The 58,636-nt window shown below is 30.4% G+C and overlaps 1 protein-coding gene across 1 annotated transcript; it reads right to left on the bottom strand.

The window, feature by feature from the left end:
- Positions 1-24,461: 24,461 nt before the first annotated feature.
- LOC145274109 (F-box only protein 22-like) lies at positions 24,462-45,729 on the bottom strand. Its single transcript, XM_080127284.1, has 4 exons — positions 45,579-45,729; positions 32,044-32,176; positions 30,131-30,329; positions 24,462-24,628 (listed from the first exon to the last, which is right to left on the bottom strand). The coding sequence occupies exons 1-4, from the start codon at positions 45,692-45,694 to the stop codon at positions 24,585-24,587; spliced, it is 492 nt and encodes a 163-aa protein (XP_079983410.1). The 5' UTR covers positions 45,695-45,729; the 3' UTR covers positions 24,462-24,584.
- Between the last annotated feature and the right edge of the window lie 12,907 nt (positions 45,730-58,636).

Raw genomic sequence — 58,636 nt, 5'->3', positions numbered from 1 at the left:
ACATTTTCCTCTTTACAAAATATATAATAAAATACGAACATTTTCCTCTCTTTACAAAATATATAATAAAATACGAACATTTTCCTCTCTTTACAAAATATATAATAAAATACGAACATTTTCCTCTCTTTACAAAATATATAATAAAATACGAACATTTTCCTCTCTTTACAAAATATATAATAAATACGAACATTTTCCTCTCTTTACAAAATATATAATAAAATACGAACATTTTCCTCTCTTTACAAAATAATAATAAAATACGAACATTTTCCTCTCTTTACAAAATATATAATAAAATACGAACATTTTCCTCTCTTTACAAAATATATAATAAAATACGAACATTTTCCTCTCTTTACAAAATATATATAAAATACGAACATTTTCCTCTCTTTACAAAATATATAATAAAATACGAACATTTTCCTCTCTTTACAAAATATATAATAAAATACGAACATTTTCCTCTCTTTACAAATATATAATAAAATACGAACATTTTCCTCTCTTTACAAAATATATAATAAAATACGAACATTTTCCTCTCTTTACAAAATATATAATAAAATACGAACATTTTCCTCTCTTTACAAAATATATAATAAAATACGAACATTTTCCTCTCTTTACAAAATATATAATAAAATACGAACATTTCCTCTCTTTACAAAATATATAATAAAATACGAACATTTCCTCTCTTTACAAAATATATAATAAAATACGAACATTTTCCTCTCTTTACAAATATATAATAAAATACGAACATTTCCTCTTTACAAAATATATAATAAAATACGAACATTTTCCTCTCTTTACAAAATATATAATAAAATACGAACATTTTCCTCTCTTTACAAAATATATAATAAAATTACGAACATTTTCCTCTCTTTACAAAATATATAATAAAATACGAACATTTTCCTCTCTTTACAAAATATATAATAAATTACGAACATTTTCCTCTCTTTACAAAATATATAATAAAATACGAACATTTCCTCTCTTTACAAAATATATAATAAAATACGAACATTTTCCTCTCTTTACAAAATATATAATAAAATACGAACATTTTCCTCTCTTTACAAAATATATAATAAAATACGAACATTTTCCTCTCTTTACAAAATATATAATAAAATACGAACATTTTCCTCTCTTTACAAAATATATATAAAAATACGAACATTTTCCTCTCTTTACAAAATATATAATAAAATACGAACATTTTCCTCTCTTTACAAAATATATAATAAAATACGAACATTTTCCTCTCTTTACAAAATATATAATAAAATACGAACATTTCCTCTCTTTACAAAATATATAAAAAATACGAACATTTTCCTCTCTTTACAAAATATATAATAAAATACGAACATTTTCCTCTCTTTACAAAATATATAATAAAATACGAACATTTTCCTCTCTTTACAAAATATATAAATAAAATACGAACATTTTCCTCTCTTTACAAAATATATAATAAAATACGAACATTTTCCTCTCTTTACAAAATATATAATAAAATACGAACATTTTCCTCTCTTTACAAAATATATAATAAAATACGAACATTTTCCTCTCTTTACAAAATATATAATAAAATACGAACATTTTCCTCTCTTTACAAAATATATAATAAAATACGAACATTTTCCTCTCTTTACAAAATATATAATAAAATACGAACATTTTCCTCTCTTTACAAAATATATAATAAAATACGAACATTTTCCTCTCTTTACAAAATATATAATAAAATACGAACATTTCCTCTCTTTACAAAATATATAATAAAATACGAACATTTTCCTCTCTTTACAAAATATATAATAAAATACGAACATTTTCCTCTCTTTACAAAATATATAATAAAATACGAACATTTTCCTCTCTTTACAAAATATATAATAAAATACGAACATTTTCTCTCTTTACAAAATATATAATAAAATACGAACATTTTCCTCTCTTTACAAAATATATAATAAAATACGAACATTTTCCTCTCTTTACAAAATATATAATAAAATACGAACATTTTCCTCTCTTTACAAAATATATATAAAATACGAACATTTTCCTCTCTTTACAAAATATATAATAAAATACGAACATTTTCCTCTCTTTACAAAATATATAATAAAATACGAACATTTCCTCTCTTTACAAAATATATAATAAAATACGAACATTTTCCTCTCTTTACAAAATATATAATAAAAAATACGAACATTTTCCTCTCTTTACAAAATATATAATAAAATACGAACATTTCCTCTCTTTACAAATATATAATAAAATACGAACATTTTCCTCTCTTTACAAAATATATAATAAAATACGAACATTTTCCTCTCTTTACAAAATATATAATAAAATACGAACATTTTCCTCTCTTTACAAAATATATAATAAAATACGAACATTTTCCTCTCTTTACAAAATATATAATAAAATACGAACATTTTCCTCTCTTTACAAAATATATAATAAATACGAACATTTTCCTCTCTTTACAAATATATAATAAAATACGAACATTTTCCTCTCTTTACAAAATATATAATAAAATACGAACATTTTCCTCTCTTTACAAAATATATAATAAAATACGAACATTTTCCTCTCTTTACAAAATATATAATAAAATACGAACATTTTCCTCTCTTTACAAAATATAATAAAATACGAACATTTTCCTCTCTTTACAAAATATATAATAAAATACGAACATTTTCCTCTCTTTACAAAATATATAATAAAATACGAACATTTTCCTCTCTTTACAAAATATATAATAAAATACGAACATTTTCCTCTCTTTACAAAATATATAATAAAATACGAACATTTTCCTCTCTTTACAAAATATATAATAAAATACGAACACTTTCCTCTCTTTACAAAATATATAATAAAATACGAACATTTTCCTCTCTTTACAAAATATATAATAAAATACGAACATTTTCCTCTCTTTACAAAATATATAATAAAATACGAACATTTTCCTCTCTTTACAAAATATATAATAAAATACGAACATTTTCCTCTCTTTACAAAATATATAATAAAATACGAACATTTTCCTCTCTTTACAAAATATATAATAAAATACGAACATTTTCCTCTCTTTACAAAATATATAATAAAATACGAACATTTTCCTCTCTTTACAAAATATATAATAAAATACAGACATTTTCCTCTCTTTACAAAATATATAATAAAATACGAACATTTTCCTCTCTTTACAAAATATATAATAAAATACGAACATTTTCCTCTCTTTACAAAATATATAATAAAATACGAACATTTTCCTCTCTTTACAAAATATAATAAAATACGAACATTTTCCTCTCTTTACAAAATATATAATAAAATACGAACATTTTCCTCTCTTTACAAAATATATAATAAAATACGAACATTTTCCTCTCTTTACAAAATATATAATAAAATACGAACATTTTCCTCTCTTTACAAAATATATAATAAAATACGAACATTTTCCTCTTTACAAAATATATAATAAAATACGAACATATTCCTCTCTTTACAAAATATATAATAAAATACGAACATTTTCCTCTCTTTACAAAATATATAATAAAATACGAACATTTTCCTCTCTTTACAAAATATATTAAATACGAACATTTTCCTCTCTTTACAAAATATATAATAAAATACGAACATTTTCCTCTCTTTACAAAATATATAATAAAATACGAACATTTTCCTCTCTTTACAAAATATATAATAAAATACGAACATTTTCCTCTCTTTACAAAATATATAATAAAATACGAACATTTTCCTCTCTTTACAAAATATATAATAAAATACGAACATTTTCCTCTCTTTACAAAATATATAATAAAATACGAACATTTTCCTCTCTTTACAAAATATATAATAAAATACGAACATTTTCCTCTCTTTACAAAATATATAAAATACGAACATTTTCCTCTCTTTACAAAATATATAATAAAATACGAACATTTTCCTCTCTTTACAAAATATATAATAAAATACGAACATTTTCCTCTCTTTACAAAATATATAATAAAATAGGAACATTTTTCCCCCTTTACAAAATATATAATAAAATACGAACATTTTCCTCTCTTTACAAAATATATAATAAAATAGGAACATTTTCCTCTCTTTACAAAATATATAATAAAATACGAACATTTTCCTCTCTTTACAAAATATATAATAAAATACGAACATTTTCCTCTCTTTACAAAATATATAATAAAATACGAACATTTTCCTCTTTACTAAATATATAATAAAATACGAACATTTTCCTCTTTACAAAATATATAATAAAATACGAACATTTTCCTCTTTACAAAATATATAATAAAATACGAACATTTTCCTCTCTTTACAAAATTTATAATAAAATACGAACATTTTCCTCTCTTTACAAAATATATAATAAAATACGAACATTTTCCTCTCTTTACAAAATATATAATAAAATACGAACATTTTCCTCTCTTTACAAAATATATAATAAAATACGAACATTTTCCTCTCTTTACAAAATATATAATAAAATACGAACATTTTCCTCTCTTTACAAAATATATAATAAAATACGAACATTTTCCTCTCTTTACAAAATATATAATAAAATACGAACATTTTCCTCTCTTTACAAAATATATAATAAAATACAGACATTTTCCTCTCTTTACAAAATATATAATAAAATACGAACATTTTCCTCTCTTTACAAAATATATAATAAAATACGAACATTTTCCTCTCTTTACAAAATATATAATAAAATACGAACATTTTCCTCTCTTTACAAAATATAATAAAATACGAACATTTTCCTCTCTTTACAAAATATATAATAAAATACGAACATTTTCCTCTCTTTACAAAATATATAATAAAATACGAACATTTTCCTCTCTTTACAAAATATATAATAAAATACGAACATTTTCCTCTCTTTACAAAATATATAATAAAATACGAACATTTTCCTCTCTTTACAAAATATATAATAAAATACGAACATTTTCCTCTCTTTACAAAATATATAATAAAATACGAACATTTTCCTCTCTTTACAAAATATATAATAAAATACGAACATTTTCCTCTCTTTACAAAATATATAATAAAATACGAACATTTTCCTCTCTTTACAAAATATATAATAAAATACGAACATTTTCCTCTCTTTACAAAATATATAATAAAATACGAACATTTTCCTCTCTTTACAAAATATATAATAAAATACGAACACTTTCCTCTCTTTACAAAATATATAATAAAATACGAACACTTTCCTCTCTTTACAAAATATATAATAAAATACGAACATTTTCCTCTCTTTACAAAATATATAATAAAATACGAACATTTTCCTCTATTTACAAAATATATAATAAAATACGAACATTTTCCTCTCTTTACAAAATATATAATAAAATACGAACATTTTCCTCTCTTTACAAAATATATTAAATACGAACATTTTCCTCTCTTTACAAAATATATAATAAAATACGAACATTTTCCTCTCTTTACAAAATATATAATAAAATACGAACATTTTCCTCTCTTTACAAAATATATAATAAAATACGAACATTTTCCTCTCTTTACAAAATATATAATAAAATACGAACATTTTCCTCTCTTTACAAAATATATAATAAAATACGAACATTTTCCTCTCTTTACAAAATATATAATAAAATACGAACATTTTCCTCTCTTTACAAAATATATAATAAAATACGAACATTTTCCTCTCTTTACAAAATATATAAAATACGAACATTTTCCTCTCTTTACAAAATATATAATAAAATACGAACATTTTCCTCTCTTTACAAAATATATAATAAAATACGAACATTTTCCTCTCTTTACAAAATATATAATAAAATAGGAACATTTTTCCCCCTTTACAAAATATATAATAAAATACGAACATTTTCCTCTCTTTACAAAATATATAATAAAATAGGAACATTTTCCTCTCTTTACAAAATATATAATAAAATACGAACATTTTCCTCTCTTTACAAAATATATAATAAAATACGAACATTTTCCTCTCTTTACAAAATATATAATAAAATACGAACATTTTCCTCTTTACTAAATATATAATAAAATACGAACATTTTCCTCTTTACAAAATATATAATAAAATACGAACATTTTCCTCTTTACAAAATATATAATAAAATACGAACATTTTCCTCTCTTTACAAAATATATAATAAAATACGAACATTTTCCTCTCTTTACAAAATATATAATAAAATACGAACATTTTCCTCTCTTTACAAAATATATAATAAAATACGAACATTTTCCTCTCTTTACAAAATATATAATAAAATACGAACATTTTCCTCTCTTTACAAAATATATAATAAAATACGAACATTTTCCTCTCTTTACAAAATATATAATAAAATACGAACATTTTCCTCTCTTTACAAAATATATAATAAAATACGAACATTTTCCTCTCTTTACAAAATATATAAAAAAATACGAACATTTTCCTCTCTTTACAAAATATATAATAAAATACGAACATTTTCCTCTTTACAAAATATATAATAAAATACGAACATATTCCTCTCTTTACAAAATATATAATAAAATACGAACATTTTCCTCTCTTTACAAAATATATAATAAAATACGAACATTTTCCTCTCTTTACAAAATATATAATAAAATACGAACATTTTCCTCTCTTTACAAAATATATAATAAAATACGAACATTTTCCTCTCTTTACAAAATATATAATAAAATACGAACATTTTCCTCTCTTTACAAAATATATAAAATACGAACATTTTCCTCTCTTTACAAAATATATAATAAAATACGAACATTTTCCTCTCTTTACAAAATATATAATAAAATACGAACATTTTCCTCTCTTTACAAAATATATAATAAAATAGGAACATTTTTCCCCCTTTACAAAATATATAATAAAATACGAACATTTTCCTCTCTTTACAAAATATATAATAAAATAGGAACATTTTCCTCTCTTTACAAAATATATAATAAAATACGAACATTTTCCTCTCTTTACAAAATATATAATAAAATACGAACATTTTCCTCTCTTTACAAAATATATAATAAAATACGAACATTTTCCTCTTTACTAAATATATAATAAAATACGAACATTTTCCTCTTTACAAAATATATAATAAAATACGAACATTTTCCTCTTTACAAAATATATAATAAAATACGAACATTTTCCTCTCTTTACAAAATATATAATAAAATACGAACATTTTCCTCTCTTTACAAAATATATAATAAAATACGAACATTTTCCTCTCTTTACAAAATATATAATAAAATACGAACATTTTCCTCTCTTTACAAAATATATAATAAAATACGAACATTTTCCTCTCTTTACAAAATATATAATAAAATACGAACATTTTCCTCTCTTTACAAAATATATAATAAAATACGAACATTTTCCTCTCTTTACAAAATATATAATAAAATACGAACATTTTCCTCTCTTTACAAAATATATAATAAAATACAGACATTTTCCTCTCTTTACAAAATATATAATAAAATACGAACATTTTCCTCTCTTTACAAAATATATAATAAAATACGAACATTTTCCTCTCTTTACAAAATATATAATAAAATACGAACATTTTCCTCTCTTTACAAAATATAATAAAATACGAACATTTTCCTCTCTTTACAAAATATATAATAAAATACGAACATTTTCCTCTCTTTACAAAATATATAATAAAATACGAACATTTTCCTCTCTTTACAAAATATATAATAAAATACGAACATTTTCCTCTCTTTACAAAATATATAATAAAATACGAACATTTTCCTCTCTTTACAAAATATATAATAAAATACGAACATTTTCCTCTCTTTACAAAATATATAATAAAATACGAACATTTTCCTCTCTTTACAAAATATATAATAAAATACGAACATTTTCCTCTCTTTACAAAATATATAATAAAATACGAACATTTTCCTCTCTTTACAAAATATATAATAAAATACGAACATTTTCCTCTCTTTACAAAATATATAATAAAATACGAACATTTTCCTCTCTTTACAAAATATATAATAAAATACGAACACTTTCCTCTCTTTAAAAAATATATAATAAAATACGAACACTTTCCTCTCTTTACAAAATATATAATAAAATACGAACATTTTCCTCTCTTTACAAAATATATAATAAAATACGAACATTTTCCTCTATTTACAAAATATATAATAAAATACGAACATTTTCCTCTCTTTACAAAATATATAATAAAATACGAACATTTTCCTCTCTTTACAAAATATATTAAATACGAACATTTTCCTCTCTTTACAAAATATATAATAAAATACGAACATTTTCCTCTCTTTACAAAATATATAATAAAATACGAACATTTTCCTCTCTTTACAAAATATATAATAAAATACGAACATTTTCCTCTCTTTACAAAATATATAATAAAATACGAACATTTTCCTCTCTTTACAAAATATATAATAAAATACGAACATTTTCCTCTCTTTACAAAATATATAATAAAATACGAACATTTTCCTCTCTTTACAAAATATATAATAAAATACGAACATTTTCCTCTCTTTACAAAATATATAAAATACGAACATTTTCCTCTCTTTACAAAATATATAATAAAATACGAACATTTTCCTCTCTTTACAAAATATATAATAAAATACGAACATTTTCCTCTCTTTACAAAATATATAATAAAATAGGAACATTTTTCCCCCTTTACAAAATATATAATAAAATACGAACATTTTCCTCTCTTTACAAAATATATAATAAAATAGGAACATTTTCCTCTCTTTACAAAATATATAATAAAATACGAACATTTTCCTCTCTTTACAAAATATATAATAAAATACGAACATTTTCCTCTCTTTACAAAATATATAATAAAATACGAACATTTTCCTCTCTTTACAAAATATATAATAAAATACGAACATTTTCCTCTCTTTACAAAATATATAATAAAATACGAACATTTTCCTCTCTTTACAAAATATATAATAAAATACGAACATTTTCCTCTCTTTACAAAATATATAATAAAATACGAACATTTTCCTCTCTTTACAAAATATATAATAAAATACGAACACTTTCCTCTCTTTAAAAAATATATAATAAAATACGAACACTTTCCTCTCTTTACAAAATATATAATAAAATACGAACATTTTCCTCTCTTTACAAAATATATAATAAAATACGAACATTTTCCTCTATTTACAAAATATATAATAAAATACGAACATTTTCCTCTCTTTACAAAATATATAATAAAATACGAACATTTTCCTCTCTTTACAAAATATATTAAATACGAACATTTTCCTCTCTTTACAAAATATATAATAAAATACGAACATTTTCCTCTCTTTACAAAATATATAATAAAATACGAACATTTTCCTCTCTTTACAAAATATATAATAAAATACGAACATTTTCCTCTCTTTACAAAATATATAATAAAATACGAACATTTTCCTCTCTTTACAAAATATATAATAAAATACGAACATTTTCCTCTCTTTACAAAATATATAATAAAATACGAACATTTTCCTCTCTTTACAAAATATATAATAAAATACGAACATTTTCCTCTCTTTACAAAATATATAAAATACGAACATTTTCCTCTCTTTACAAAATATATAATAAAATACGAACATTTTCCTCTCTTTACAAAATATATAATAAAATACGAACATTTTCCTCTCTTTACAAAATATATAATAAAATACGAACATTTTCCTCTCTTTACAAAATATATAATAAAATACGAACATTTTCCTCTCTTTACAAAATATATAATAAAATACGAACATTTTCCTCTCTTTACAAAATATATAATAAAATACGAACATTTTCCTCTAATTACAAAATATATAAAAAAATACGAACATTTTCCTCTCTTTACAAAATATATAATAAAATACGAACATTTTCCTCTCTTTACAAAATATATAATAAAATACGAACATTTTCCTCTCTTTACAAAATATATAATAAAATACGAACATTTTCCTCTCTTTACAAAATATATAATAAAATACGAACATTTTCCTCTCTTTACAAAATATATAATAAAATACGAACATTTTCCTCTCTTTACAAAATATATAATAAAATACGAACATTTTCCTCTCTTTACAAAATATATAATAAAATACGAACATTTTCCTCTCTTTACAAAATATATAATAAAATACGAACATTTTCCTCTCTTTACAAAATATATAATAAAATACGAACATTTTCCTCTCTTTACAAAATATATAATAAAATACGAACATTTTCCTCTCTTTACAAAATATATAATAAAATACGAACATTTTTCCCCCTTTACAAAATATATAATAAAATACGAACATTTTCCTCTCTTTACAAAATATATAATAAAATAGGAACATTTTCCTCTCTTTACAAAATATATAATAAAATACGAACATTTTCCTCTCTTTACAAAATATATAATAAAATACGAACATTTTCCTCTCTTTACAAAATATATAATAAAATACGAACATTTTCCTCTTTACTAAATATATAATAAAATAGGAACATTTTCCTCTTTACAAAATATATAATAAAATACGAACATTTTCCTCTTTACAAAATATATAATAAAATAGGAACATTTTCCTCTCTTTACAAAATATATAATAAAATACGAACATTTTCCTCTCTTTACAAAATATATAATAAAATACGAACATTTTCCTCTCTTTACAAAATATATAATAAAATACGAACATTTTCCTCTTTACTAAATATATAATAAAATAGGAACATTTTCCTCTTTACAAAATATATAATAAAATACGAACATTTTCCTCTTTACAAAATATATAATAAAATACGAACATTTTCCTCTTTACAAAATATATAATAAAATACGAACATTTTCCTCTCTTTACAAAATATATAATAAAATACGAACATTTTCCTCTCTTTACAAAATATATAATAAAATACGAACATTTTCCTCTCTTTACAAAATATATAATAAAATACAAACATTTTCCTCTCTTTACAAAATATATAATAAAATACGAACATTTTCCTCTCTTTACAAAATATATAATAAAATACGAACATTTTCCTTTTTACTAAATATATAATAAAATAGGAACATTTTCCTCTTTACAAAATATATAATAAAATACGAACATTTTCCTCTCTTTACAAAATATATAATAAAATACGAACATTTTCCTCTCTTTACAAAATATATAATAAAATACGAACATTTTCCTCTCTTTACAAAATATATAAAAAAATACGGACATTTTCCTCTCTTTACAAAATATATAATAAAATACGAACATTTTCCTCTCTTTACAAAATATATAATAAAATACGAACATTTTCCTCTCTTTACAAAATATATAAAAAAATACGAACATTTTCCTCTCTTTACAAAATATATAATAAAATACGAACATTTTCCTCTCTTTACAAAATATATAATAAAATACGAACATTTTCCTCTCTTTACAAAATATATAATAAAATACGAACATTTTCCTCTCTTTACAAAATATATAATAAAATACGAACATTTTCCTCTCTTTACAAAATATATAATAAAATACGAACATTTTCCTCTCTTTACAAAATATATAATAAAATACGAACATTTTCCTCTCTTTACAAAATATATAATAAAATACGAACATTTTCCTCTCTTTACAAAATATATAATAAAATACGAACATTTTCCTCTCTTTACAAAATATATAATAAAATACGAACATTTTCCTCTCTTTACAAAATATATAATAAAATACGAACATTTTCCTCTCTTTACAAAATATATAATAAAATACGAACATTTTCCTCTCTTTACAAAATATATAAAAAAATACGAACATTTTCCTCTCTTTACAAAATATATAATAAAATACGAACATTTTCCTCTCTTTACAAAATATATAATAAAATACGAACATTTTCCTCTCTTTACAAAATATATAATAAAATACGAACATTTTCCTCTCTTTACAAAATATATAATAAAATACGAACATTTTCCTCTCTTTACAAAATATATAATAAAATACGAACATTTTCCTCTCTTTACAAAATATATAATAAAATACGAACATTTTCCTCTCTTTACAAAATATATAATAAAATACGAACATTTTCCTCTCTTTACAAAATATATAATAAAATACGAACATTTTCCTCTCTTTACAAAATATATAATAAAATACGAACATTTTCCTCTCTTTACAAAATATATAATAAAATACGAACATTTTCCTCTCTTTACAAAATATATAATAAAATACGAACATTTTCCTCTCTTTACAAAATATATAATAAAATACGAACATTTTCCTCTCTTTACAAAATATATAATAAAATACAAACATTTTCCTCTCTTTACAAAATATATAATAAAATACGAACATTTTCTTCTCTTTATAAAATATATAATAAAATACGAACATTTTCCTCTCTTTACAAAATATATAATAAAATACGAACATTTTCCTCTCTTTACAAAATATATAATAAAATACAGAACATTTTCCTCTCTTTACAAAATATATAATAAAATACGAACATTTTCCTCTCTTTACAAAATATATAATAAAATACGAACATTTTCCTCTCTTTACAAAATATATAATAAAATACGAACATTTTCCTCTCTTTACAAAATATATAATAAAATACGAACATTTTCCTCTCTTTACAAAATATATAATAAAATACGAACATTTTCCTCTCTTTACAAAATATATAATAAAATACGAACATTTTCCTCTCTTTACAAAATATATAATAAAATACGAACATTTTCCTCTTTACTAAATATATAATAAAATAGGAACATTTTCCTCTTTACAAAATATATAATAAAATACGAACATTTTCCTCTCTTTACAAAATATATAATAAAATACGAACATTTTCCTCTCTTTACAAAATATATAATAAAATACAAACATTTTCCTCTCTTTACAAAATATATAATAAAATACGAACATTTTCCTCTCTTTACAAAATATATAATAAAATACGAACATTTTCCTCTTTACTAAATATATAATAAAATAGGAACATTTTCCTCTTTACAAAATATATAATAAAATACGAACATTTTCCTCTCTTTACAAAATATATAATAAAATACGAACATTTTCCTCTCTTTACAAAATATATAATAAAATACGAACATTTTCCTCTCTTTACAAAATATATAAAAAAATACGGACATTTTCCTCTCTTTACAAAATATATAATAAAATACGAACATTTTCCTCTCTTTACAAAATATATAATAAAATACGAACATTTTCCTCTCTTTACAAAATATATAAAAAAATACGAACATTTTCCTCTCTTTACAAAATATATAATAAAATACGAACATTTTCCTCTCTTTACAAAATATATAATAAAATACGAACATTTTCCTCTCTTTACAAAATATATAATAAAATACGAACATTTTCCTCTCTTTACAAAATATATAATAAAATACGAACATTTTCCTCTCTTTACAAAATATATAATAAAATACGAACATTTTCCTCTCTTTACAAAATATATGATAAAATACGAACATTTTCCTCTCTTTACAAAATATATAAAAAAATACGAACATTTTCCTCTCTTTACAAAATATATTATAAAATACGAACATTTTCCTCTTTATAAAATATATAATAAAATACGAACATTTTCCTCTCTTTACAAAATATATAATAAAATACGAACATTTTCCTCTCTTTACAAAATATATAATAAAATACAAACATTTTCCTCTCTTTACAAAATATATAATAAAATACGAACATTTTCTTCTCTTTATAAAATATATAATAAAATACGAACATTTTCCTCTCTTTACAAAATATATAATAAAATACGAACATTTTCCTCTCTTTACAAAATATATAATAAAATACGAACATTTTCCTCTCTTTACAAAATATATAATAAAATACGAACATTTTCCTCTCTTTACAAAATATATAATAAAATACGAACATTTTCCTCTCTTTACAAAATATATAATAAAATACGAACATTTTCCTCTCTTTACAAAATATATAATAAAATACGAACATTTTCCTCTCTTTACAAAATATATAATAAAATACGAACATTTTCCTCTCTTTACAAAATATATAATAAAATACGAACATTTTCCTCTCTTTACAAAATATATAATAAAATACGAACATTTTCCTCTAATTACAAAATATATAAAAAAATACGAACATTTTCCTCTCTTTACAAAATATATAATAAAATACGAACATTTTCCTCTCTTTACAAAATATATAATAAAATACGAACATTTTCCTCTCTTTACAAAATATATAATAAAATACGAACATTTTCCTCTCTTTACAAAATATATAATAAAATACGAACATTTTCCTCTCTTTACAAAATATATAATAAAATACAAACATTTTCCTCTCTTTACAAAATATATAATAAAATACGAACATTTTCCTCTCTTTACAAAATATATAATAAAATACGAACATTTTCCTCTCTTTACAAAATATATAATAAAATACGAACATTTTCCTCTCTTTACAAAATATATAATAAAATAGGAACATTTTTCCCCCTTTACAAAATATATAATAAAATACGAACATTTTCCTCTCTTTACAAAATATATAATAAAATAGGAACATTTTCCTCTCTTTACAAAATATATAATAAAATACGAACATTTTCCTCTCTTTACAAAATATATAATAAAATACGAACATTTTCCTCTCTTTACAAAATATATAATAAAATACGAACATTTTCCTCTTTACTAAATATATAATAAAATAGGAACATTTTCCTCTTTACAAAATATATAATAAAATACGAACATTTTCCTCTTTACAAAATATATAATAAAATACGAACATTTTCCTCTTTACAAAATATATAATAAAATACGAACATTTTCCTCTCTTTACAAAATATATAATAAAATACGAACATTTTCCTCTCTTTACAAAATATATAATAAAATACGAACATTTTCCTCTCTTTACAAAATATATAATAAAATACAAACATTTTCCTCTCTTTACAAAATATATAATAAAATACGAACATTTTCCTCTCTTTACAAAATATATAATAAAATACGAACATTTTCCTCTTTACTAAATATATAATAAAATAGGAACATTTTCCTCTTTACAAAATATATAATAAAATACGAACATTTTCCTCTTTACAAAATATATAATAAAATACGAACATTTTCCTCTTTACAAAATATATAATAAAATACGAACATTTGCCTCTTTACAAAATATATAATAAAATAAAGACATTTTCCTCTCTTTACAAAATATATAATAAAATACGAACATTTTCCTCTCTTTACAAAATATATAATAAAATACGAACATTTTCCTCTCTTTACAAAATATATAATAAAATACGAACATTTTCCTCTCTTTACAAAATATATAATAAAATACGAACATTTTCCTCTCTTTACAAAATATATAATAAAATACGAACATTTTCCTCTCTTTACAAAATATATAATAAAATACGAACATTTTCCTCTTTACAAAATATATAATAAAATACGAACATTTTCCTCTCTTTACAAAATATATAATAAAATACGAACATTTTCCTCTCTTTACAAAATATATAATAAAATACGAACATTTTCCTCTCTTTACAAAATATATAATAAAATACGAACATTTTCCTCTCTTTACAAAATATATAATAAAATACGAACATTTTCCTCTCTTTACAAAATATATAATAAAATACGAACATTTTCCTCTCTTTACAAAATATATAATAAAATACGAACATTTTCCTCTCTTTACAAAATATATAATAAAATACGAACATTTTCCTCTCTTTACAAAATATATAATAAAATACGAACATTTTCCTCTCTTTACAAAATATATAATAAAATACGAACATTTTCCTCTCTTTACAAAATATATAATAAAATACGAACATTTTCCTCTCTTTACAAAATATATAATACGAACATTTTCCTCTCTTTACAAAATATATAATAAAATACGAACATTTTCCTCTCTTTACAAAATATATAATAAAATACGAACATTTTCCTCTCTTTACCAAATATATAATAAAATACGAACATTTTCTTCTCTTTACAAAATATATAATAAAATACGAACATTTTCCTCTCTTTACAAAATATATAATAAAATACGAACATTTTCCTCTCTTTACAAAATATATAATAAAATACGAACATTTTCCTCTCTTTACAAAATATATAATAAAATACGAACATTTTCCTCTCTTTACAAAATATATAATAAAATAGGAACATTTTCCTCTCTTTACAAAATATATAATAAAATACGAACATTTTCCTCTCTTTACAAAATATATAATAAAATACGAACATTTTCCTCTCTTTACAAAATATATAATAAAATACGAACATTTTCTTCTCTTTACAAAATATATAATAAAATACGAACATTTTCCTCTCTTTACAAAATATATAATAAAATACGAACATTTTCCTCTAATTACAAAATATATAAAAAAATACGAACATTTTCCTCTCTTTACAAAATATATAATAAAATACGAACATTTTCCTCTCTTTACAAAATATATAATAAAATACGAACATTTTCCTCTCTTTACAAAATATATAATAAAATACGAACATTTTCCTCTCTTTACAAAATATATAATAAAATACAAACATTTTCCTCTCTTTACAAAATATATAATAAAATACGAACATTTTCCTCTCTTTACAAAATATATAATAAAATACGAACATTTTCCTCTCTTTACAAAATATATAATAAAATACGAACATTTTCCTCTCTTTACAAAATATATAATAAAATATGAACATTTTCCTCTCTTTACAAAATATATAATAAAATACGAACATTTTCCTCTCTTTACAAAATATATAATAAAATACGAACATTTTCCTCTCTTTACAAAATATATAATAAAATACGAACATTTTCCTCTCTTTACAAAATATATAATAAAATACGAACATTTTCCTCTCTTTACAAAATATATAATAAAATACGAACATTTTCCTCTCTTTACAAAATATATAATAAAATACGAACATTTTCCTCTCTTTACAAAATATATAATAAAATACGAACATTTTCCTCTCTTTACAAAATATATAATAAAATACGAACATTTTCCTCTCTTTACAAAATATATAATAAAATACGAACATTTTCCTCTCTTTACAAAATATATAATAAAATACGAACATTTTCCTCTCTTTACAAAATATATAATAAAATACGAACATTTTCCTCTCTTTACAAAATATATAATAAAATACGAACATTTTCCTCTCTTTACAAAATATATAATACGAACATTTTCCTCTCTTTACAAAATATATAATAAAATACGAACATTTTCCTCTCTTTACAAAATATATAATAAAATACGAACATTTTCCTCTCTTTACCAAATATATAATAAAATACGAACATTTTCTTCTCTTTACAAAATATATAATAAAATACGAACATTTTCCTCTCTTTACAAAATATATAATAAAATACGAACATTTTCCTCTCTTTACAAAATATATAATAAAATACGAACATTTTCCTCTCTTTACAAAATATATAATAAAATAGGAACATTTTCCTCTCTTTACAAAATATATAATAAAATAGGAACATTTTCCTCTCTTTACAAAATATATAATAAAATACGAACATTTTCCTCTCTTTACAAAATATATAATAAAATACGAACATTTTCCTCTCTTTACAAAATATATAATAAAATACGAACATTTTCTTCTCTTTACAAAATATATAATAAAATACGAACATTTTCCTCTCTTTACAAAATATATAATAAAATACGAACATTTTCCTCTAATTACAAAATATATAAAAAAATACGAACATTTTCCTCTCTTTACAAAATATATAATAAAATACGAACATTTTCCTCTCTTTACAAAATATATAATAAAATACGAACATTTTCCTCTCTTTACAAAATATATAATAAAATACGAACATTTTCCTCTCTTTACAAAATATATAATAAAATACAAACATTTTCCTCTCTTTACAAAATATATAATAAAATACGAACATTTTCCTCTCTTTACAAAATATATAATAAAATAGGAACATTTTCCTCTCTTTACAAAATATATAATAAAATACGAACATTTTCCTCTCTTTACAAAATATATAATAAAATACGAACATTTTCCTCTCTTTACAAAATATATAATAAAATACGAACATTTTCTTATCTTTACAAAATATATAATAAAATACGAACATTTTCCTCTCTTTACAAAATATATAATAAAATACGAACATTTTCCTCTAATTACAAAATATATAAAAAAATACGAACATTTTCCTCTCTTTACAAAATATATAATAAAATACGAACATTTTCCTCTCTTTACAAAATATATAATAAAATACGAACATTTTCCTCTCTTTACAAAATATATAATAAAATACGAACATTTTCCTCTCTTTACAAAATATATAATAAAATACAAACATTTTCCTCTCTTTACAAAATATATAATAAAATACGAACATTTTCCTCTCTTTACAAAATATATAATAAAATACGAACATTTTCCTCTCTTTACAAAATATATAATAAAATACGAACATTTTCCTTTCTTTACAAAATATATAATAAAATACGAACATTTTCCTCTCTTTACAAAATATATAATAAAATACGAACATTTTCCTCTCTTTACAAAATATATAATAAAATACGAACATTTTCCTCTCTTTACAAAATATATAATAAAATACGAACATTTTCCTCTCTTTACAAAATATATAATAAAATACGAACATTTTCCTCTCTTTACAAAATATATAATAAAATACGAACATTTTCCTCTCTTTACAAAATATATAATAAAATACGAACATTTTCCTCTCTTTACAAAATATATAATAAAATACGAACATTTTCCTCTCTTTACAAAATATATAATAAAATACGAACATTTTCCTCTCTTTACAAAATATATAATAAAATACGAACATTTTCCTCTCTTTACAAAATATATAATAAAATACGAACATTTTCCTCTCTTTACAAAATATATAATACGAACATTTTCCTCTCTTTACAAAATATATAATAAAATACGAACATTTTCCTCTCTTTACAAAATATATAATAAAATACGAACATTTTCCTCTCTTTACCAAATATATAATAAAATACGAACATTTTCTTCTCTTTACAAAATATATAATAAAATACGAACATTTTCCTCTCTTTACAAAATATATAATAAAATACGAACATTTTCCTCTCTTTACAAAATATATAATAAAATACGAACATTTTCCTCTCTTTACAAAATATATAATAAAATAGGAACATTTTCCTCTCTTTACAAAATATATAATAAAATAGGAACATTTTCCTCTCTTTACAAAATATATAATAAAATACGAACATTTTCCTCTCTTTACAAAATATATAATAAAATACGAACATTTTCCTCTCTTTACAAAATATATAATAAAATACGAACATTTTCTTCTCTTTACAAAATATATAATAAAATACGAACATTTTCCTCTCTTTACAAAATATATAATAAAATACGAACATTTTCCTCTAATTACAAAATATATAAAAAAATACGAACATTTTCCTCTCTTTACAAAATATATAATAAAATACGAACATTTTCCTCTCTTTACAAAATATATAATAAAATACGAACATTTTCCTCTCTTTACAAAATATATAATAAAATACGAACATTTTCCTCTCTTTACAAAATATATAATAAAATACAAACATTTTCCTCTCTTTACAAAATATATAATAAAATACGAACATTTTCCTCTCTTTACAAAATATATAATAAAATACGAACATTTTCCTCTCTTTACAAAATATATAATAAAATACGAACATTTTCCTCTCTTTACAAAAGGGTACCACAATTACAGGAGTCTATTATGCTTCACTTTTGAGGAAATTAAGGGAAGCTATCAAATCAATAGGCGGGACAAGATCAGCAAAGGTACCCTCCTCCTGCAGGACAACGCTCCGGTCCACAACTCGCATGTCGCCAGATCAGAAGCACGGGCATGTGGTTATGAAATCCTCCCCCATCCTCCCTACTTTCCTGGCCTTGCACCCTCTGACTTTCATCTCTTCCCAGCCATGAACTTGTTTTTGAAAGGAAAGCGTTTCCCAGATAATGCAGCCTTGATTTCTGAAGTCACGTCGTGGTTGGAGGACCAACCTGGGGTGTTCTTCAAAAACGGTCTCCAGAGCTGCATGGAACGATGGGAGAAATGCAAAACTCTGGGTGGTTCTTATGTAGAGAAAGACTAATAACTGTGCCAAGTTTCGTTGCTCTACTGCTATGGGAAGTGGGTCAGGGGCATTACTTATTGCACGCCCTTCGTACTTGGCCAACCGAGATCAATTACAGTATATATTCCTTATATTAGATTGGTCTACGCTGTGTTCGTTTTACTTTTAAATTTGGAATTTTCAGTATTGTGGATACAAAAGTTACATGTTTTTATCACAAAACTATGTTATTATATGGAAAACTTCAGGTAGTTTCGTGATTAAGGGACATAATTCTTATATCCATAATAATACGAAGCAATTTCAGAACAATACATTTCGATTTTATTTTCAATATTTAAAAAATATTTTAATGAAACTTTTATTAATACTTAAAAAAATAATTTAATAGTATTTATTTTTATTTTATTTTTAATATTTTGACATTTAAAAGTATTTATTTTTATTTTTAATATTTTGACATTTAATAGTATTTATTTTTATTTTATTTTTAATATTTTGACATTTAATAGTATTTATTTTTATTTCATTTTTAATATTTTGACATTTAATAGTATTTATTTTTATTTCATTTTTAATATTTTGACATTTAATAGTATTTATTTTTATTTCATTTTTAATATTTTGACATTTAATAGTATTTATTTTTTTTTTATTTTTAATATTTTGACATTTAATAGTATTTATTTTTTTTTTTTTTTAATATTTTGACATTTAATAGTATTTATTTTTATTCTATTTTTAATATTTTGACATTTAATAGTATTTATTTTTATTCTATTTTTAATATTTTGACATTTAATAGTATTTATTTTTATTTTATTTTTAATATTGTGACATTTAATAGTATTTATTTTTATTTTATTTTTAATATTTTGACATTTAATAGTATTTATTTTTATTTTATTTTTAATATTTTGACATTTAATAGTATTTATTTTTATTTTATTTTTAATATTTTGACATTTAATAGTATTTATTTTTATTTTTAATATTTTGACATTTGATAGTATTTATTTTTATTTTATTGTTAATATATTGACACAAATTTTTACTGGACATAAAGAATAGAATTTTCAAGACATTTTTGTCCATATTTTCAAGGATTTTTCAAGATAATAACAGATGTAGGGTCTTTTCAAGGCGAAGGTCAAAATTCAATGACGTTTAACGCCTTTGCGAACCTTGTTGAAGATGTTTGCGTCTTTATTTTCTTTAATATTTTCATTTTTTTTTGGTGGGGGGGGTTGCATAGATACATTGCAATAAGAGATGTTACTAATGCATTCTACAGTTTACTTATTATTTCAAGCATATTTGCAACTGTTATATTTAAATTAATTGTTGATAAAATTGTAGGTGAGTACTCTCAGCTAGATCCAACCCCAACTTCAAAATGAGATTCCTTTTTGGGGGGAATTACTTGTGTGTGTATATATATATATATATATATATATATATATATATATATATATATAAGGTAATCTCCAAAAATACCGTTAGGGCTTACAACATGGCCGCCAGAAGAGTCAACAAAAAACTGCGAATAAAATATATAAAACTCGTAATTTCTGTTTTTAAAGTGGGTTGTCAATTTTCTTTATGAAATATACTTCCAAAATAAACTATTACAGTCGTTTAAAACATAATAGAAGTATTATTTTTTAAAAACAATGTTTACAAAATGTCTATGCACGTTCGTAGACATTTTGTAAACATTGTTTTTAAAAAATAAAAAATAATACTTCTATTATGTTTTAAACGACTGTAATAGTTTATTTTGGAAGTATATTTCATAAAGAAAATTGACAACCCACTTTAAAAACAGAAATTACGAGTTTTATATATTTTATTCGCAGTTTTTTGTTGACTCTTCTGGCGGCCATGTTGTAAGCCCTAACGGTATTTTTGGAGATTACCATATATAAATACTAGCTGGTATCCCGGCATTGCTAGGTCACACAATACGCTTAAACATGAGATTTTTATGCAGACTGCAGATCTATTATTATAGAAGAAATGATTTGCAATGATTTTAAATGGTACCTCTTCTTTTATCATAAATTGCGCTTATTAATAAGAAAAAAATAAAATAAAATGGTGAGGTACACCTGGGCTTGAACCGGGGATTTTTCGGTCTGTAGTCAAATGCTCTACTACTAAGCTAGATCTCCAGATTATAATAAATCTGTTTTGTTTTCCTTTTTTAAGAAGTGATTTGTTCAAATTTTATTATCTCCCTTTGCCAATGTAACTAAAATATTCCCCTGTAAAAATTACTCTTTTGTATCTATAAGAGAGAAAAGCTATTTTTCAGATCGGGTTTTTTTTGATTTTTGATGCTTATCAGATGAATTTCTGTACAAAACACATCTAAGAACACTGCCAGATGTATAAATTAGCTTGGTGTGAAATTTGCAAAAGATAGGCTCAGCTGTTTCGGAACCTATGAAAAAGGAACTCACACTAAGTGACTTTTATATAAGAGTAGATCTATATATATATTTTATATACACACACAAAAGCTTACTTGCAATAACCCTTATCCCTGAGTGGCTTCCGGGCCTTGATAAGTCGTGACCACCGTGGAAAAAAAAGAAAAGCGATAACAACCGAATGTGTGGAGTCAATAATTTATGAATTAAAGTTTTTAAAAATAATTTGAGGAGGCAGATTGTTTCTAGACGACTTGTCACCTCGGGATTTTCAATTTTTTAAGTTTGGTTTGGTGGTTTTGCAATATATCAACCGTTCTCGGGTTATTATTTTGGAAAAAGATTTCATGCTTTAAGTTCTCTATGTCTATCTTCACATATTTGTTTATGGTGTTTGGTTTGGTTGTTTTGTAGAGGACAATTGTTTAGTTTGCTTTTGTTTTCCTTGAACATGACTGAGTTTTGCAAAGGGAATGGAAAAAAAAAAACAATAACACCAATATTTGGTGCATTTTAGGTCAGAGAATTCACTCTCTTCAGACAGTCTGATCTGGTAACACCAGAAAAGAAACATGGTGTTGGAGTTGTTTTTATTAAATGATTTCAGTATCAAAATTCAAGGGGGGGGGGGGGGTAACTATTTGAGAAAATCTTTAAATGGAGTAAATGTGGTATTATGGTGATTCTAGTTAAAAGTAGTTGAGACATTTTCAGTAATTGTGACCAAAGATAACCAACACCACTAATTTTCTTCACACATTTGAATGGCCTTGTGCCAAATTTGTTCAAATATAAATATTTATTCCTTTGCTGAATTTTTGAGATGAGGATTGCTTATTCGTATTATTTTGATTCTTCGAGCTATTGATCTCATCTTGAGTTTTATTTTCACGTTTTGGTCAATGTAACCTCTGACCATCTTCAGTAGCATGCTCTCATTCTGTCATCCAGTCACGGTTGATGGAACGAGAGCATGCTACCCCATGAAGTAAATAAAGCATTCTATTCGAAATTCCATCCAAATTCTCGGGTTCGATAGAAACATTCCAGAGTTCAATAAGATGGTTAGAGCTTACATTGACTAAAATGTTTTGTGCAAATAAATAATTGAAAGTGTAGTATCTGTTCTTATACTACATTTCATCTTTTCTGCACTTAGTCAATGCACACAAAGTCCTTAACTGAGGCAATTTACATTTTTTTGTCTCAATCCAGCACCTTTTTGAGTAATTGGTTTTCCCTACATTAAAAAAACAGACCGATTTTCTATCAAACTTTTCTCTCACAAGGAAACAAGTAAATAATAGCTCCAGAGTTAAAAATCAATGGTGTTTTTTGTTTTGTTTTTTTTTTAACTGACTCCAGAGTAAAAATTCAAAGAGTTTGAATAAAATAAATATGTATTAAATACGTTTGAAGACAAAACAACGCATTATATAAAATAAACAGATATTTATTTTGTTTGAAATTTATATTGAATTTTATAAATATATTTCGAAGATACACTTCATCATCAGTATGTCTTTCTTTTTCTTTTTTTTTTTTTAGCCATGTTGTTGTTGGAGCTTAAGATCAGTAGAAGTCCGTTTGTTGTTTATGCGGTAGTCTTTTCAAATGTCGGAACGGTGCGTTGGTCACGCGGAATTCACGTTAGGGTTTGTGTTCCTTGATAGAAGCGCTGGTTGAGTTTTAATAAAATGAAATACGTATTATTAGATACGTTTGAAGCCAAAACAATACATTATTACAAAATAAACAAATATTTATTTTGTTTGAAATTTATATTTATTTCTAATGAGTTAACAATTTATTAGAGGAAATAAAAAATATAAATTTATTAGAGGAAATATAAAATGTTATCACAAACTATATAAGCCCAACATCGACTTTTTGGGGTAACAGATGGCCCAGTACTTCTTTTAATACAAACAAAATCATAGGAATGAATTTGATTAACTCTATCAAGGAACACAAACCCTAAAGTCAAAGGGTTCATTTTAAACTAACTCCAGAATCAGAAATATCATTTTTTTTTTCTCAGCCTTTAAAGGTTTTCACGACTTCTGAATATTTGATACAAAGTTAAAGATCATATTGAGAAATCCTTTAACTTTTGTATTGTATAATTAAAAACACAAAATTTTTTAAATTATTTCTAATAAGTTAACAATTTATTGGAGAAAATAAAAATATAAAATGTTATCACAAACTATATAAGCCCAACATCGATTTTTTTTTTTTTTTTGGCAACAGATGGCCCAGTACTTCTTTTAATACAAAAAAAAATCATAAGAATGAATTTGATTAACCCTGTGACTGCTAAACTAGTTTATTGTGTGATCAACAGAAGAATGCGTCATCAATTTGTTTACGTTGCATCTGATGGCGGTTTTCTCCCTTGAATTTGAGATACAATCTTATTTTTCAATTTTATTCTTTTATACTGTATTTTCATTATATCTAAAAAAAAAAAAAAAACTTGTGCAGTTTAACAAAGATAAAAAAAAAAAATCACTGATGTTCGTGACCATGAATTTTTTATTTAACAAAAAAAATTTCCTTAATTTGATTACGTAGTTTTTTTCGTTTTTTTGTTTTTTTTTGTTTTTTTTTTACAGAGGAAAATCGAATTTTAAGGCGACTGATTGCGATGCAGCCATCTTAGGAGTCGCCGCCAAGGGAGATCACTCCAGCTAATTCTTGAAGTTTGTCAAAATGCAGATAAAGTTCTAATAATTTTATTAATCAATTTTGAAACGATTTTTTGAAAGAAAGAAAAAAAAAAAAAAACAAAGAAAAAAAGGAATACCAAAAATTATTAAAAACTGTAAAAATAATCTTGTCAAATTTTCGCAAACTTCAAGAATTAGATGGAGTTATCGTCCCTGGTGTCCCCCCCCCCCTACTCTTTATAACTTGAAATTGCCGAGGTGGCTGCATGACAATCAGTCTCATTTAAATTTGATTTTCCTCTGTAAAGAAAAAAAAAAAAAATGGGTATGAAATGCAGAAGACTGTGTAGCTTCATTGCCATATATATTTCATTAATTACCTACCTCTACTTATATATTGAGCACTGTTGAAGTAAATACTGAAAATCAATACATAAAATATATCTCCTTATAATATATTATGCAGACACATGAAATGGTATATCTCCACTTTTGTATAAAAGTCACTGTGTATGTGTGTGTGTGAAAGAGTTCCTTCCTCATAGTTTCCAAAGCGGTTGAGCCTATCTTTTCCAAATTTCACACAAAGGTAATTTATATGTCTGGCAGTGTTCTTCAATATGTTTTGTACGATAAGTATCAAAAAAAAAAAAAAAACATGATCTTAAAAATAGTGTTTTATCTCCTATAGATAAAAAATAAGAATTTTTACAGGGGAATATTTTACCTTACACCAACCAAGGGAAATAAAAAATCTTAGCAAATCATTTCAGAAGAGTTTCCAATGAGTAGGTATTCTAGATAAGACGAATTCTAGAGATGACGAATTTTCAGTGGGAAGCTGTTCTGTACACGTTCCAGACTTTATAATTTTGCAGCCAAAGAACAAAAGATCCTTCTCGTGTTGACACGAAAAAAATATGTGCTGGGATGCTAAAAGATTTAATTTTTATGGAACAATTCTGGTTTCTGATTGGTTGATAGCAGAACGTGAATTAATTTGATTCATCAGTTCCTATCTGCAGCGTTTATAAATAGAATATCCCAACTTTGAGGGAGCATACCCCCATTATGAGTCAAAAATATTGCAACATCTTAAAAAACAGATTCCTTGTCATCTGGAAATATAACCAAGTGGCAGAGCATTCGGCTACAGATCAAATGATCCCCTGTTCAAGCCCAGATGTAGCTCACCATTGTATTTTAATGCTTTTCTTATTAATAATTTTCTTTAATAAATAATTTTCTTCCTTTTCGATTTTCGTAATTTTTGGATATAATCATCTTAAAAATACGAGGAATACATAGATGCCATTGTTTTCATGTGAAATTCAGTTTTACGATTTCTGAAATTTCGTCCTAGTAGTGTAGAAGCGCCAGCTTAGGGAATAACCCAAAATAATCAAGTACAGAAAAATGGGTAAAATTGTATCTTTCTTAGATGTTATAAAGTAGATGGTGACGAGTGGACATAACCACGACCTTTGTCGGAAGGTAAATTTTAGATTACATTTTAATGGCAGCTAAAATTTTACCCTTATAGACTATTTTTTTTTTTTTTACTAAAAACATAATAGCAAAGTCCTTATTCCGCAGAGTTTAAAAGAGTGCTATTCTTGCTATTCAAGTGGAGATATAGCTCAGTGGTATAGCGTTCGACTACAGATCGAATTATCCCGCTGTTCAAGCCCGGGTGTACCGCACCATTTTATATTTTTTTTTCTTATTAATGAATTCAGTTTACAATAAAAGAAGAGGTACCATTTAAAATCGCTGCAAATCATTTCTTCGTTTACATATTTTAAAACTAAACATTAATCGGAAGGGACTTTTCAAAGGCATTCATCGTCAAGCCTAAATATCAGCTGACGTCATGCAAACACAGACGGAATTTGATGAACGATATTATCATTGTCATTTTTATTTGCAAATTAATCCACCAAGCAAATTACTGTTCGTAAAGTGCAATAGTCAAAAGAAAATTGATTCTATAAAAATATATGCGTAATCAGCATAAATTATCATATTTAAGTGTATTGTACGACCGGGCAATGCCGGGCGTTCAGCTAGTATATATATATATATATATATATATATATATATATATTGCTTAATATTATTTATAAAGTTACCAAATAATGGGTTATCGATAATATAAATCTCACCTGTCTGTTAGTGTGTGTGTGTATGTATGTTTTTACGTTTTGCTAAAACTTTCAACTGACGTGACCAACACTGACAAAATTGATATAGTTAGAAAGATCAGTCTCTCAGGCAACAAATATCCAAAAATTGGTCAAAAGCATTAATTCTTGGGTCGCCAACTGGGTCACTTTTTGAGTCAACATTTTTGCAAAGTCATCATATACCTTGCAATGATTAAGCTTATTTTGAACATCCTTGCCATCGTAAGTCGTGGTAGACGCGGCGACTAAGAGTTTTCTTTTTCTTTTTCACCTCCTTTTTCTCTTAGCATTCCAGGTTCGAGCCTGGCTACTGCGGCTAATTATTTTTTTTTAGCATTCGCACGGGTACTCGCTTCTATTTTCATTTTTTTTAAGGGGGTTGGCTTTTTTCTTTTTTTTTTTTTTTTTGCACTCGCTCGACAGCCTTATGATAAAACCTCTCCACACCTGGGCAACACCAGGTACCCCTGCTAGTACATAAAAAAAATACAAAGATACAAAATAAATCTTATAAGATAAAAGAAAATAGTTTAACAAATGATAATTGGTAGAAAATTACTCACACCAAATATCCTGTATCTCTATAAAGCTACTAGTCACCCATGCATGGAGTATTACTGGTGCATCTGCCACTAGTCTCTGTTTCTTCGACAAGGCCCCCCCCAAAAGGCAAATTTAATAAGTTCCGCACTGCCAATCAAGCTTTACCTTCTGTCCCATCACCACAATGTTGCATCCCTATACTTGTTTTTAAAAGCATGTTAACAGAATAAACACTTATGAACTCCTAGCACTTGCGTTCCCTTGACATACATACTCCCGACTAATTCAACAAGCAGCAAAATCCCACCCCTTCACTGTTGAGATCTTTAAATGCTGGAAAGCCTTCTACTCTAATAGCTTTTTTTCTTCTTAAACTCCTAGACTTTGGAATTTTCTCCAAGTTTCTTGCTTCTTTAACTGTACTAACATGCAGAGGTTTAAAAGTAATGTGTACAGACATCACGCTGCTCAAGTCCCTATATAGTGTCCCAGTTGTCTTGGTCCCAATTAGCATCCAAGTGGTAATATGTTTTGATTGGAGGGAAATAAATCCTGGGTCAAGTCACGCCAAAGATTTTACAAAACAATGTCTCATTGCTAAACCCTCAGCAGGGCTTTACATTACGAGTGAAACAGTCGCATTTGCGAGTGATTTTTCAAAGTGGCGACTAGAAATAATGAAATGCTTATCTTTTGACGATTGTATTTCTTTCACTGACAATCTTGCAAAGCTCACTACTGAGTGAAAAATATCTTTTCAACTTTTTTTTTTTTTAAAATAAAACGAACAAAGTTAAATTATTTAAACAATAAAAGTTTAATAGAACAATGTACTCTTTTTTAATGAAGGCTGTTTAAAAATATCTGAAGAAATTAGAATGATAATAACTTCAAGTATCAACATAAAATTTGTTGTATATTTAGAATTACACTTATTAAAAAAACACAAAGATCTTTATGATATACATACTCGTCACAGGATGAAGATGTCATATTCTAAAAATCATCTGGGCAGGAGCTGCTAAAAACAGCCTATCCTGCCTTGACAGAGTACAAAACAGACTTTGTGGCTTAGTGAGGGATGCCCCTTTTCTCTTCCCTGCAACCTCTCTCCCACAGAAGAGATGTTGCGAGCCTATCCTTGTTTTATCGTTATTTCCACGGCAGGTGCTCGTCTGAACTCCAATCTCTGGTCCCCCCTCGCCAATCTTTCACGAAAAACACCCCTCTAGCTGAATCCACTGTCAAAAATTTTCCCCACTCTTTATCTGTGCCTAAATCAAAACGTAGATTCCATGAACAAAGCTTCTTTCTTAGAACTGCACGCCTGTGGAACTCTGTTCCGTCAGCCTGCTTCCCACCTGACTACAACCTGGATGTCTTCAAGTCAAACATAAACAAATTCCTAATGAACCGCCCCCTTAAGTAAACACTTCATTAAATCTCCACACTAACATACTGTACTTGCAATAATCCTTATCCCTGGGTGGCTTCCGGGCCTTGATAAGTGGTGACCACCGTGTAAAAAAAAAAAAAAAAAAAAAAAATCATGTAGGTTTGACTACTAACTTTTCTATTTGGCTAGTAAAAAAAATATTTAGTTGTCAAAAGTCAACTAAAGATAAATTTGTCCGTAGAGCCCTGCTCAACATAAGAATCATGGATAAGTGGGGCAATCCAGGGAAAAAGCTGGTGCTATCCCCAATAGCCAATGAAAAGAGAGACTGTGTCATCCTCAACTACGGTTGATCCATTTTAAAAAACATGATAATAACTTACCAATGACACCATCCGCTGAAACTGCTAAAAAGTTGCACGCGTCAGGCAACATTTCTTTCAAGAAAGGTCCAATATCCACACGCATACATTTTGCCCTGCGAGGGTAACGTGTTACGTCGGTGCTGGGCACTTTGAGTGGTTCTTCAAATAGTACCGTTGAACAGAAACCCAAAAAGAAGGCTGGCTCACACCAAACATCCTGAAAATATTCAACAATATACACAAAATCATGAATAATCGATACTGATCCAGAACCTGGCCCATGATCGTATTGGCATCTTTTGCCAATTTATGGTAAAAGCAGCCAAAAAAAAGCCAATCATCAGTCAGTGGATGACGAGTTCTAATTAAATTAATTCATCGCAACAAAAAAATTTGGTTTTAAAAGTTCATTTCCGAACAAAACAGTGGTATTTTGAGGATATAAAGTGCTTTGGTTTTTAAAATATGACGATTTTAGCAGAAAACCTAAAGCGTTTTATCGTCCATCTATATTGCTAGTTCAAATGAACAGCTTCAGCAGGAATTGGAATACATCCCACTAAAGCCTGATTGTCACAGCTGGTGAATTTTAAAAATGCAATCTGGATGTGAGGACACGTTAGAAAAACGATATGCAATAAAATTCTGTTTTAAACTTGGAAAAAATGTCAAAGAAACGTATGGAATGCTTCAGACTGCTCTTGGACCATCTTGCATGAATTGAGCATCAGTTTGATTGGCATAAGAGATTCAAGGAAAGAAGGGAGTCTGTGAGGGATGATCAGAGGTGTGGAAGGAGTAATGAAGTCATAACACCAGTGCTGATTGGCCAAATAAAGAATTTTATGGATAAGGACTATCGTGTGTCTATAGAGGCAATAACTGTACAGTTTGATGTCAGTGTGGGAACTGTACACACACTTATTCGTGATGAACTGAAGATGCAGAAGAGTTGCACGACAAAGTTTGTCCCAAGGGTTCTCAGAGGAACTGAAGACGCAGAAGATTTGTGCTGAGTTTGTCTTGAGGGTGCTCACAGAAGATCACAGACTATTTTCTTTTTTTAATTACATTTTCACCCCAAACAAGGCACATTGCCACTTTGGTGTAGGGGCTACTATCAGGGGCAGCAACTACTGGGGCACTATGTTGGGATTTGGGCAGCAAGATGTCGGTTCACGTTACACTTGAATTTCTGCATGTCAGTACAGTTAGGAAAGCAGGGACCTGGAATGGAATTCCAGAGTCTAGCAGTTCTGGGGAAGAAATTACTGGAGTAGAAAGATCTTTTACATCTAGGGATCTCTACTGTGTGGGGGTGGGATTTAGCTGCCTGTCAGGTTTGTCGAGGGTTGACCAAGATAGTCATCAAGACAGTTCCCCACCTTCCTTATATTCCAGACCTTGCTCCCTAAGACTTTTGGTTGTTTCTTAAGCTCAAGGAAAACCTTAGAGGCTGTCGTTATAGGACAACCGAGTAAATGAAAGAGGCTTTGACAAAGGTCATTAACGCGCTCACACAAGAGGAGTTCCATGGGGCCTTCCAAAAGTTATTGGAATGGTACAACAAGTGCATTGCATCCGGAGGTGATTACTTCGAAGGGGACTAGAGTTTCATGTGTGTATTAACAATAAAAGTGCCCATACGAACAAAGTCTAGAAACTTATTTAAGGCACCTCGTATAACAAAGTTAGGAATAAAATGTTTATGTTAATGTTTTAAGAATTTCAAATACTAAAATTTGCAAAGTGAAAATAAGCCAGCTAAGTCAGCTAGTGATCTACAAATTGAAAAATAATAAAAAATAAAAACCCTAACCCTAACCCACATAACTCCAAGTAAATACAGCTATTCAGCCGAGACCAAAACTGAGGAGATGTATTGAAATGTTTAAAAAAAATGAAAGCCGTGCAGCCATTGTTGAACTCACTTGTAATATTTCTTTGATATCTGAAGCCAACAACTCTTCATTTTCCTCATCATGACAAACGTACGAATTCCATCCTAACCTCCGTCGACATTTCTTGATTTGCTGTGAAACCAGTCGCCAAGCCTTGCAGACTCTGGAAAGAAGGAAGCAGAAGAATTATGAAAAAAAAAAAAAAAAAAAAAATAGAGTTTTTCATTCTAGATACAATACTATTGACATAAACCTTTTTACATGGTAGTCACCATTTATCAAGACCCGGAAGCCACTCGGGGATAAGGGTTATTGCGTGTACAGTAATCAATGGGATAGTATCGTAGTAATCATTAGTATCGGAGATTTGATAAAGTGTCTTACTTAAGGGGGCGATTCATCAGGAATTTGTTTATGTTGAACTTGAAGACATCCAAGTTGTAGTCAGGTGGGAAACAGGCAAACGGAAGAGAGTTCCACTGGCGTGCACTTCTAAGAAAGAAGCTTTGTTCATGGAATCTACGTTTTGATTTTGGTACAGATAAAGAGTGGGGAAAATTATTGACTGGTTTCAGCTAGTCGGGTGTTTTTCGTGAAAGATTGGACAGGGGGGACCAGAGATTGGAGCTCAGACGAGCACTTGCCATGGAAATAACGATAATGCAGAGACAGGCTCGCAATGTCTCTTCTGTGGGAGAGAGGTTGCGTGGAAGAGAAAAGGCATCCCCCACTAAACCATGAAGTCTATTTTGTACTCTATCAAGGCAGGATAGGCTGTTTTTAGCAGCTCCTGCCCAGATGCGGCAGCAGTACTCGATCCTTGGACATACTTGGCTTTTATATAGATAGAGAATTGCATCAGTAGTGGGATATCTTCTGGAGCGGTAGAAGGATCCCACCATTTTCCCAGTGTCTTTGGCAACAGAACTGATGTACGTGTTCCATTTCAGATCAGGAGTAAAGGTCAAACCCAGAAGCCTGTCAAAACATGAAGCCTCCCCAAGACGAGAGCCATCCATTTCAATTGATGCCAGGTGGGGATCAGAGCGTTTATGATATAAAGATAGAAGCTTGGTTTTAGATGCATTAAAAGTAACCAGCCACCTCTTCCCCCACTGTACCGTGCGCTCAAGATCAGAAGAGAGAGAATAGCAAGAGGCTTGTTCAAGATGGATGTTCGAGACACGTGGGTGATGTCACAGCAAAGACAAGAATTCACATGTGGCCAAAGAAGCAAGAATAAATGTCTTGTTAAAAATTGAAACAGTGAGTTGGAACTTTTTTTTTTCCCCGTCTTCCGTTTCCTTGTGACGTAATCTTAACAACGTTACAGGAGGTTACATCGTCCAAAACATTGCGAGAATAACACTCAAATTTAAACCCATCCTCAAGACTCACATTACACATCCATCTTATCATTCTCATATCATTTCTCTCCATCTAACACATGTCCTCAACTCTCATTAGTCAGGTGTCACTTCCATACATCATCAAACCACATACACACACCCGATAGACTCTTGCTTTAATCGACAATGGTAATGCTCTGTTAGTAAGTAATTGGAATCAAACCCTCTATAACTTTAAGTATTAAAAAGTGGTGTTTGAGGATCAATTATGCCTAAGAAACAAAAGGTTTTGATCACTATTTCATATTAATAAATAGTTATTGCATTCTAGCAATGAATCAAAACTTCTCGGCACAAATGCATTCATTGTGTATCAAAATCTCAAGCAAGATATTTGGAATTCTCTTTCATCATGTGTATGTAGTATCATGTATGAAAGTGAAACCTGATCGGCTATCATCTAGAGCATTGGTTCCCAACCTGTAGGTATTGTGTTTTTCATAAGATTAGTTTGATCACTAGTTGTGATTTGTTTGAATCCATACAATTATGCGTGCCTCCACAATCAGACGTAACCAAAAATAAAAATCTCTTATACTTTTAATAGCAAGTAACAAGAATTATTAAAACAATGTTTATTCACCAGTGACAATACTGACAGCAAGGAGGGGGTCGCAGGTTGGCGGTGGTATGCGTGTACAAAATGGCTGAGATATAATGTGTCCACTCTTTGCGGTTGTCTTTCTTTTTATTAGGACGGATGATGTCAGAACATTCCTCCACGCCTTTTTTGTTTATTGTCTGATATGTCGGTCAGTCACGGCTGATGTCAAAAAAAATGTCCCATCTATTACCACTTATAGTTTTATGAAAATAAATAAATTAACAGCTCCCAAGGAAGGTCAACTCAGTGCCTTCCTTCCCATCTATCTTCCTATTTCTGACAACCGCAACACTAACATAAACACCCCAACAGCAGACTGGGAGTGCACCATCCCACACCCTCCCCTCTCACATTCCACTGCTACTTCTATCCTTCAAAAGCTAACCGGCAACAGCCTACTAGCGACTTCAGTGACCTAGATACACCAAGTCATCCCACCTAATACATATCAGCAAGAGAAAAAAATAAATAGACAGAGAATATGCAAAATTAAAAAAAACTCACACTAAAGCAACAAGCTATAAACTAAAAAAAATAAATAAATAAAAATATATATACAAAAAAAAAAATTTTATAAAAAGGAACAAAAAAAAAAAATTTTATAAAAAGGAACAAAAAAAACATGTTAATTGCCTAATCAGACCGTACATAAATCCCCTCCTTACATTTGTTCCGAGGCTCCACACAGCTATCCAACTTCCACTCCATCTAGCATGCTTTGAATCGATCTGCCTCGTCTACCATTTGAAAAGGGAATTTTTTTCAGAAATTAATAAGTGATATTGTCGCAGACATAACAAGTAAGGCATTTGTATCCAATACAACTGAATAAATATATGTATATATAGACATATATGTATGTACTTGTTGATTTGTAAATCGCCACTTGTTTCCGTCTCCTTTCACCAACATCGACTATATTTCATTCCTCGCATTGTGATAGCCTTCTAAATCTCTACTACATACACAATGCTTCAAGCAAACTACATATCAATCCTAATATATATATATTTTTTCATTAGCATAAAAAAATATACATGGAGTGAGGGGGGGGTATCGATTTTAGTTTTACTGGTAGTTGAAAGTCGATAAATATTTTATCATTAGGACTAGCAATAGAAAATTAAGTTTTAAACAAAAACAAAGAAAAAAAATTGCTTGACATCGGAAAATAAACACAAATATTTCCAATTCCAATACCCAAAAAAAGTTTTGATGTTTTACAATTCCAAATTTCAATTAATCATCCCAACACGAGTCGGACAATACGAATAAAAGGGTGTGGTTACACGTTTGTCGATCTAGACAGGTGATAAAAAATTGAAAGAAGACCGTGAAATAAAAATGGAAAAAGCCAGACGACAATAAAACATAAGAATGCAAAACCGGTTAGGTGAGGCTAAAAATATTTCAACTGCCGCCACCCTCCAAAATAAAAATGGATAAAATTTAAAATTCTTCTACTGGGGGGGGGGGGGGTATTTTGCAGTATAGACAACAAAACGAAAAAGAGGCAAAAAAAACATAAAAATAAATAAATGTCACCAAAGGCAAGGTGTTACTTTTCTACCTACGTAGATAAGTTTTTTTTTTTTTTTGTATTTTTACTTATTTTGAAGCGTTTATTTACTTTGAAACACAACTAGTGCTAAGTCTCAAGTTAGAAGAAGAAAAAAATGGCTGACATTAAACTTATCTGGAGAGTCTTGATAATGGTTCAAAAATAAAAAATTAAGCAAGATATTGATAGAAACCCACCCGATAAATGTCACACAACTGCCAAACATGAAATTGTTGGTGGTTTGGCATCCCATTCTTCTGCAGTTCGTTAACCTATTTCTTATCAATCTTAAAATATATGACTTCCCGCTGTTGGAAACACCTGTTACACGTAGGGCGTTTTTCTTCAGCGGGATCCTGTGGTAGATCTCAAAGTCTTTTGTCAGAATTCATTCAGATCCATGCAATGATAGGTACGGCACACCTTTCGGAATAGATGTTAATACTGCACTGTTCATCCTGGTTGGTATCTTACCGTGTCCAATTCAAAGAGTTCTTTCTACTGGAATATCTGTTTCCATAGTGGCATAACTTTCATTTCCACATTCAAGTCTGGAGCGGCCACTATGACTATGTTTTGGAGGTTGGACGTGTTGCGGAATATGTTATTCCATGTTTCTGCCATTTGGGAATTTTTTGTACGTTTACAGAAGACAGGGCTCCACAAATTTATCTTTAGTTGACCTTTGACAACTAAATATTTTTATTTACTAGCCAAATAAAAAAGTTACTAGCCGAACCTACATGATTTTTAGAATATGACATCTTCGTTCTGTGACGAGTACGTACATCACAAAGATTTTTTTGTATTATTTTTTAATAAGTGTAATTCTAAATATACTACAAAATTTTATGTTGAGACTTAAGCATATAAACATTTGAAATATTAACATATTTTTTAAGCGGGCCCCATCTCAATCCTGCAGCCTCCAGCGATTACAGCGGCTCCATCTCACTCCTGCAGCCTCCAGCGATTCCAGCAGCCTCATCTCACTCCTGAAGCCTCCAGTGGCCCCCAAAAGATATTAAATACTTCAGATCTTTTTTAAACAGCTTTTCTTAAAAAATGACAGTATATTGATCTATTAACTTTTATTGTTTAAATAATATGTTCGTTTTATTTAAAAACAAATAAAGGTTGAAAAGATGTTGGAAGATTGTCAACGCAAAAATACAATCACCAAAAGATAAGTGTTTTCTTACTCCTAGTCGCCACTTTGAAAAATCACTCGCAAATGCAACCGTTTCATTTGCAACATAAAGCCCTGAGTATATCATAATATCAGCTATACTGTTGTACCTCTACATTAAGTTTTTGATGAAATCATACTTTTTTCTTCGTAACATTTTATTCTGCAGTTCCTCGTCTCCAGAGTTTTCTGCTGAAGAAAAGGAGTCCCCAGTCTGCTTTGAACTGATCTATCATGAGAAAACTTTCTGTGCAGAAGTCCTCAAAATATAACATTTTACTGAAATCGTGTAGCAGGACTCTGGATGCCGATTCAGATATTCCGTTATTCCATACGAAAAGTGTAACTTCTGGCAAAATATGTTGTACAATTTTTCGTCCCAGGTGGCCGTCAGTTTTTTTTAACATGATGAACGAGTGTTCAGATATGATGACTGTAGATATTTTGAGATGAGGATTGATAATTATTTTTTGTACTGTTTGGACTATTATTCTCATCTTGGTTGTTTTTTTCCACAACGTTTTGGCCAATGTAACTTCCGGCCATCTCGGGTGTATTCACACTGGATGTTATTGGTGAATGGTGAAAAATGTTTTGTTTTTTTGCTTTCCCAACGAACATAGCTGTTAGAAACTCAAAACGCAAATAGCGTCAAGTCTATTTCTTCTTCTTTTTTTTTTTAAATAAATCCGAGTTTATTCCGTTTCTTTTTTATGATGAATATATATTTTTGAAATGAGGATTGATGATACAAATAATAAAAGAAAAAAAAATATCGATACTCACCTCAAAAATATACATCCATCATATCAATTAAGAAAATATTTTTCATTAAATGATTTATAGCCTTCTTTTCATTAAGAGAAATCGTAACACTATCTAATCTAAATGCGCTTATCCTGTTTACGTGACGTTATAAAACGACTGACTATATTACCCATTTTTATGCCATAAATAGAGTTTATTTATCGATTTGACGTATAGCTATTAATATTGGCCAATATGTTAGAACGCTCGGATTTGCGTTAAAAGTGACTTGTGTTCATGGGTTTGGATCACGTGATTGATTAAAAAGTTATTTGATGATTCTATTAGGATGAAACGTACGTAGATAATGATTTTAACAATATTCATTATAACATCCCAACTGCCGGTCGATAAATACTCTCTGACTGTTTATTATATATGCCCGCTGACATGACATTTATAGGCACTTTATTTCCTATAATCCTTGTGTTAATTGCCGGTGGACTATTATGTTCATCTTGTTTTTTTTGTTTTTTTCACGTTTCAGCCAATGTAACCTCCAGTCATCTTCAGGTGCATTCACACTGGATGTTATTGGTGTATAGTGAAAATTGTTTGGTTTATTTGCTTTTTCAACAAACACGGCGGTTAGAAATTTAAAACGCAAACAGCACCAATCTTTTTTAAATTTTGTTATTAACTCCGGGTTCATTCCGCTTTTTTGATATGATGAATGTATATTTTGGAGATGATTATTTTTTTTGGAGTGTTCAGATGTTGGGTGGATGTTAGGTTACATGAATGCTTGAAAGTGGTCTATAAGCGAACAATGTTTACTGGGCCCTGCTTGGTGGTATACTAATATGTAAGTTTTGTGGTGTTAGTAGTTGAATAATTAACAAGGGAGACATAGTAATAGTTTAAATAAATATGTATTAACGAAAATACACGAAAGAGGGAAATGGAGCAATATCTCTGCTCAACTGCTGGACTAGTGATGACAACCACACTCTCCACATGTCCGACATGTCCGACTCTGACTGACTTGGTAAATCAGTTCTCGTTACCCGGAAGTGACGTCATAGACTAGTTCATTATTCCAGGCAGTAGGGGTGTGTCCCCAACAGTAAGCATGATTATCTAGGATGTTTTGAAAGTATCTTTTTTTTTTTTTTCCTTGTATGTAATACAATGCTCACCTTGCCAGTAGTAGGTGTTCAGTTTATGTGTGAGTTCGAATTCAATCCGACTCTTTTATCGATAGATCCGCGTATATGCATGACACTTGTTTCCTGGGAAGAGTTACTTAGTTGAGGCACATCCTGGGAATGCAACCAGCTCCCTGGGTGCTAGACACGATATCAAACGATAGACACATGGAAACAGCAACAGAATGGGTCAATATGTTGTCGGCTATAACCGGCTGGCATGGGTTGCTTCTCTAGTCTTCATTGCGTCGTCACAGGCAGCATTTCCATCCTCGGCAGGGACCGCATACTGAAATTTAACGCTTGTATAGAAACAACAAACAAATGCATTTTTATAAAAATATATAATTTATTTTACGTTTAACACTGGTGGAGCATATTTTTACAAAGACCAATTGAAATCAGACGCAAGCAGGTAAGACTGCTATGTCGCATCTGCCGACCTCAGAATGCAAGCTCCAACTATTTTAAAACAATAGAATTATATTTAATTCCCTCTTTCAATGAAGAAAGAGAGAGAAGGGGAGTGAAAGAGAGCGAGTGAGAGAGCGATATAAAGATAGAAAGATATATTCATACAGTTTAAACATTGTTTTGTTTTCGTATGCCTCGATGATAAGTTCTCCGGGTTTGACCTTTCGTTTTCTAGGATCTCAAATTGTTTTGACTTGGTTATTAATAAACGACTGTCATTCAAACCCAGCTGACATGCTCAAACCTTCCAGAGCCCACAAAGCACCAGCTTAACACGTGTTAGGCACAGGGTTCACTAATGTAGAAGTCCCCAGCTCCCCCAAAAGGGGCGCTCTCCATTGTGCCACATATGGTGTGGAGTGTTTTTCATTCGTTAGTTTGTCTTCGAGTATTTTCGAGTTGAATATTTCTTTTTCCTCAATCTATATAGAGCCATATGTCACTTGAATCATCCATCTTCTCAAACTGCATTCTGGGCTGTCAAACTGACTGGCTTTTATAGTCGTGCGCTTGTGGTTGGTATTTTGATCTACTTGTTTATAATGTTACCATGTTGGTATTCACCCATGGTGCCATCAGCCTTTTCTGTAATACGAGTCGAATGATTATGTATAATACTCCTTTAGCTGTCTTCCCATGAAAATATCTGTTGGATGGGATGATGCAATTAAGGACATAATTAAAATTTGGTGACGTCGGTATTTTTGCACATCTATGGTTAGTCAGCCGCACTTTTTGCGGGTGTTGCATTCATTCGCAGTATCTTCCATACTGTACGTTAATTCGAAAGTAAAGTAGAGAGCACCGGTTGTAGTGTTTGGTCGTAGTACAGATGAGGTATAAGGACAACATCAAAGTAAATTTAAAGCGGTTTCACATGAACCTTGAGACATGGGAGGACGTGGACGGGAGCAGGTTGGCATGGAGCAGCGCTGTCCACGAAGGTGCTGCGCTTTATAGCAGTGACCTAAATCAAGCTGCTGAGGATAAGCGCAAGCACAGAAAGGACAGATTATCAACCAGACACACCCAACCCCACCCCACCACCACTACCTTTATCTGCCCAAATTGCACAAGAAAAATTGGGTCTAGGATTGGGCTTTATGCTCACCTGAGGACCCACAGAAGCCACAACGGAGGACAGTCTTACTCGGACACGAGTGACCGCCGATGATGATGATGACAGGTGGGAACGTGTATCAACATAATTTCTCATACGTCCTCATTTATGTACAGCTTCTTCTTTATTCCTGTTTAGTTATTTACACTTACCGATCCTGATGTTTGTTCGTATCTGTGCATTCGTTGTTTTTTATTATTCTCCGTGCTAATCCATCTTGCTCTTTGATAGTCAAACGTGATATTGGAGATAGCCATCAATACAAAGTCCTCCATTTTTTTCCAGTTTCTCGGCTTGTTTCCGACAAGATATTTTTGCAGTCGTATATTATCGTACCGTAATTTGGTACTGTACTGACGTCTATCCTGCTATCTACAGAATTTCTGCCTTGTATGTTGCCCATTAGTAGGTCTGGACTACCTAACATGAAGCCCTGAATTATGTAATCACCCTACATCATTAAGTTTGTTAAGGGTTTTCTAAGTAATGAACAGTTTTTCCAAATGTGTGTGAGCGTGTCTCTTTGTCGCAACTGCCTTTTGTTTGATGTATCTCTCTCCAGTCGTGTAGTAAGATCATTTTTATATTTGTACTCAAAGTGTCTGTCGTGATGTTTCCAGAATTTGGTAGTTGGTATATTAAGTGTATGGGAGCTCCATAACTGTATTTGTGTTTCGGTAGTTCTGTGTCAGGTCCATTGGGTGTATTCCTTGGAATGCATTGTTTGGTAGTTTTGTTAAACCTACTAAGTTTCCATGTCCTTTGTAATGTCCGTTGTCGAAGCAGATGTCGAAGTATGGTTCCGGATTTGGTATAAAAGTAATAGAGTGCATATGAAAATAGCAGCAGCAGCAGCAGCCGAAGGATGAATGGCAAGCGATTGTATTAGCAGTAGGAGCAGCGTTGGAACGTGAATGCAAATCGGCAAGTGTGCTCAGACTTGCGTCTGAAGAAAAAGAAAAAGGACATCACGTGGTCAGGAAGAAAGCATGTGATCCGAAGAAAGAGAAATGTATGCCAGATTAAATAGACATGTCGCAGCGAGAGACTTTTAAGTTGGTGTCAAGACGGGGATAAAAAAAGACAGTAATAAATGACTTGTGTTAAAAAAGAAAAAAAATGCTGATCTGGATTTTTATTTATTTATTTCCAAGACCACCACTCGCCCATGTATGAAGTATTGCTGTCACATTTGGGGTAGTGCATCTGCTACTTGTGTTTGCCCTCTTAGACAGAGTTCAAAACAGAGTTGCCAACGTAATGGGTCCCACACTATCAGCTAGGCTTCAGCCTCTGTCCCATCGACGATTTCTGCATGTTTTACAGGTATCATAACGGTGGATGCACTGACGAACTACAACCTTTGTGCCACCTCAACGTAAATACACCCAACAAACCCAACAAGCAGCAAAATCCCACCCCAACACAGTAGAAATCCATAGATGTAAGAAAACCTTCTACTCTAATAGTTTCTTCCCTAGAACTGCTAGACTTTAGAATTCCCTTCCAGGTTTCTGCTTCCCTGACTATACTGACACTATACTGGAGTTCAGGTGTAATGTAAACATACATCTTGCTGCTCAATTCCCTACATAATCCCTACATCAAAGTGGACCTGTGCCTTGTTTGGGGTGAAAATGCAATAAAAAAAATAAATAAAAACGTTCACGTTACATAAACATTTCTACATTGATTTTGCGTTCATCACATGATGATGTTATCTATGTTGCATCTCATGTTTTTTATTCTGTACGATGTTCCGCTGGCCCTTACAACCTCCCATTTTATCTGCGTTATCCATGTCAATAGAAAGTACCAAACTAAGTAGTCTGCCGATTTTGATTGTGCCCAGCAAAAAAAAAAAAAAAATTGATTGTGAAACGTTTCGGTTTCTGAATAATATTTCATGAAGTAACCTATTATGCTGTTGCTGCCAGTTGTTTTGACCATGTTTTTCAATCGTCGTTTAATTACTATTTTCCTTATCAGGTTTCCAGTTTCTGGTGATAGTGTTCCTCTGAATGCGGTTCCCTGCTAACCATTGCTCTCACCACCATCAGACATATTTTCTGCTTGATCCGTTTCCATAGCTTGATTATCAGTACTGCTAATAGAAGTCCTATCACAGTTTGCGGGGTTAGTGTTTCTGAAAGTCAAATCAAGTCCAAGGTAGTTTTTAGCTTTGATAACTGCCCCGCTGATAGCACCGAGTAATCCTGTTCTTTTTGTATCTTTGAAGAATTGTGTCTCGTACATTTTCTCGGATTTTCGTAGGTAAAGTCCTTTGCTAGTTCGTTTAGAGCTGGATGATAACGTAATTTGTTTAGGTCTGTTCTGGGACCTAGAAATTTATGGTAGCATACGATGAATGATCAAATGTTTTCATTATCCAAGCACACCTTTCTTTTACATCCACATACTATTGCTACAGGCAGCATACTGCAGTGGTTTCGTGTTTCGCACATATTTTAGATGTTACATGATATTGGGCGTAAGTAGGTCATCAGTGAAATAAATGTATTAATCAAAAGTAGTGCAACAGTGCACACCATTCTTTCCTTGTGACAGGCACCAGGGTGTGGTATGCTTTTTTTATGGAAAGCCGCCAGTGAGGGATGTTCAAAACCTATCATCACACTGCAGATACCCACCCAGACAGGTTTCATGAATGTAAACATACCACACCCTGGTGCCAGTCACAATTTTGAATTTTGGTACACTGGTCTTCCTTGGCTATGTGAAGGAATCCTTGTTTAAAAGAAGCATTACCAGCAGATGGTCTATACTTAAATGAACTGTTTTCTGATCTTGGGCTAAGAGTACCCTTCCATCGTACCAATCCATAGGTTCTAGTGTTGGGACAATTAATCGAATCGGAAAGAATTGTGCCTGTTTTCTGATGCTAAAAACGATTCCTTTAATTTTGATTAAAACAAAATCTTTAACTGCTTGTATCAACAATGAAATAATAAATATTTATTGATTTTAAATGACTCGCAAAGCTAAAATTTATAGATCACTCCCCTCACAATTGTATTTTTACGTTTAAGAAAATATCTGCACATTTAACGTGTTTTTACGGTAATTGGGGAAAAAAAAAATAGCAACTTTGTAGTTAAATATTTAGAGATTTATAAAAAGAAAAATCGGATTTGGTAATTGTACCGGAATTGGTAATTGTATCAGAATTGGGAAAAATATTGGAATCATCCCATCATTAATAGGTTCTCAACCTGCTCTCATCAGCTGAGGTTCACCTTATTGACGTTCAAATTTTAGCCATCAAATTGAGACGACGACGTGTATGGGGACAACGATTCCAAGGCAGTAATCTATCTGATGAAGACGCTTCAGAAACAGAAATTTCCAACAGAGGTTGAATATCTGAAAACGACTATGGGAAGGCGGGAACCTATGTGCGTTCATGCCTTGGATCTTTTTTTTTGGGGGGGAAAAGGAGTTAAAAATAAAATATTATACAAAATACTGTTAAAAACCCACTGAATATATGTCAGCCTATGCCACAGTAAAATATTGAGCGAGTTTCCCAAACTTACTGTGTCAAAGAGAGTCGGGCGCCATTTTTAATTTTCCAATACATCGGTAAACACTGTATGTTTTTCGAGCTGAATAAACATGTTATATTAAATAAAAACACTAAGAAATTATCCAGTTAGGTAGAAAAGTAATTTATCTTGCCTTTGATAACATTTATTTGTTATATATTTGTTTTTTGATAACTTTTTCGAATCTATGTGTAAACCCACCGTTTTTTCGAAAGTAACGTGCCGACATTAACCAAGCAGAAGAACCGTTTAATATTTCACACAAATTCTGTTTACATGGGGGGGAGGGGGGAGCAATGAGGCGGTGGGGGGGGTCGCGGTAACGAACTCACACAAAGTTCATTTTATATGATAGTAACTATTTACAATTCCTCCCCACGGGACAGAGTTAGACACCAGGGTCGTTTTTTAACGTGGAATAGAGATAAAGATTTTATGCAAAAAAAAAAAATAAAATAAGTATAATGTGAATTGTTTATGACACCATTTGCTGCTGACTTCGAGTCACCTATCCCTCTGCGTAGTGCATCACTGCATCACCAATTTTCATTTTCTTAAAAAGTCAATTAGCAAAATATAATTTCATCAAAAAGAAACTAGAAAATTAAGACATTTAAAAATGGTGCTAACACAGAGAGTGGATCCGATCCGCGCTATTTTTTTAAATCGTATTTCCATGTTTAATTAAAGTTTTATATGTTTTTTTTTATTCGATCGTAAGGTTAAAGTACAGAATAGGTACAAAACACCCTCCCCTCTCCATGTGAAGAATGGCTTTTTAAATAATAACGTTATTATTTCAGCACGGATCACTCTCTGCGTGAGTACCTTAAAAATAATAAAAAGACCCACTTCAAAAATAAAACAACCCGACCCGAGTGGTAACCACCCACCCATCTGCAAAAAAAACAAAAAAAAAACAAAGCATAACCCTACCACTAACCCTAAGTATGAGTGACAAAGTCCCCTCCTCCAAAAAGATAAATAAATATTCTAATCCTAACACTAACCCTAAGTCCTAGAAAGTAATTTAGTAGGGGAGTGATAAATTTGTTGCAAAGACCCTTTTTAAAAAAAAAAAAAAAAAAAAAAAAAAAAAAAAAAGACCGAAACTGGGGGATCATTTTACGTTAAATTTATACACGAAACTGATCCCTCATTCTAAATTCTAAAATATTTTTTCCTTTCTCGAATGTTTTGAGGGTGTTCGCACGCAATCGAAAAAGAAATAGTAGAATCTCATGGGAGACGGGAGGATTTAGCTGAGCTTATCAATCTACAAAAAAAAAAATACTATGTCACAGTGTAAATAGCTCAATAATAAAATAAAACTTTATTATTATTTTCTATTTCTAGAACCCGGGTTTAATTTTGTGTGCTTTCCTTTCGGCTGTTTTCGTAACTCGTTACCGAATTTTACCGAGATAATATATCGACATGTAAAGATCTATATAAGCACGTTACATTTTTTTTTTTAAATGTAAATTACACTTTTTGGTATTCTATTGAAAAAATAACTTTAATAAAAAACGAAAAGTGAAACTTTATTCATTTTTGTTTTGTTGTGTTCGATTAATTCAAACGCGCGCACGCCGCGCCATGTCACGGACGGAAAGAAGGAAGAAACAAATGTCGAAAATCTCGGGTTTATATTGATTTAAATATTAAACGGGTTAAAACTACGAACCTTGCACAGGAATTGATGGACTTTGCCGGTAGATAGGTGAACACTTTCTTGGTGATCAAGGGAATTTTTGTCAGCACGTAAGCCGCCGTACCGGACGTTTCGACGGCATCGACCATTTTTTGGAACTCTTCAATGAAGGAAGGAAAGATTTTTTTTAAAAAGTCACAAAACAGAAAAATAAAATAAAAAATCAATAAACATTTGTTTTGTTTTGTTTTTGTTTAAATATTCTACTTTATTTTAAGTTTCTAATAACCGACACCGTTTCTTGTATAAGTCGGTGTTGTTAGTATTAATAAACACTAACAGGAAGACCCAATGTTGCCCGGGTTTGAATACAGAACCTGGCGCCAGACCATAGTATTATATTACCTTTTATTATTATTTTTTTTTTTTTAATTATTTGAAAAAATATTATTAATAAAATGTTAATATATATTTTTTTTTATTATAATAATTTCTTTTAGTGATGATATTCTACCTTTACACCCATATGCTAATTCACTCCCCTCATCTTCTCCAAAATGAAATTTAAAGAATAACAAAGATTTTAAAAAAAATGATTACACGTCCTTAAAAAACGCTATCTAGTCAGGCAGTGGGTGATTATTTTACATTATATTTATATTCGAAACTGATTCTCAGTTCTAAAGTATTTTTTCTTTCTCTTCCTACTGTAAAGTTTTTTTCAGATTTCTTATATATATATATATATATATGATGATTGCAACGTCTTGTCAGACGAGTGCCACTCCCTCAGACATTTAAAATCCATGAGCCCAAATGTCTGAGGGAGTATCCATACAAATATGATGTTACAGAGTCTTAGTTTTGTACGACAGCTAAGTCTCTCTCTCTCGGTTCAAAATTGAGATCCAGCAACAAGCAAGAGCAAGATAGCCAGCAACAAATTAAACGGCAGACCAGCTTAATGCAGGTACTGGTCTTCCGCTTTATGGTTTTTTAAATCAGAGATTTGCTTCTCCTAGAAAGGTTGCCTTCACCACGGCTTACGGGAGCCCTCTCTACCCCAATACACATATACACACACACAAATATACACGGTGCTAGTTGGCCGTTGTATTGGGATTTCCCAAACGTTTGAGGTAACAAAGTAATGTGACGACGTCAAGAAGAAAGGAAAAACAAACACAGAGTTAAATGTTATAAAAAAACTGTATTTACAAAAAGGAAAATAAAGGTGTTGCAAACAATTGGGTTTGCGGGAAACTTATCTCACAGATGTGATGTGTCCGTTTATCAATTAAATCTTTCCTGTGTCCTTAGTTGGTATGAAAGAGAAAAGGTGCGGCCTTGTTGGTCTGTGCTGCTATTACGGCTTGGACTCCATGTGCGTCCCGTATTTCTGGTGGCGGAGAGCTGGCGAAATGGATGTACTCGCAATCAGGTCCCAACCGCAAAAGAGGCCGAAAGTTCGAAGGGGCCGCGCAAATAGGGGTCGGGGAGGAAACTAGAATGGCAGCCCGTGATTGGTTGTTTTTCATCCAATCACAGGGCACCACACTAGTGACTCCGTAATAATTCCAATATTTGACCCAGAAAAAGAGTTTATATATATACACAGTTTATCACAAAAAGTGAGTACACCCTTCACATTTCTTCAAATATTTAAGTATATCTCTTCTTCAGGCAACACTGAAAAAATGATTTTTTGACACAATGAAAAGTAATCTGTCTGCAGCATATATAACAGAGTTAATTTATTTTCCCCTCAAAATGCATGTACATGTTGGAGTTTATGTTTCCCTCAATGAAATGTAACTCTCCAATACCTGCAGCACTACTGCAGCCCCAGACCCTGACATTCCCACCAACATTAACCACTTGACCACCGGAAGTGACGTTAGTAAAATGGCAATGAGACCCATTGAGGCTTTTTGAACTCTCAAGACAGGAAGACACCTCACGATCGGTGGTCAGTTTCTGCATAGTCAGCTTGGAGTGGTTGAGAGGATGAGTCATTTTCGCTTATTGATAACTCTGAGACAAAGATGAGACTTTTATGATTTCCAATTTTTAGACAATAAATTTAGAAGTGAGAATCAATTTAGGAGCAGTTTCTAGTTTAGGACATTTGACAGCTTGGAGCAGATTGAGAGAGTTTTATTAACTTGATGTGGACATTTTTTTTTTTTTTTTTTACATAGGCATCACCACATTATCAAGGCCAAGAGGCCACTCAAGGATAAGGGTTAAAGAGTGTACAGTAGAAATTGGACAATATAGTAATCATTAGTAATGAAAATTTGGTAAATTTGATAACTTAATAATCATTTTCCTCGATGGTATCACACACACATTTTTTTTGGCATACATGTACAGGGTTGAACAATAAAATTGTTACCCTAGAAAAGACGACATGATTCCATTTCCATTTGATGAAAACCGGTTTTCTTTTTTTGCTGCAGACTATCAACTAGTTGGTCAGTTGTGTACAAATCCCAAGAGCGATAGGAGCCTTCTGCCATACAAGCAAGATCAGAGATTTTCCGCTGTACAACTCATGCTCTCTACCAATCTAAGTTATGACAACAGGACCATTGCCAGTGCCCTCAAAATACATTGCTGGATTGCCACAAATAACAAGGACATTCCCATGGTGATGAAATAAGTTTCCAGCCACGGTTATGGTCTTTAGTGTGGTTTCAAGTGAGAACCACATCATGCCATTTCATATCTTTGAAGTCAACTTGAAAGTCAACACCAAAGTGTACCTGGATTTGCTGAAGAATATGGTGATCTCCTGGTTCAGTGAGGTGGCCACTGGCAGATCCTGAGTGTAGCAGCAGATCTTAGTGCTGGCCCACAAGTCCAAAGAAACCCAAACATAGCTTGAGAAGGAGTGCTACGACTTTGTAACTTTCTCTCACTGCCCCTCTCCTCTTCCCTCGGCCTGAACCTGCTGGACTACTTAGTTTGGTCCTATATTGAGAACATCACCAACATGACCTCCCATAACACCAAAGTTAGCCTGATAGCTGCTATCCACTGAGTATTCGCCAAGTTCCCACCAGTACTTGTGGAAAAGACATGCTTCCAGTTGTGGGCCCCTATCGAGGCGGTGATTGAGTCTGAAAGCAACTTCATAATAAGTTATCTGAATTGATTTTTTTCAATAAAAGTTTTAAAATAAAGCTGTAGTGTTGTTTTCTTTAGGGCAACAAATTTATTGTTCCACCTTGTATATATTGTGACAGTGTCGTTAGATGTAACAATAATGACGATGATGATGATGATGATGGTGATGATACTGATGATGATGTTAAGAAAGGTTGTTATGGTATTGATTTAATACATGTACATATTTATGGATATTTTGAATGAATAAAGAAGAAACTGTTTTCTTTCATGATAATTTGTGTTGACATAAACGGCCATAAAAAAAAAACACCAGCTGAAAACGTTGACGTTTGGATTATAAAGATATCTTGAAAAGATGTCGGAAATGGTGCCTTTTGACAATTTAACAAGTTTCATCTCAAGGCCACTCTTATTAAGAAAAACAGTTAACCAAATTCTTGGATCATCAAAATTTATTTCTGGGTCACCTGAAATATAAGCCATATATTATGAGTTTCTTTGGATAAGGAAAAACAAGATGGTGGATACAAATTCAAGTGGCTATTAATTGTTGTTCAGGAATCCTCAAAAGATAATCAAATTATTTATTTTTTTACCAATACGAAATGGCATTTGAGAAAAACCCTTGGTTATGCAAATGAAACAAGAAGATGCGGGACCCTCCTTCGTGAGTGATGGTGAAAGGTAGAGACCCAATGAAGGGTGAAAGCAATGAACCCTCCTGTTGAGAGTGGTGGCCAGAGCTACAGATTTGAGGAAGAAGAAAACGAAAATTTTTTAGAGCTTGAGAATTTTAAAAACTGCCTGAGATTGGTTTGCTGAGAATTGTGAAATGAAATTCTGTGGATAGGGAGGCGGGGTTAAAGCCCACCTGATTCTCAATATAATGAAAGGAAAAAATAGCCTCGAGGACACATTCTGCCAACCACCTGGGGATTCCAAATCAGTCATAGAGAAACCCCTGACCTGAGTCTCACTCTATTCTAAGCCCCTGAATATATACTATGAAGACACAACCCCTAACTTTACTAATAGAAGCCGCCATCTCTGAGTATTTGTATTTAGAGACAGAAACTTATGAATGATCAGAGTTTTGTAACTTTCAGTGAATAATTATTTTTTTGTTTATAATAAAAATAACCACTGGTTTTTCTTTATGTGTTGATTGCCTGTCGAATTGAAAGTGCAGTTGATTTCAGATTTATCCTGATGCCAAGACAGTGATGACACAGATAAAGCCGTTGTGAGAAGGGAACTCAGCACAACGTTGAAGCGACGTGCAGCTGGTTAAAGTAAACAGTGTTGCTACACAGACTTAGGGTCATGCTCGTTTTGTGCCTTCGGGCATCTAAGCAGGATTTACCAGTGGGGGCATCCATTTGCTTTTTGTGTTGAGCTCAGTAACAAACTGCAAGGAAACATTTTCCCATTTTACACAAGTATCCCTTTTTTGTACTTTTGTTATTTGTTACTAACACTCCATTGTTATTTCAAATGCACTTCTATCTAACAATATACATATTTGGCTTTGCCGTTTGTTGAGCTATTCTGAATACATCATTCTTCTGGTCATCCCTTTGTGGTCAAGAATAGGACGACAGAGTCCCAGTCTAACATTTAAAACAACTTTTATTGAATCATCTTCGTTAACCTTTCTATATAAATAACACAGTAGACTATGTGTGTGTGCGTAAATATTTAATCGATAAACGCTTAAACTATTGTCACATTACACTGAAATTAACAGAAAATAGTAATTATACACCAAGGATAGTTTATAATGCATAAAATCTTTGTTTGGGTTGATGAATAACGCATACAGACATATAGTGGCATGTTGAAACGCGAAATGTTCATTTCTACTGGCGGACATGTTTATGCATTCGCACATAAATCATTTTCTTCTTTTTTAAATTTAATTATCTTTGTCTTGATACCAACATCCGTAGAAAAAAATGGCTGGAACATGAAATGTTTTGGTTTCGATTCTACCTGATGGCACCAAGTCATCTTTTTTTTTTTTAACTTTTGCCATCCTTTCTTTGTATTACTAAATGTGAATATCTGCATGGTTTTGAATATATTTAAACGTATTTTATGACAGGCGAAATCAAAATATTTATTTAAAGGTTTGGAAAATAAAACTTTTCTTTTTTAATTTCTGACAGATATTTTTTGGCAATTATTTATTTTGGCTGGAAATCAAATACTTATGTCTGAGGATGGAATATGAAAATATATCAAATACAACCCTGGCAACGCCGAGTACTTCAGCTCGTGTGCAAATAATGGAATGGAAAAGAGATAAGTATTGGAATAAGTCTATGAGTGAAAACATGAAAGATTAGAAATTCCACGTTGTGTTAGCAAGGAAAAGAAAAGCATTCATTTATGAAGAATGCGTACTTGTATATTAGTGCTGAACACAGAACCGTGTAGGCATATGTGTGTGATACTAAATTCATGTGTGCAGCTATAGTAGTCACGCCTTTCACAGCACATGCCAATTTTTTTTTTTTTACTATCGGCCCCTTTAGCTTTAAATTCCATATTTTCTAGAATCAAAACCATGTAATAGAAATAACGTTTCTGAATTTGTGAGACCAGGATTGATTATTTGTATTATTATTCATCGGACTACTGTTCTCATCTTGAGTGTGATTTCTACAACGTTTCGGTCGATGTAACCTCCGACCTTCTTCAGGTGTATCTTGTTGAACTCGGGAACGTTTCTGTCGATCTCGGGAATTTGGACAGAATTTCGAGCAGAACCCTTTATTTACTTCACATTCAATACGATATGGGAACCAGTAATTATAAACAATAGATAATATATACAAGTAACAAGTAAAAACATTAATATATACAAGTAATAAGTATAGAGATAGATATACATTAATATATAGTAATAATTAGTAAATGGTGATATTTACAACTAGAAATAAAAATAGGTTTAAGGCTGACCATATCTGGAAAGAAAAGGGAAACCATCTACCATTATGGGACGAAGTAAAAATTATAGCCAGAGAGGAACGGTGGAGAGTAAGCCGACTGAAAGAAGCAGCACAAATGATTGGGAATAACCAACTGCTAAGTAGACAGAGTATAGAATTCAATACGATATGGGAACCAGTAATTATAAGCAATAGATAATATATACAAGTAATAAGTAAAAACATTAATATATACAAGTAATAAGTATAGAAATAGATAAACATTAATATATAATAATAATTAGTATTAAATAGTGATATTTACAACTAGAAATAAAAAGTAGGTTTAAGGCTCCTAAATAAATTCGTACTAGAATTGTCTGCAAGGATCCATGGCGCAGTGGTTAGAATACTGGGGAAAATCAATTGTAAAAAAGTGACATTCTCTTGAAGGTTGAAGGTTCAATCCTCGGTGTGGACAACCAAAATATACATTTGCGAATTACTTAGGACCTCTATCCGGTCATGGCTGACGGATCAAGAGCATGCTACCCCTGTGAAGTAAATAAAGGGTTCTGCTCGAAATTCCCAAGTTCGACAAAAGCATTCCCAAGTTCGACAAGATAACCTGAAGAAGGTCGGAAGTTACATCGACCAAAACGTCGTGAAAATCACACACAAGATGAGAACAGTAGCCCAATGAATAATAATACATGTAACAGATTTTGATTAAAATTAGAATAAATATTTTAGACATTATTTTTTTATGTTAATCTTTGATATGATTTTTTAATAATGGTGGTGCAAAATTCTTCTGTTTCATGGAATTTAGAAAACTTAGAAGAGGGGGTTGCAGACATTGCAATAAAACGTCTGGATTTCAAATAAAATATCAGTGTTATCTAATATATAAAAAGCTATATGTCTGTCTGTCTGTCTCCATATTTTCAAACTCTATCTCCTCCAAAACTAAAAGTCGCAAAGCAGCGCTAGGGGGGATCAAATGATTGGATTTTTTACGAGCCGTTCTTTTATGGATCTTTAGCTAGTTAAAATAGATTTAAAGGGTCAAAAATGGGTCAAAATTGAAAAAAAAAAATCGTTATACACTTTGTACATTCATCTTAGTTTATTTTTAAGTGGTTTATATGCGTGTCACGTCGGTACAGTGGTAACGTCACCAGCTTGGAATGCTACAGTTTCGATTCTAGCTGATGGCACCCAAATACTTTTCGTTTTATTACTTTTGAAATCACGACTCTATAATAATAAATATGAAATCTGGACAAATCAAAATATAATATTTTAATACTTTCTCTTTTCCATTCTATTATTTGCACACGAGCTGAAGTACTTGGCATTGCCAGGTTGTATTTGATATATGTGAATATTCTGTCCTCATATATATATATATATATATATATATATATATATATATATAGTGAATAAATGACAAAAAGTTATATTCCAAAATTCATGTTGTTGCCCATCTTATAATTTATTCCTTTAATTCAGTTGACATTTACAATTCTTGACAGTATCTGTTTTGTAGTGCAAAATCAATCACTTAATTATTACATTAATCAGTGAATCTATTATGCCCTTAACTCATCAGAAGAAATAGCAACAATCAATCCGTCAAAAGAAAATGAAGTGTGATTTGACATGATTAAAAATAGTTTTTTTGTCATTTATTCACTATATTGCTCTGTAATTACATTGAGCTTCTTAAATAAGGATTGGTATATATTATAAGAAAATATATTTCTACGGAAATATATATATATATATATATATATATATATATATATATATATATGGTAAAACTGGTAATTAGTAAAAACCTGAAGAGAGTGCTCAATACTATTGCAGAGAAAATATTTTTTTTATTTTTTTATTACCGTTTTATCTTTTTGGTTACATATGTTTCGGATGTTGGACCATGTTTACGATCCAACAGCCTCGTCAGACCTTACAGAAATCTGTAAGGTCTGACGAGGATTGTAAACATGGTCCAACATCCGAAACAAAAATAAAACATATATATATATATATATATATATATATATATATATATATATTACATGATTGAAAAATATACCATTATTATTGAGTGCTCTTAATTTTTTATTGAAATATAATTCTTACATGAATGAATATGATACTAAAGCGCAGAGTTTTAGTTAGAATCCAATATGGGCGTCAGCACTCACTATTAACTTCTCAGGCCCTATGGGAACTTCATCGACTGATTTCACAAGTGATTCATTTTTTTCTTTTGTGTAGGGGAGGGGGGGGAGAAATCGGATGTCGCTTTTTAGTAACGACTCACATTTATCCAAGACTAAAAGCCGCTTGAGGATACAAGTTAATAGAACGGACAGACGGACAGTTGAAAAAGGGAAATTCTTTTCTGCTTTGTCAGAAACATCACTCATGGAAAGTGAGAACTTGCTTCTATTTTTTTTTTATTACATTTTCCCCCCAAAGGGATGTAAGCTACAGGAGTACTATGTGGGGAGTTGGGCAACAAGATGTCGGTTCACGTTACATTTGAACTTCTGCATGTCAGTACAGTTGGGGAAGCAGGAACCCGGAAGGGAATTCCAAAGTTTAGCGGTTCTGGGGAAGAAACTACTAGAGTAGAAGGCTCTCTTACATCTAGGGATCTCAACCGTGAAGGGGTGGGATTTTGCTGCTTCTCGGATTTGCCGGGGATATTTACGCCGAGGGGGTACAAGCACTTGCAGTTCATCAGAGCACATCCCATTAAAGTACTTGTAGAACAGGCAGAGGGATGCTACATTTCGTCGATGGGACAGAGGCTGAAGCTTAGATGACAGTTCAGGACGTATCAGGTTGGCGACTTTCTTTTGAACCTTGTGTAGGAGTGCTTGGTTTCTTTTTTTTTCTTTTTGAGTGGGTAACAAGACCTTCAATTCCATTTAATGTCATCATTCAACTAGTATCCCACCCTTCGTTTTGTTTATGGCGTTTCCAGACTAATTAATGCCAAATCAAATATTTATTCATGACTAGCAGGGGTGCCTGGCGTTGTCTGGGTGCTTAGAGGTTTGTGTTGAGAAAAAAAAAGAAGTTGTAGTAGGCTGGCAGACTCGAACCCGAAGCCTTGATGTGAAGACCGAAAAGAAAGTAAAAGAAAACATAAGATTTTACCGCTGCACTATGACGCGACAGGAAGTGAAAAGCATTCTAATTTACTAATCAAAAAGTTGACAAGCAGAAAGTGAAAGTTAATGAGTTCACGCAGGCGCAGAAATGAAATCACGCACTTAAGTTTAGCTGTAGGCCAGTTAAGATTTCAGCTTTCCACCGGACGTATTTGTTTCCTCACAATGTTGGAGAAAACCAGCTCCCAACTAAAAGGGGGTGTCCAAATGAATAGCAATTGCCTGATATGCGGGGTTTCCCCCCATAGTGATCCAAGCTAATTGCTTTCTGGACGTTCCTGGAACGAAAAAGCTGAACAAACACGCGACAGGACGGAATTGCGTGAATTTTGTAAAAAGTTGCTCAAATAAAAGATAGAGACGATCTCTGTTCACAAATCGTACATATTACAATCTAGGGAGTATATAAAAAGTTCTAAAATAGAGTAACCCCACCGAGAACCACCGCGAAAAAGCCTTTCTGGGACAAATACAAAAATGTGCGTGGCCATTTTGCCTTTTATATATAGAGATGTTTGGTTTGGCTGTTTTGTTTTATAGTACATCAACCCTTTTGTAGGTTATTTAATGCTGAATCTGGTCATTTTGGTAAAAGTTTTTGTGCTTCAAATTCAATACATCTTCAATATGGTCAACAATGGAGCACTATTGCCCCATCTGGGCAGGAGCTGTTAGAAGCAGTTTATCCTGCCTTGATAGAATTCAAAATAGACTTCATAGCTTACTGGGGGATGCCCTTTTCTCTTCCCTGCAACCTCTTTCCCACAGAAGAGACGTTGTGAGCCTGTCTCTGCTTTATTGTTATTTTCATGGAAAGTGCTTGTCTGAGCTCCAATCTCTGGTCCCCCCTCGCCAAACTTTCAAGAAAAACACTTGTCTAGCCAAAACCATTATTAATAATTTCCCACACTCTTTATCTGTGCCTAAACCTAAATGTAGATTCCATGAACAAAGCTTCTTTCTTAGAACTGCACGCCTGTGGAACTCTCTTCCGTTTGCCTGCTTTCCAGCTAACTACAATCTGATTGTCTTCAAGTCCAACGTAAACAAGTTCTTGATGAACCGTCCTCCTAAGTAATCCAATTTACAAAATTTCCACTACTTATGTTTACTACGCTATAATCACATTGACTAATGTATACTCATTAACCCTTATCCTCGAGTAGCCCTCGGGCCTTGATAAGTGGTGATTCCTATACAGAAAATAAAAAAAGAAAGAAAAAGGCCTTTGACAAAGTCTGGCACAAACAGCTGCTAATGAAAATTAAATCCTATGGTATAACTGGATGTATACTAAATATAATTAAACCTTTCTTAGACAATCCGACCATTCAGCTTGTCATTGATGGACGTACATCCAAGCAGCATAACATTCATGCTGGAGTGCTTCAGGGTTCGATCCTACGACCACTATTATTCCTGATATTCATAAACGACCTCCCTGACAATATTGTGTCCAAGTAGGTATATTTACTGATGATACAACGTTCTATAATATGCATGAGGGAAGAATGGATGTACATAAATCTAAGACAATAGCAGAATCGTTAGAAAATGACCTCCAGACTATCGTGGAATGGGGCCGCAAATGGATGGTAACATTTAATGCTACTAAAACTAAGCTGCTCTCCTTTATCAATTACAAGACGCCTCTCCAGCCGCCTATATCCATGTCAAATCATACCCTACCTGAGAATTCTTCCTTCAAACTCCTCGGCCTAACATTTGCAGACAACATGAACTGGAACAAATACATTAAGGAAATTGTGAAAGCTGCTGCGAAGAAGGTGGGTTCCCTTTATCAAGCTAGAAGGCTACTCACACCTGAGATTATCCTGAACTTCTACAAGGCCACCATTCGCCCACGCATGGAGTATTTGTTGCCACATCTGAACTGGTGAATCTACCATTAGCCTCTCCCTCCAATCTAATAGTTCCCATTTTGTGAACTAAGATCCAACCCCTGTCCCATCGCCACAATGTTGCATCTCTGTACTTGTTTTACAAATATTTTAATGGAATGTGCTCTGATGAACTTGTTACACTTCTGCCCCCTTAATGTACATATCCCTGATAAACCCGTTTAACAACAAAATCTCACCCCTTCACTGTTGAGGTCCCTAAATGTCAGAAAGCTTTCTATTTTAATAGTTTCTTCCCTCGAACAGCTAGAGTTTGAAATTCCTTCACTGGCTGTACTGATATGCAGAAGTTTAAATGTAATGTAAACAAACATCTTGTTAATCTTTCCTAGGCACGGTCCCAAATAGTAGCCCCTTATGTCAAAGTGGCGATATTCCTTGTTAGGGTGGACATGAGTAAAAAAAATTAAAAATTAAAAAAAAAAATCTTCTGTAAATAATTCTGTGTACAGTTCTCACACTGACATCAAACTGTGCACTCTATAGGCACATGACTGCCTTTATCCATGAAATTCTTTATTTGGCCAATCAACTCAATAAAAAGTAGTGATTTGAAAAATTAAAAAAAAAGTAAGTACATGACTTGGGTGCCATCAGCTAGAATCAAAACCAAAACATGTAGCTCTCCAGCAGTATTCACTACAGGGTAGAAAGATAAAATTGTTGCCCTAGAAAAGATGACATGATTCCATTTCCATTTGATGCAACCGGTTTTCTTTTTTGCTGCAGACCATCTATTAGTCAGCCAGTTGTGTCCAAATCCCAAAAGTAATAGGAGCCTTCTTTCATGTCTAAAAGTGACACGATGTTCAACAAGCAAGATCAGAGATGCGCTGCTGTACAATTCATGCTCTCGACTGATCCAAGTTATGACAACAGGACCATTGCCAACACCCTCAAAATGCAAATCCAAATGGTTCAACACTTGAGGGCACAACTCAATGCATTGTATCAGCTGACCCTTTGGAGGTGGTGAAGTGAAAGCCCAAGGCCAAAGACACCGCCAATGGGGTTCATTGAAAAGGTCCAAGCAATCATTGATGAAACTCCTCAGCGGCCTATTCAGCAGATTGCTAAAGAGGTAAGCATCTCACACGCAACTGTGAATGCATGTATGAAAAAGGACTTGAAGTGTTGGTCCTACAGGCGCCAGATAAGCCAGATCTTGACTGAGAAGAAAAAGAACCTTAGGCTAAGTCCGTCAGGTTACTCAATCATCCCAAGAAGCCAAACATGCTTTGGTTCTTGTCAGACGAAAAGAACTTCTGCCAGGACCAGGTGCGCAACAGCCAAAACCATCGCTGGATTGCCATGAATAACAGAGACATGCCCAGGGTGATGAAAACAAAGTTTCCAGCCACAGTTTTGGTCTTTGGTGTGGTTTCAAGTGAGGGCCACATCATGCCACCTCACATTTTCAAAGTCGGCTTCAAAAATCAACACTAAAGTGTACCTCGGCGTGTTGAAGTGTGTGATGATCCTCTGGTGCAATCAGGTGAATGCTGACAGACCCTGGTGTGGCAGCAGTACTTGGTGCCAGCCCACAAGTCCAAAGAGACCCAGGCCTGGCTTCAGAAGGAGTGCTACAACTGTGTACCCTTCTCTCACTGGTCTCGCTCCTCCCCCAACCTGAACCCGTTTGGTCATACGTTGAGAATATCACCAACATGTCCTCCCACAACACCAAAGCCAGCCTGATTGTCGGCATCTGCCAAGTATTCGCCAAGCTCTTAGCAGCGTTTGTGGAAAAAGTATGCTCCCAGTTCAGAACCCTTATCAAGGCGATGATTGAGGCTGAAGGCGGCTACATTGAATAGATGGCAGCTCTACTACATAATCAAGTTACTGGAACTGATTTTTTTTAATAAAAGTTTTAAAATAAATCTTTAGTGTTGTTTTCTTTAGGGCAG

This window comes from Euprymna scolopes, unplaced genomic scaffold, assembly GCF_053919585.1.
Source record: "Euprymna scolopes isolate OS-2025 unplaced genomic scaffold, ASM5391958v1 sca268, whole genome shotgun sequence".
Classification (NCBI taxonomy): Eukaryota; Metazoa; Mollusca; class Cephalopoda; order Sepiida; family Sepiolidae; genus Euprymna; species Euprymna scolopes.
The sequence above is the reverse complement of the archived record's forward strand: the minus strand, read 5'-3'. Positions and strand labels throughout refer to the sequence as shown.

What these genes read in the sequence shown, in the direction of transcription:
- LOC145274109 (XM_080127284.1), bottom strand. Translation starts at nt 45,694, where the DNA reads ATGGTCGATGCCGTCGAAACGTCCGGTACGGCGGCTTACGTGCTGACA. An exon ending in ATATCAAAGAAATATTACAA is followed by an intron (nt 30,330 to 32,043) that starts GTGAGTTCAACA and finishes GAATATTTTCAG; the next exon opens with GATGTTTGGTGTGAGCCAGC. An exon ending in TTCAGCGGATGGTGTCATTG is followed by an intron (nt 24,629 to 30,130) that starts GTAAGTTATTAT and finishes AAACTCAACCAG; the next exon opens with CGCTTCTATCAAGGAACACA.